Raw genomic sequence first — 72,089 nt, 5'->3', positions numbered from 1 at the left:
CTTGATTCTAATCTTCAAAGAGGGAATTATATTAAGAAAGATTTGATAATTGATTAAGAAAAGACTAGGAATATACAACATAGAGATTTTAATAATGGGGAAGGCGAATTTATGATTAACACAAAAATTAATGATGTTAATGTTGTTAATAAAAAGGAGTATGATTGTGTAGAGTCTGATCATGAGAATAGAGAACAAATAAAGGAGTTATTGGTTTACTCAAGAAGAAACCGAAATCAAGAAAGTGGAATCTACCAAATTTATCACCAAGAATCCAACCCACAAGATCTTGTCAAAAGTCTAGGTAAAACTCATAATCCAACAAATGAATTTTCTGATCTAGAAAAGAAAAGGTGTTAGAATTGTTGTCAAATATTTCGTGTCTAACTTTGTGTCCTATAAAGCATTTTTTTTACATTCTCAGCCTTTGTTTCTTGTCTTGATTAGAGGTGATCATGGGTTGGGCCGAGCCGATTTCGAGCCGGGCCCAGATAAAATTTTAGGCCCTTCTATTAGGCCTGGGCCCTGCCCGGCCCGAAATATGGGCCTAAAAATTTGTCCAAGCCCAGCCCGAAGTAAAATTACTAAGTCTGAGCCCAGCTCAGCCTGACCCATATTAATTTTTTTTTGCTTATTTCATTAAATAAAAAATTTTAAAAATATAATAAATCAAATATATTTAAAAACATAAAAACAAATATTAAGACAAATAAAATAATATTAAAACAATTCTTAAAACAATACACAAATTGACAATATAATAAAAAAGGTTATATTAAAAATTTAAAATGATTAAAAATAAAATAAAAATATATATTAATATATAATTCAGGCCGGGCCGGGCTCGGGCCAAAAAACTCTTACCCGAGGCCTGGGCCTCGTTTTTTTGCTCAAGCCCATTTTTCGGGCCTATATTTTTCCCTAAACCCTCCCATTTTTCGGGCGGACCTTCGGGCCGGGCCGGGCCACCCAGCCCATGATCAACTGTAGTCTTGATACTATAAAAATACCCAAAAATATGAAAGATACTTTACAAGTTCCCGAATGGAATAAGGCTATATTAGAGGAGATGCGTGCTCTTGAAAAATAGGTATATGGAAAATAATGGAATTACTTGTAGGAAAAAAACAATGGACTATAAATGGGTGTTCACAACCAAATTCAAACCAGATGGATCTTTCGATAGATACAAAGCCCGATTGCTGGCTAAAGGGTACACTCAAACATATGTGATAAACTATCTTGAAACATTTGCTCCAGTAGCCAAGTTAAATTCTATTAGAGTTCTTTTATCAATTGTTGTTAATCTTGATTGGTATTTACAGCAACTAGATGTGAAGAATGCTTTCCTAAATGGGAAACTTGAAGAATAAGTTTACATGGATCCTCCTCCAGGTTTTGAAGAAAAATTTAGAAATCAAGTATGTAAGCTCAGGAAATCTTGGTATGGTCTAAAGCAGTCTCCTCGAGCTTGATCCAAATGGTTCACTCAAGTTGTTAAAAAACAAAGTTACTCACAAGGGTAAGTTGATCACACAATGTTCTATCGGCACTTATAAAGAGGTAGAATGGTAATTATTATAGTTTATGTTGATGATATCATTCTTACAGGAGATGATGTTGATGAAATAAGGCATCTCAATTGAGCATCTAGCATTGGAGTTTAGGATCAAAGACTTGGGTCATTTAAAATACTTTCTTGGAATGGAAATTGCTCGATCAAAGAAAGGTCTTGTAGTCTCTCAGAAAAAATATGTGATTGATATTTTAAAAGAGGTTGGGATGAGCGATTGCCGCCTTGACACATCAATTGATCCAAATATAAAATTCGAAAATAAAGAAGAACGGTTAGTTGATAAAGGGCAGTACCAGAGATTAGTTGGTAAGTTAATTTACTTATCACATACAAAGCTAGACATAACTTTTGTAGTGAGCTGAGTGAGTCAATTTATGCACTCCCCAATGGAGGAACATGAAGAAGTAGTGTTTTGGATTCTTAGATACTTGAAGAGTTCACCTGGAAAAGGATTATTCTTCAAGAAATCCGAACAAAGAGGAATTAAAGCTTATACAGATGCAGATTGGGCAGGCTTAATAATAGATGGAAGATCTACATCAGGATACTGTACATTTGTTTGGGGAAACCTTATGACTTGGTGAAGCAAAAAATAAAGTGTTGCAGCAAGAAGTTGGCCAGAGGCTGAGTTTAGATCAATGGCTCAAGGAATTTGTGAAATGATGTAGTTAAAAAGCATTATGGAAGAGTTGAGAAAACCAATAACTTCACCAATAAAGTTGTACTATTTTAGCAAAATTGTCATTAGTATTGCTCACAACCCAATCCAACATGACAGAACTAAACATGTTGAGATTGATAGACACTTTATCAATGAGAAGACTGAAGAAGGCCTAGTGTGCCTGTCATTTATTCCTTCAAAAAAACAAATTGGTGACATACTCACCAAAAGGCTCTCTAAGACAAACTTTGATTTTCTTGTAAGCAAGTTGGACATGATTGATATATATGCACCAACTGGAGGGAGGGTGTCGAAATACGTGAAACCCCATATATTTTTGGGATATTTTTTAAAGTTATTTAAGTAGATAAATCTTAAAATAAATTAATTAAAATTTATTAGAATAAGGGAATTATTTTCCTACTTAAGTAAATAAAATACAGAATAGTTTTATTAAATACTCTCTTGGAAACTTTCAACAAGAAGCTTTTACAAGTGAAGAGTGGAAGAATACAATTCAACAATAATACAATGCTTTGATAAAGAATCAGACTTGGTCTTTGGTCCCTCTATCACAAGATCAAACACCGATTGGGTGTAAATAGTTGTTCAAAATCAAAAGAAATCCTAATAGATCAATTTCAAGGTATAAAGCTTGGTTAGTTGCAAAGGGTTACTCACAAATTGTTGGCTTTGATTTTCAAGAAACCTTCAATCTTGTTGTGAAGCCAGTTACTATTTGTGTCATTCCCTCTTTTACTATTACGAAGGGATGTAAGTTGCATCTACTTGACATCAACAATGCATTTTTAAATGGTGATTTAGTTGAAGAAGTGTATAAGGAATAGCCTCCCAGTTATGAAAAGTATGGCAGCAATGGTCAATAGCTTGTATGTAAACTAAACAAAGCTCTTTATGGTCTTAAGCTCCATGGGTATGGTTTAAAAAACTCAAGATTTATTTAGTGTCAATTGGATTCTATTCAGCAAAATCTGATGCGTCTTTGTTTATAAGGAGAAAGACTAGGGGTGTCATGTTTTTACTCCTGTACGTTGATGATATTATACTGACCGGGAATAATGAGGTAGATATTGCAGACTTTGTGAAATATCTAAATGTCGTGTTTTCACTAAAGGATTTAGGGTTGTTGCATTATTTTTTTTAAGAATTGAAGTCAAGTATATTAACAATAGGTTGTTTCTTAGTTAGAGAAAGTATATTACAGAATTGTTAAAAAGAGCTCATATGGACTAAGCTAAAGGTCAACCAACGTATATGGTAAGCACATATGCACTTTCGACCACTAGGGGATGTTAGAGTGTTAATAAATTAGAGTATTAGTGAATCAATTACGATTTGTTATTCAGTTGTTAAATAGTTGTTAAGCTGCTAAGCAAGAGTAGTTAGTAGTCATCTACTATAAATATCAAATCATTGTGTACAGAGACGACTAACAATGAAAGATACTGAATACAATTCTTAATCATAAGCTTTCTCTTATTTTCAATACAGTTTTAGGTTAAGTTTACCTTAGATTTTAACAGGGGAGACGCTTTCATTGATGTACATGAGTATCGGAGCATTGTTGTATATTGTGATAACCAGACCTGAAATTGCATTTGCAGTAAATCACATATGTCAGTTGCTGCATCAACCATTAGATTTGCATTTCAATTCTATGAAGAGAATTTTGCGTTAATTGAAGGGTATGCTTGATCATCATTTGATGTTTTGGCTAGCATTGCAACTATTTATTGAAGGGTTTGCTGATGCGAATCTGGGATCAGATGTGGACTATAGACACTCTACCACCAGATATTGCATCTTCTTTGGTGGAAATCATGTATCATGGTCTTCTAAGAAGCAGTAAGTGGTCTCTTGTTCGACAGCAAAGGCTGAGTATCGAAGATTAGCCTTTGCCACAGCTGATGTTATGTGGCTTGAGTCCTTAGTCATGGAGTTAGGAGTTGCAATGGATGATAAATCAAGAATCTGGTGCAATAATACTAGTACGGTTGATGTGTCCGCGAATTCGATTATGCATTCCAAGTTTAAAGGTGTTGAATTAGATGAGAAATTTGCAGAGGGACAACTATTTATTGGTGAAGTTCCTGGCTATGATAAAGTGGTAGACATACTTACTAAGCCCTATCTGCTCCATCATTTTGCCGGTTACGAGACAAGCTAGGCGTTCCCTTGCTACCTTCTTCAAGTGATGCCTTGTGTTCATCTCAAGTATGATTTCTTCTTGTTGGTTAATTTTGTTTTGTTTTTCTTGGTTTTTTTAGGAAACATAACAAGCGGAGATTGATAGGTGAATGTTAAGTTATCATATTAGCATAGGTTAGTTATTTACTAGTCTGTTATGTTAGTTTAAATATGGTTGTAACTTCTTTTACTGTTAACAACTAAATTGATTGTCTAGGATGAGTTGTTAGTAACAACCTTATCAGTAATTAGTAGTTTCCTATTGTATAAATTGAGTTGGGCTCCTATTGGGAGCTATTACAGCTAAATAAATAAAAAGGAGTAGCTATTTTCATTCTTTCTATTTTGTTCACTCATCTATAAACTGATCAATAAACACTGTAATTAATCTAAAGGCGCGACCCTTAGTTACCCAACATATAAGATTGCATATTCAGAATTCATTTGCCATAATTTTTTAAGTGATGCTGTGCCGTCTACGTTATATCATGCACGAGCATAAATTCATAAAAACGCTGGTGAGATGGTCAACACCCTATTGACAAAGGATGCTGTTGATGACTTTGCCTCTGAGCTTTACCGTCTCAGATCCTATAATCTGTAGACTCTACTAAGTTTTACAGACCCAATTTTCAGATTCATCATTACCTCATTATGAAATTGGAAATGGGCTTCAACCCTACACCAATCCATTCATTTTACATTTTCAGTAGGCTAACTTCACATGAACCCATAACGCCTACAAGTAGATCAAAATCCAAACATGTTAAGCCCAAAAATTCGATGCAACTTTTCATATGTTCTGATCTTTCACAAGTAACTCTAGTTATTAAGAACCACGTGTTAACTTGGCATTTTCCTCTAGGCAAATTAATCACACAAGTCGGTAAGGAAAATCCATTCAAAAAATCCTTGTCTTAACAAGTTCATTTCGCATCAGATAATTGAAGACTGCAACACACTTTGAGTGGAACACACAGAGTAAATGTCTGTGTTTCAAATGATGGTGCTCACAGCTTGCCTGCACGACAATTATTTACTCTTTCTAACGCATCCAAACCCCTCATTTTTAATGAGGCCATGTGACAATTTTTTTTTTTCTATTTGCCTCCATTGATAATAGTATGGCATTAAATGACATACAACATGTTGTAACTTTGTTTTGTTTGTGATACCCCTTCTCTCATTGCAGGTAGTTGAATTGGATCAATCACTCTCTTAATGTTTGATTATTGCACGTAATAGTGGCAGGTTTTCTTCTTCTTCTTCTTCTTCTTCTTCAAAGCATTAGGGAGCCGATTAAGAAGTAAGAAAATGTGGTGAAACGATTAAGAGGAAATAAAAATGATTGTGAAAGTGTAAAAACAATGCATGATGAACAGTACGAGCAGTAGTACAGTACTGAGGTGGGCGGGCCTTTAAAATGACTTTTTTTAGCTAAATTGGTTCATATTGAACGTATTCTTAAATGGGGAATCCAAATTTATTTACTAGTAAAAGAAAGGAAAAAGATTGATTTGTACAGTTAGTCGTATAAAATTTCTGGTTTGCCAGTTATGTAGATATAGTATTAAATAGACAGAAGCATGGGGTTGGGGTTGGGTCATTGGGAGTCCCTTTCATCTTTTTCTCCTTAAAGCGGATTGGAACATGGTGAAGCTGAAGCAGGACATTGCACCAATGTTTGTTCTTTTTATTGTAATAATAATTATTATTATTTGTAAAAGGAATGCTTTTTATGGGAAAACAGTGCTAAGTCTTAATTATTGTGTTATATTGGCCAAACGAGTAAATCTTACTTTGTAGGCAATTCCAAGTTATGGTCACAAAAAAAAAAAAAACGTTTTTATATATTAATTTACACGACGTGGGTGGGTGAAAAAATTAATATAAAATCCAACAGTGATTTTAATTAAGGTGGTAAAACTTTTTTTAAACTTTAATAAAATAGTAAATTTGAGATAATAAAAACTTTCATGATTCTCATTATGTTTTTTTTTTAAATTTATCAAAATATAAAGGATATAAAAACTATTAAAATAATGTTTTTTACGTTTGTAAAAGTAATAAACTTTTAATAATTTTATAATTAAATTGATAAGTGATATTAACGATAGTTTATATTAAAATTTGTCATACTCACCATCTGTGACTATAATTAATCTCCTCACTACAGGTGTTATCTAATAAGATAAACAACTGACTATAAAATGTGCTACCTCTATTTTTTTTTTCTAATGTGAGAGATAATTTTTTTTTCCCTGGAGGGAATAGTTTCAGAGGAGTAAATAATTATTCTTATATACTTTTATATTAAATTAATGATTTTGGCTGCTTTTTTTAAAAAAAAAATCATAAACTTTATATACTTTGGCTTAGATTTTGAAATTTTTGGCAAAAAAAAATAGATTTTGAAATAAATAAATAAATATAGTAAACTACACCATTAGTCATTAGACTCTAAGTAAGTTTTTTATTTTGGTCACTAAAATTTTGATTTTTTTTGTTATCTAATTATTAAGTGGCACATTTTTAGTTGATACAATAACAATTTTAATTCATAATTTTCATACTTTTTGTCAATTTCACTTTGATTACATATAAAATTATAAAAAAAACTCAAAATTAATTTTAAAATGAAAAATTGTTTTTCTTTTCATATAAAGAAAAAGCTATCGGTAAAAAATAGGAAACCAATAAATTTTCTTAATGTTTTTTTTTATGTTTTTTAAAGAATAAGTATTGGAAATCTCTATACAAGTAATACAGAAAGAAAATTTGGAGGGCTTAAAAACAAAATTTCCTTATTTTCTCTCACTTTATTTATTTTTAAAATTTTATCAAAATTTCCTTATTTTCTCTCACTGTATCTATTTTTAAAATTTTATCTTCTTTTATTTTTATTTTAATTTTTATAATTTTATAAATTTTAAAAAAGAATTTCAATTTTTATCATTTTTATATAATCAGGGTTAAATTAACAAAAAGTGGAAAAACTAAGGACTAAATTGATATTATACCAACTAAAAAAGTGATACTTAACATTCAAGTCACAAAAAAAAATAATTTCAAAAACTTCAGTGGCCAAATTGTAACTTTTTTTAGTTAAGTGACTAAAATGAAAACCTACCTATAATTTAGTTATTAATAATGTAGTTTTACCCTGTTATATATAAATAAGTTGTAATATTTTGATTTTTAAAATGATCCAAACCAAATTTCATCAATTGGTATTGGTTTATTTTATTGATTTTTAAATCAAAATAACTCTTTTATAAAAAAAAACACTTTTCATAAATAAAAATATAATTTACATCAATTTTAATATATATATATATTTTATTTTTGAATCAAGTTCAATAAACCCTAAAATAAAAAATCGAATCAAAGAGTAGTATTCAAATTATTCTTTTTCCCAAACCTTACAATTTGCCCACTTGAACTTTATAAAGATAGCTCCAATTATTTTGATTAAAAAAAGAGGTGGGAAAAGATAGCTCTAATTATTATCTTTGGGACATAATCGGAGAGAATAGGCATGGTTTACAATTTCACTACCAATTATTGTGATCATGACATCAGATCTTCAAAGTACTACTATCAACTTACGTGCAAATTTCCTCATTCTTTCACGCATTTTGAAACTTCCCTCCATGTTTGGGTTAAAGGGTTTGGACCCAATTTTTTTCTTCTTATAAACTTAATCTTTTTAAGGTTAATTGTACTAATTTTACATGGTAGTAAGATTTAAACTTTAAAAATAATATTAATTAAAAAATTTTACGAACCTCAAATATAAATCATAAAAGTAGATTTAAAAATATAAAAAAAATCCAATAATTTTAATTGGTGATATAATAATGCATTGAATACAAATAAAGAAATATTAATATATTTAACAATGTTGCTTACTACCATGGAATTTGCTGAAAGGAATTAAATTGAATATATATATATACACACATACGGTAATAGAACATGCATTTAAGTTATTACCCGAATTCATTCCTCCGAAATGTGATGGGATCTAAAGAAAGGATGTGTTAATAAGGTAATAGGTGAAATGGAAGAAAGAAGAATTAGCGTTGGAGTGTGGGGGCACCAAATAGTAAAAACAGGTGGCACAGTGACAGAGTGAAGACAAGGGGTGGGTGGGTCAGGCATAGCCAGTGTTGAACATCAACATCGAGGAGTGGAAGGAGTACCAATCTCTTGGGAAATATGTTCATATTATGGTAAATATGTAATTATTTTTTATTTATTTAAACGATAAATAAATAAATAAAATTAATTTTATATTTTATTATTATATTTTTTGTATTTATGTTTTTGTATTTTATATGCATAGTAAAATTGTAATAAGAAAATATTAATTTATTGATTGTTTAAAGTTTAAACTATAGATAAGTGATATCGTAAAGAATGTTTACATTGCGAGAAAGAAAACTTATTTCAGTAGATAATCTTAATGAGTCTGTAATCCTGTAAAAGAATCAAAGTGAGCATTTAATTCAAATACTAAGAATGATTATTATGTCGTCTACAATTCCAATTAAAGAGATGGTTAGTCTTGGCTATCGGAGCAGTCACTGATCATGTGTATCCAACTAATATACTTTGATATAAGTGGAGGCTTATGCTCTAAAATGATCAAGCCCATAGTCAGTATGTTAGGTACATGACTTGCGTATGACATAACTTTACTAGCAACAATGGAATTCATAGCTCAATTAAAAAGTTAATGATATCCTCTAATTAGCATTGTATGAATTGATAAATATGGAACGTAGCCACAGGTTTCTTGTTCTCGAACGAACAATTTATCACAATCATTTGTTGACAGTGACCATATTAATCATTAAGAAGATACAATGGTAAAAATGAGATAAAATAGGTTGTATTGAGTGAATAGATTTAATTAAAAGGAATCAAGTATATCATATGAGGGTAACACACATATGAAGAGGTCATTGGATAAAGCAGTTGGATGAATTGCTTTCGTAAAAAGTATACAGTAATGAGTTTTCAATCATGGTACTTCTTGTGAACTAACTCCATGATTAAGTAATTGCGAAATATCGGAACGGTGCTTCTGGACATAAATACAATCACTAGAGCCCAATTGTATATGTTCTATTGGTACCTCCGCTAGCTCAACAAAAGCTTGATCGAACTGCATTTGAATCAGAAGAAAATTTTACGACTTTGGGAATAATTTAATTAATTCGACTTATTCGATATGGAATTAAATTAGATGGTCTTGAGAATTGTTCAACTGGAGAATTTGATTAAATAATTTTCTTGAAAAAATAATTTGGAAAATCTAAGTAATTTTTAGAAAGTTAATTTTGATCAAGTAAAATTAAATTAATCAAATCAATTAAAATTAATATGATATTTTTGGAAGTTAGTTTTCAAGTCAGACAATTAACCCAATTGAACTTAAAAATTGGACCTAATATCGTAAATTGGGCCCGAGAGCCCAAAATCGACATCAAGAACCAAAAACTGGTCAAATCGAGGTCGGTATATGAAACTGGGTCAACGGTCCAACCAGTGGACCGTCGACTAGACCGGACCGGTCAGGTTGTCATTGACCTGGACTGAACCAGTAGTAGTCGAATTGGCTCGAGGTGTCATAAGGGTTTCACACCTACATCATTGAGCACGGTAGTGTCGGTGGCTACGACGGCGGCGTCTCGGTGGAAGGCGACAGTTGATCATTAGTGGTTGAGCAGTGGAAGGGTTACACCCTACTAAGACTCTACCAGAGAATTTGATTTCAAATTTAACTATTCTAAAATTTATATTATTTTAATAATTTAATATTAGATTTAATTTAATACTTATCTTAATAGTATTTTATTAATTTAATAATAAAGTGATTATCTTAATATTTAATTTAATTTAATTTTTATATTGTAGATAAATATTTTATTATTTTAATAAGATCTAATATTAAATTTAATATTAAAGTGATTAAATTTAATCATAGTTAAACTCTCCCTATATAAAGAGAGCATTATGTCATTATTTACACACTTAAATTCAAGAGAAAGTTATAGAGAGAAAATTCTCTAAAGAGATTATTCTAGAAAATTTTTGAAGATATTTTTCTGATTTACAACTTGACTCAAAAGTTCAGAGAAATTGCAAAATTACCCTACTGGTAATTTTTGTGAAAAATTTTCTGATTCAAAGCAAGTCCACACTCAGTAGACATGAGGTTGAAGATAGCGGAGAAAGACTATTCGGTCGAAACGTTCATCCTAGATGAATCGAAAAGGTAAAATTTTGATTAAGTAGTTATTACTTTAGATATTACAACCAATGTCTTGTTTTGAATTTTTTTTTAAATTATGATCTTTCCCTAAATTTATTTTCTGCTACGTTTCCCAAACTCCTTTTTTCCAACACCATTGGTCGGTGTTAAGATGAAGAAGAAGAAAGTAGTCTCTATGGATGGTATTGGCAGAGAGATGTTGTTCCTTCATCTGATGTATTAGAAAACATTTAAACAAAGAAAAGATTTTTATCTTTGCTACAACTGTGCTACTTTTTGTTCATTTTTACATTTTAGAGATAGAGACGGTTGGGCTCCAAAAATATCCCCCTTTCTTTTCCTTTTTCTTCCCTTCCTTTACGCAACTGTTGACGCCATTGCAATCCTTTCTCGTGATTTAAACAGAAAACTTTATATAAATTGCAAATGCACCATTAGCTTCTCCAAATTTTTGAGATCAATAATCTACACCCTTTCCGATTAAACTATCTATCAATATCGTAAATATTTAATGAATATATCTACAATTAAATAGTAATGATTAATTCTTTTGTTACGAATATTTTTTCAAAGAGGTAAATAATTGGAAAAATATATTTTATTTCCAAAAATAAGGATGGAAGCCTGACTCCACCATACTGCACATCATAATTCATGACCCTAATATTTTAATCCTTTCATTTTACTAACCTTACTCTCAATAAATTATTGCAATAAACTATTGAATGAAAGGAGTAATAATCTCCTCTTATAAATATAAATTTAAATTTTAAAAATGTAATTAAGAAAAGAATTTTATTTTCAATGCCTTCCTCTCAAGAGAAATTAATCCAATCTAAAATGATTGAAGGACACTTTAGTTTAGAAAACTTATTTTAGATTTTCCAACGTTTTGTGTCGAGTTAATTATTAATTATTTTTGGGTTAAATTATAGAATAAATATTTAAATATTAAAATAATATTGAGATTTGACCCTATTAAGCAACCAACAATTAAAAATAGTAAAAAAAATTAAGAAATTGAACAAACAAATTTAATGTGGAAAAAATTAAACCCCAAAACCCAAAAACAAAGAACCCTGAAAACGTAAATACAAAATTCTCCAAAAGTGTTATGAATTCTCCAAAAGCGTTATAAGTTCTAATTTTTTTAATGGGTGTATTTTCTAATATTCTAAAAGAGATTATTTATAGGCTAAATTCATAGGTCAAATAATAATAAAATAATCTAGACTACTCAGAGTTCGACTGAAACAAATAAATAGAATTTAACTGGGAGATTATCTCTCAAGTTTGACTGAAATATGAGTCATACTCAACAATACAATTTAAGTGTCCATACTCTTTGTATATTTGAAATTCAATCTTCTTACTTCTATTTTTTAAAATTTAGTCCCTCTATTTTTTCAATTTAAAAATTCAAATCAAATTGTTATCATTATTAATTTTTTTTTAAAATTCACTGGTGTGACATTTTAAAATTAAAAAAAAACACACTTAATAGTTATGTAATAAAGAAATGACACAACAATAAACTTGAATTTAGTAAATAATTTTAATAACGTTAACAACTCTTAAAAGTTACATCAATATTTTAATCAAAATAAAGTATTTGATGTAACAGCCTGTTTTTAAGGTTAATCGGAACGTGGTTTCGAGACCGCAATACAAAGTCAATATATTTATTTTATTATTTTAATAAGGTTTACAGTATGATAGAATGTTTTTGTGAAAATTTCGTAAAGAAATTTTACCGTTTGAGTGGTTAATTAGGTAAAAAGAACTAAATCGAGTAAAGCGTAAAAGTTGAATTCTATAAGTTAAAGGTATTAAATGGCTATGAAATTAAATAGTGGGATTCCTTAAGTGGTAATTACCCCATAAATGTTGATAGTGGAATTCTATGGCTTGGTATAATGGAAATTTTAAATGTTATTAATGGTTAAAATGGTAAAATTGTTAAAATGGTAAAATGGTTAAAATGATAAAATAACATAAAATTAAAGCTATCATCCTTCTTCTTCAATGAATCCATCTAAAATTTAAAAGGAATAAGCCATTAAAACACTCTCAAGCATTAGGCGATTGTTGATCAAGCAAGTAAGTTCATTTTGACTCGATTTTTAATAATTTCTACGTTTTTGAGATCGTTGTTTTGTAATCTAGTAGCCTGTACTTTCGATTTTGAAATTTTTAAAGATTTTGATAGTTTCCATTGTTGAATACATGTGTTAATTGATGCTTGATGATGAAATATGAAATTTTGATGATAGTTTTACATGTTTTGTAAAGTGATTTTGAGTAAAAATGTCAATTTTGGACTAAATTGTAAAAGGTGGAAATTTAGTGGTTAGAATGTGAAATAAAATGAAAATATGGGCTGATAGTAATATATGAAAAATTCGGCTAGCTTGGGTTTGTGTTTAATTTCACGAAATTGTGATTTTATGTGATAAGGACTAAATTGCAAAGATGTGAAATAATAGGGGCAAAAGTAAAATTTTGTTAAAATATGTAAATTGTGTTAAATTTAAAGAATTAATAATTAAATGAGTAAATTTTTTATTATATATATTGAGAAAAATGAGATTCAGATCTAGAACGGGGGAAAACAAAGTATCGGACTAGTCGATTCGTTCCGTCGTCTTAACGATTGAGGTAAGTTCGTATGCTAATAATTGTATTTAACTTGTGTTATAAATGCTTATTTATTATCAAATTGAATTGAGTTATATACGTTTATTTGTCATTGAACTGTTATGAATGTCAAATGAACAACTACGAGCAAGAAACGACAGAGTTACGACATTCGAAAGTCTCGTACGAACCTTAGGAATAGTATAGGATACAAATGTCATGACATTAGGTTACCGAGATGTGATTAAATGTAAGACCATGTCTGGGACATTGGCATTGTATTGTGATTACGTGTAAGACCATATCTAGGACATTGGCATTGTTAATCGATTACGTGTAAGACTATGTCTGGGACAGTGGCATCGATATGTGATAACATGTAAGACCATATTTAGGATATGACATTGTACGAGCTATATGTGATTACCGAGTATCCTTAACGATTCCGAACGATTCAACGGGCATAATCAAGACGAGAATGAAAGTACAATCAAATTAAGTGATACAGGTTCGTATAGAACCTATATGAGAATCAAATGAAGGTAATTTGGTAAGTTCTTAATGTATCATGTACATGAACTGAGAAAGATTTATGTATAAGTATGTTTCATGCCAAAATGTGTTTATTTGGCTATAAGGAGGTATGAATTGAATGATATGTGAGATATGAGTTATAGTTGTTTTAACTAAATATACATATGACATATAGTGTACAAAACATCGTTATTTGAGGATATTTCACATAATTCATTTGGTCAAGAAAAGGTGATGAATATTGAATTGAATAAATTTATATATATAATTGCTTATGCATATGGAAAATATGAGTGAATTGATAAGAAGTATTCAAACCATACGTGTTTTGAATTAATAAACTCATGAAAATCTTGATCATTTATGTGCATGAATTCGAGATAGTATGGTGAAATCATATGAATTATATCATGTTTTGAATAATGGTTTTAAATACAGTTGTTTAATAATATGAGTTTATTACCATAGGAGCTTACTAAGCTTTTAAAGCTTACTTTGTGTTATTTTTCCTATGTTTATAGTATTTCGGAGGCTTGCTCGGGTTGGAAGTCGTCGGAGATTGTATCACACTATCCAGCTATGGTTTGGTATTTGTAAGCTTTGTGATTTAGGTTATATGGCATGTATAGGCTTTATGGTTAATTTTTAAGTACAACTAATTTGGCAATTGATGCCTATGTGTTTGATGCAATTAGTCATGAGATGTGGCTTAAAAATGATGTTATTTTGAGGTGTAAAGGATGTCTTATGTTATGGCATAATTTTGGTATATGTTGAGTATTTACTTATGAAAAACATGAATTTGGACTTAATAAATGAATGGTTAATAGATGATTTATAAGTCAAGCTTTATGTGTGATGGATGATGATAAAATACATATTTGAATTAGGTTGAATTAATGAATGTAATATGTATTTTGGTATGTGATGGAATAGGTGTAAAATGAGAAATGAATCATGCTAGTTTTGGTATATGTTCTGTACAGGAAATGGTTATGATTTGAGTTGATGAAATGGAGGGAATTGGTATGACATGTTTGGCGCATAAAATAACATGTTTTGGCTGACTATTAATGTATTGAAATGGTGCGAAACGTTGTGTTTTAGGTATGCATGAGAAGAATGAGAAATGTGGCTTAAACCAAGCCTATTTTCACTCCACACAGCTGAGCACACGGGCATCTGGCTCAACCGTGTGTGACAAATGGCCTTGGTATACGGCCGTGTGTCCCCTGGGGTAGCCCTTCGAAATTAAGTCAGTATACCCTACATGTTTGGCACAGCTTAGACACACAGGCTGGCACATGGGCATGTGGCCGGCCGTGTGACCCAAGTCAGTAACCCTTCTAGTTTTCCTACGGTCATGACACACGAGCGTGTGACCCTTGAATTTGTGAAAATTTTATAAGTTTCTCAAAGTTTGCAAATGTTGTCGATTTAGTCCCAAACTACTTCTAAGCATGTTTTAAGGTCTCGTAGAGCCTTATAAGGGACAATGTAAATGATTTGAATGTATTTTGATTATGACTGCGTATATGTATAAATTATGTTATGATTGATCGGTAATACCTCGTAACCCTATTCTGGCTACGAATACGAGTTAGGGGTGTTACATTTGAACTAATCAATGACATTGTAAAAGATTGAGGAACCAAATTATATAAAAATTTTGAAGAATAAAGATTGAATCTTAAATTCGAATGCAAGGATCAACATTAAAATTTGACCATTATTATATAATTTTAAATTTGAGTATAGCCTAAGGCTAAAACTGATATTTAAGCAATTTGCTATATAATACAAAAAAGAAAAAGAAAAAGGGTGCTTTGTCCACGTGCCAACAAAGGTTCCTTTTACATATATTTAGTACTTAATAGTATGTTTTTGTTTTGGATTAATTATTTATTTCTTGACTAAATTATAGTGTAAAAATTTAAAGGTTATAATTTGTTCAAAGTTTTTGTACTCTTAGTATATTTTGGATTTAGTCTCTATATTTTTATTTCAAAAATTATCTCTCTACTTTTCGAATTTAAAAATTTAGATCTAGTTATTAATATTATTAGAATTCTTTCGTGTTGGTGTGACATTTTGAAAAAAAAATATAAACTTAGTACTCATGTAACAAAAAAAAAATTATAATAGACTTGAGTTTAATAAATAATTTTAACGGTGCTAACAATTTTTAAAAAATTCATATAATCATTTTAATTTGAATAAATCATTTAGACTCTCTAATGGTATTATAAAAATTGAGGCATCAAATATATCAAAATTAAAATATATAGATTAAATCTCAAACTTAAACAAAATATAAAAATCAAATTAAAATTTAACCATTCTTATAATCTAAAAAGTAGAGGGATTGATATTTAAATTTTAAAAAAAAAAGTTTTCCTTTTATATATAGACTTATAGATAGTGGCCATGTTCCTATTTGACAAATTCCTTAGTTTGAATTCTATTATATTTAGAGGTGAGTAAAATTTAATTCGATTTAAAAAATTTGATAAAAATTTTTAATTTTGAATTAAATAATTTAAGTTATTTGGATCAACTCGAATAAAAAATTAAAATTTTCAATTTAACTTGAATATGAATTACACAATTCGAGTTATTTGAAAATTCGAATAAAAAAAGGTAAAACTATGTTGTTTTGATAAATGTTTACCCATTAAGTTAAAAGTTAAAACTATTATATTATTTATGTAGTTAAATAATATTATAATTGGTCTACTTGTTAAATAAACGATCCGTATAAATACAATATTAAATATAAATAATATAATTCATTAACTCGACTCGATCTAACACTTACCTTTAATTATATAAAAAAATTAGTTTAGATTCTAAATTTTGATATGCATAATTATGTAAAATGGAAATGCTTGGGTTGGATTTTTGAATGTTAGATATTTAAAAAATAAAGAATCATGAGACCTCGGATGATAATTGTGTTAGATATTATATTAATTAAATACTATGTATATTTAAAAAATAAAGGATCATGGGACCTCGGATATTGAAAGGAATGTGTTATTATTGTACGAAAATCTGATTTTACAATTTAGGGAAAGATCATAAAGAACAACCCAACGGTCGTACAACAATAATTAGAGTAGACCTCTGTCAACCAACCTTTTTTTTTTATGTTAGGTTAACATTAATGGACCTGCCATCAAAGTTGAATCTAATTCAAACAATCAAACCTTTTCATTTTTCGCCTACAATAAGTAATCATATAAAACTATGCATAACCTACATCTAGGTATTTGATTTTGGACAGCTTAATTATAATCATTTCTTCAAATCATTCTCTTTTTTTTTAAAAAAAAAAAATTCATCCAATTTCATCTATTTTACTAATAATCTAGTCACCACATATATACTTGCATTTCATATATAATATTATTTATGTTATCTTATTCTCTTTTTTAACATAGTCAATTTGCATATATATTATTTTTTATCTTTATTGAGGAGCGATGGAACTCTTCCAGAAAAAATCTTCGAAGTTTCGTTTTTGGGGATGTCAATCTGATTCCTCAATAATAGAATATATTGTCCTTTCGACTCCAACGAAAGGGGCACCTCGAATGTAGATGTATGACCACCCACCAAGAGGCAACATAAGTATCTCGCCCTTGATGGGATTTAAACCCTTCACCTATGGTATATAGGTCACCCGTTAGGGTTATGATAGCACTTGAGGTAGTAATTGTTATGCCTACATCGTACATCTAAACACGTGTCCTCCAACAGAGCTGATCTCTCAGCGAGCTATGTGTATCTAGCGGACTTAACTAAGCCAGTATACCTTCTACTCTTTACCATATGTGAACCTGAGTTTGGTGTACCTCACAAAGCACAACACCTTTGTTGAATATATATATATACACACACACAAAGGCGAAGCCAGGATATTTAAATTGTGAGGTCAAGTTTTGAAAAATTAAAACGTTTATAAAAGTTATATAAACTAATGTACAATATTATTCCTTGATAAAACAATGTATAATATAGTTATATGTAAGACTATTACAGTCTTTATACTAATAAGTTGAAAATTTTTTATCCACTCTCGAAATTTTTTGGGGGAAAGTTGTGATTGCGAGGTTGACAAGGTACTCTTTGCAAATATGCCCTTCTTATATTATCTCTATTATTTAGATGATAATTTGTAATCTTAGCTCTCAATCCTTGAATGGCTAGAAGGCTTTAAAGGTTAAATTTGACTAGTTTGGCCTTCTTTTTTTTTATATTGGTTTATATTTCACTTTGACTATTTACTTTTTTCTTCTTCTTGTTTTTCTACTTCACTAGTAGGTTTTAGAAAACTAAATTTAAGCCTTAAACACAAAAGTTTTCACCGAAGACAACATACAATTAATAATTTTCTTTCACAAAAATAAAAATCACTTAAATGTTGTATCGGTGTCATGAGAAGGCAATATATCAATTTTCAAACACAAGATTCACAATAACCACGCTAGTACTAACGATTTCTAAATAAAAATACTAAATTTATAATTAATATTTAAAAAATCAATATTATAAATATAATCAATCCTAATTTCTTCACGGATTTGTATTAGTTAACCTTTAAAAATTATTATCCAATCAAAATATTAGGAATCTCATACAAAATTAATATCTCAAAATCATTCAATCAATAAAAAAAACAAATTCTTGCATAAAAATCTTAATCTATCACAAGAAAAAGTTACAATTCTAATTTTCTAGAGATTAATCATTAAAGCTTGAAAAGAAAATGAAGAATTGTTACCAATTAAGTAGACTCACTTGAAAGTATTGAAAAATTAATCACCTTTCTTGTAAAAATATCATAGTGTGTAAGAAAATAAGAAAAATTTGAGAGAAAGATAATGAGTGTTAAAATAAAATAAAATAAAATGGTTAGGGATTTTTGGATTTTAGTGTGTAGAGATATTCATTTATTTTTATATAAAATAAATCTTTTTAAAAAAAATTGGTGGATAATTTTTAAATTTTTATGGGGTGAATTCACCAATTATATACATATTTATTTAAAAAAAATTATAAGTAAAATTTTCTTTTATTTTTTTTTGTGGGGTCACTTGACCTTACAATCATGCATGTGGCTCTGCCCATGTATATATAAGATGTATGTGGAAAGTTCAACATTATTGATTACCTAGTTGTCCTAAGACATCATATCTTAGGACATTACATCATTGTCACTGTTAGGAAACCAAATTAGATCTCAATGTTAATAATTTCTAAACACGTGAACAATCTTCTTTCCACTATAAATGGGGCCATGCAACAACTCACAAGACACTTCTTCCACTTCCACTGCATCTTCTTCTTCTTCTTCCAACTCAACCATTAAAAAGCCACCCTCCCTAAGTGGTTCTTCGCCTAACCTATAGGTGAACCACCAATCCAACCATCACTTTCTTCCCCTGTTAATCTTGCTCGTTAACAAGTTTTTTTTTATTATTTAATAAAAAATTATTTCATGACATTAATATTAGAAAAAAATTATTAAAGATAATTAAAATATACTATTCTAAAAAGATATAAATTTAAAATTATAAATTAACTAATTTTAAAATATTAAAATTTATATTTGTACATTGTTTAATAAATAGAGATATTGTAGATAGAAGTGTAACACCACTTGCCCAACCCGATCGCTAAGTTTGAGCTACAGGATGCCACAACTGTTGCTGGAGCACAATTGTCAAATACACTATAAAAAGATCATGTAAACATTCAAAAAATTTAAAATTTCACCCAAAACACGATTTGCAATTTTTTTTGAGTCTCAATCGAGTTTATGAGAGCTCTTTTACTGACTTGAGCATGATATAGGACCAAACTATAAACTTTCAAAATTTTTGAAAAGGTATGGATACTCTTGATAGGTGCCAGTACTATTTTTAGCTTTGAAGTTCTGGGAAATCGATAAAAAATGACATGTATCGATACATGTTCTAAAGTACCGATACCTTTTTAAGGTTTGATGTTTTGAAAATTCAAGAAAATTTATGAAGTATCGATGCCCAACCCCATGATATTGATACCTCTTGTTAATTTTACAAAAATATTCATTTTCGGTACCTATTTCATGACAACAACAACTTATACAATTAGTGAATAAATGCACACTTATACCTGCAACAAACTAATCCAAAAACATACCTAAACAACCATATTTCAATCAATTTGCATCATTTAACCCAATATGCTAAAATTTGGCACCGAAACAGACCATTCAACATATACCAATTCTACCTATACAATTTTAACTAAATCAATTATGCATTTGACCATTAAATACAATTATCCCACCATACCATTTCAAGTTCAAACATACCCTTTGAGAGCCATTCAAAATCACAACAATTTACCAAATCAAACACATATACACATGATCACTATCTTTTCCAGAATCAAGCATTATGTAAGGTCCAACTAAGTTAACATTCCAAGATAACACATACAAACACCTATGTACATGCCACATAACTGACTTAAAATGATCAAAAGACTATTGAGTCAGAGCTGGATAGTGTGAGCTTTTAGGTGATCCGATCAACACATTCCTCAAATCAACAATGACAGGAAAGAGGGAAAACAATGAATAAGCATAATGAATGTGTAGTAAGTCTATATGAAATTTACTCAACTTACCTTGATAATTTAGCGATCAAACAACTAAACATATCGGAAATAAGCATGGCAATTCTTTGATATCCTATTATTCTCATATGCACATTAACAAATACTTTCACTGATTAGTTCATTTACAAGATATGAACTTATAACACGATCATATAGATATATATAACAATCTATCATATAGTATATACAATCCCAATCATATTCTCATTTGCAAACATGTATAATTCCATTCACAAGAATTCTCTTCAATCATTTATTTACCATTAATATCGTTTTCATTTCTGTTTCACTCAGAGAACCCTAGTAAATTGAACTTGGATACACAAGACTAATTTTCTTTCACAAGCTAGCATATTCAGGCTGCTAACACTAGCTTCAGAGTAGGGTTGCTATCACGAGCTAGTTCGATGTTGCTAAAACTAGCTTTAGAGAATCTAAAATATATGTTAGATCTCAAGCCATCGTATTAATCCCTGATCGAACACCCTTTTTCATTCTTATCGATTAAATCATTTCCTTTTCCTTTTTTTTTCATTTGGACCCTAATGGCATGCCATTCGTATCCTAATCGTTTACTAAGTTCATACAAGCATTGTTTCCATTTTCGTATCATTTCAAACTTTGTAACATCATCATATACATATCATTCAATCATATAATAATTTCATATATGTTCAATATATTGAATCTATTCATAATAATCATATTTTTCATACTTTATGATTTAGTCCTTTAGATGTCAACATTATCAAATTACAGTTAACCTAAGCTAATATTATAATAAGCCTTGTTCACTTTCAGACTTATCATCAACCATGTTAGTCAACTCAAACATTTCATCAAGCACCTTATGCTCGCTTTCCTGCTGCCATTCTTCTTCACTTTCAATAGTTTCTTTTTGAACGGATACCACTTCTTCATTTTCATCAAAAAACATAGTAGGAGGAGAATCTTGACCCTTTTCTTCTTTCTTAGAGTCTCTTTTCTTCGTTAAGAAGTCAATAAGCTTTTTGATAATTTCTTCTTGAGTTTTTTTATCGATTAGGCTATCGAATTTTATCAGGATTTCAATTCGCTGCGGAATTTCTTCATCAAACATGTCTAAGGGGCTTTTTTTTTTGGTTTGGTTGCTCCATTAGTTCTTGTTACCTCGGGATTTCTCCATTCTTCCTTGACCGCTTTCCAAGCTAAATGTAACACTCCTAACCCACATTTATCGCCAAAATAAGATTTTAGAGCATTACCGAAGCTTATCAATCAAACAGACATAAATTACTGACATTTCTTATCCTATTATATTCAGTTCAAAAACCAATTAAACTCATACATACTGTTAAACTCATACATACTGTCTCTTATTTGAGCCCTCGAGGCCCAAAATACGTGTTAAAAATAGATCGAGACTAATTCAAAAATTCAAAGAATTTTTCAAAAAATATTAAAAATTTTCAAAGCTGTAGGATTCACATGGCCGTGTGGCTAGGCCGTGTGACTCACACGGCCAGGAGACACATTCATATCTTAGACCATGTGGGTATTTGAAATAAGGACACGCGGTAGTGTCTCAGAACGTGTCTGTACCCGTGTAACTCTCTGACTTGAATCACACGGCCAAACCACACGCCCATGTGCCAAACCGTGTGCCCTTTCGAAATGGCCTCGCACGCCTACGTGCTAGTCGTGTGGACTCAAAATGAACCTTAAACAACAAGTTTACCATTCCCTGCAAGCTTGGACAATAAGCAACTCAAAAATCGTTCATTTAACCAATTCAAAACACGACCAAACACATCCAAATCATATCAAAACATACATCGTAGGTGTCTAACCAATGTACTCTCATTGGTATCACAATTATATCATCAAATCATATTATCAAAGTATCATTCAAGTCTAATTTTTAAACATGCCAAATTCAATCTATTTTGCCTATTTCATGTTCATTTAATCATTAAATTAAACATGCCATAATATAACCTCAAACATAAACACATATTTATATGTATATAACCAACCAATATTAACTTATAATCTTATTTACAATCAATCCAAAAAATGATTTATAGTTAGACACCTTAGGTACATGCCGGCACAAAAGGATAAACATCACCACGTTTGAGATTGGGTTGTTGTTGGGTACTGATTCGATAATCAAATTAAGTACTTAACCTGCGCACGGAAAACAAAATCGTATGCTGTGACAGCCTGTTTTTAGTCAAATCAGAATAGTGATTTAGGGACCACAAATTCGAGGTTGAAATAATTATTTTATTATTACTTTAATTTTTACAGCAAAATAGTACGATTTTGTGAAATTTTCGTTAAGAAATTTTATCGTTTGAATGGTCAATTTGATAAAAAGGACTAAATCGTGTAAAGTGCAAAAATAGTGTTCTAATAGATAAAGGTGTCTAATAGCTATGGAACCTTAAAGTGGAAGTTCTTATGTTGTAATTAGACCATTTTTAATGTTAGTGGACATTCTTGGACATCATTTAAGTGAATTTTAATGTTTTAAGTTAAGGTTAAATTAGTAAATTATGAAATAAGTTAAGTAAAATAATAAAACAACAAAAGCTATCATTTTCACTCATCTCTCCCACTGAAAATTCAAGAAAATAATAAGAGCTTGCTAGGGTTCGGTCACTTTGAAGATTAATTGGTGAGTGAATTTTGTCCCGTTTTTAATGATTTCTATGTTTTTGATATCGTTGCAGCTTAATCTAGCTAGCCCAGGGACTAATTTGTAAATTTTTTAAAGTTTTAGGGTTTTTCCATTGATTAATATAGGTATATTTTGATGTTTTATGATAGAAGTTGTGTGCTTGTTGTTAGATAAACAACATTTGTAAAGTGATTTTTGGTAAAATTGCCACTTAGGGATTAAATTGTGAAATGTGTAAATTTTATGGTTAAATTGTGAAATGAATAAAAATATGGGCTGCTATGGGTCTATATGAAATTTGGATAGCATGGGTAGGGACCTAATTGCATGAATTTGTATTTTTATGAGATAAGGACTAAATTGTAAAAATGTTGAAATATTAGGGGCAAAAGTGTAAAGTTAATATAATATGTATTTTAGGATAAATTGAATAGAATGATAATTAAATAAGTTAATTTTGATTACATATAGATCAAGAAAAGCGAAATTCAGATTTAGATCGGGGGAAAAATAAAGTGTTAGACAAATCGACTCATTTCATCGTTTTTGCATTCGAGGTAAGTTCGTATGTTAATAAGCATTAATATAATTGTGTTTTAAATGCTTATTATTTAATTATTTGTGAAATACGACCTTTCAGATATATTTGACGAAGATTCAGCATTGAGAAATCCCGATTGAACCTTAAGAATAGATTAGGATACGAATGACATGTCATTAGGGGTTATGTGATTTGGATACTGGTCTGTACGTCCTACCGCTGGCTGAGTTATTCGGTATGTGTTGCAGAATCTCGTCAGCTTGTGTGAACAGCATCGTGTAGCTACGTCATGACCGTCAGCTTGTGTGAGCAGACCCGTTGATAGCTCGAGAGTGAGCATTAATGTGATATGAGATTGAGATAGCTTCGGTTATGTATTGACACTTAGGGTGCGAGTGTAACACCCTTAACCCATATCCGCTACCAGAACAGGGTTTCAGAGCATTACTACCATTTACAGATCACTAAAAAAATTTAAATACTTACCGATTCAATGCATCATATAAATAAATATATTACCATTCAATCAACAGTTTTGACACTTGTATAAGCATCAAACAGCAGCATTGTTAGTATACTTGCACATATCTCATATAAATTCAACATTGATATATCTATTTTCTCGACATATCGCACTTGAGTTTAATAATAGTCTCAACTTACATAATTTCCTTGTATCAACATATCAAAGATAATCATATATGTACATGTCATGAAACATATCATGCTCTTACCGTTTCTTCATAAGCATATATCATTCATTTCATTATATCAATATTTCATGCTCTATCATTTCCATATATTTTATGTATATTTATTCCGGTAATAGTTTATATCAAACTTAACATAAATTATATTCCATGTACTTATACTTATTTCGTTTATCTATCTTTATAATTATTTCATATAACCATTCGTCATCTGATACATATTACCTAAATATCAATTGTTCAACAAATGTCATAGCGTCTCCCATCCACGGTCTTATTTATCTTTGACATGATGCCATAGTGTCTTTCAACTATGGTCTTACTCATTTTCTGTCATGTTGCCATGGTATCTTTCAACCATGGTCTTATTCATTTCATGTCACGCTGCCATGGTATCTTTCAACCATGGTCTTATTTATTTCCCGTCATGTTGCCATGGTATCTTTCAACCATGGTCTTACACGTTTCATATCAAGTGCCATGGTATCTTTCAACCATGGTCTTACACGTTTCATATCAGGCTGCCATGGTATCTTTCAACCATGGTCTTACACATTTCATATCAGGTTGCCATGGTATCTTTCAACCATGGTCTTACACATTTCATATCAGAGAGCACACTCCCGCGAACCTCATCCTTATAGTGGGATTACCAATCCAGGCTAAATCCCCTGTAATATAAACTCATAGAGTATTGTCGGGATTACCAGTCCAGGCTAAATCCCCTGCAACGACAATTACTCTAATGAGCTTGGATCTGAATTACCAGTCCAGGCTAAATTCAGACCCTAATTCGAATTACCCGTCCGGGCTAAATCCATTTTACACATATTCTTCGGGAGGGCTATATCAGGATAGGATCACCCGTCCGGGATAGATCCTTTTTACCATCAATTCCTTTTCAGAGATCCATCGAATTTTCCTTTCATTCAATCGGGATTTATTTTCAATTTATATCGAGTATTATCAATATTTTATCAAATATCATGAATTAAACATTCAAATCATATTTTCATCACATAATCACATATTTCAAGTATTTAAAATACAATTCAAGTTACACAAACTTACCTCATTGCTTATTTGTGTTTATAATTTTATTAATCCGATATCTTTTCTTTTTCACGATCAAGTCTCATATTTGAGTCGTCCGGATCTTTATAAATAAATTTGATCATCATTTTCATTCATTTCATATTCTAATGCATTTAATTAATGCTCTAGGTAAAATTATCATTTTGCCTCTAACTTTTAATTAATGACGATTTCGTCCTTAGGGTCAGGAAAATAAAATTCTTGCAATTTAATCCTTATTTCCAGCTATTATTCTCATATATATATTGATAACAGTCCATGAATTCTATAAAATATCAGAATTTTCCATAATTTCAACACTTTTTAATTTAATCCCTAAAACATGTTTTCCCCCGATCTTGAACTAAATTAATAATTTCATTCAATTTTGTAATTTAAATAATAAAATAATCCATTTCATGCAATTTGGTCATTTCTGAAATTTTTACAAAATTGCCCATAAAGTTTTATTTTTATTCAATTTAGTCCCTGAGCCTAAAATATGCAAATTAGCCATGCTAGATGAATATTCATACATATTTTTCCTCCTCCTCCTCTCCATTCCACATCCTTAATGTAGATAACACACTTGTAAGTAACATTATCCATAATTCTTATTATTTACTTTTATGAATATTCAAGCTGTCCATCTATGTCATAGTCACTAAATTATTTATATTTGGAGCTCTAGAACTCTAAATTAAGATCCGATAATTTTACCTGAAACTAGACTCATATGTCTTCTTACCATAAAATTTTCAGAATTTTTAGTTCAGTCAATAAGTACAGTTTATTCTTTAAAGTTACCCCTATTCTGCTGTCTAAAAGTTGTAACCCTTCTTCACTAAAAATTAATTATCTTCTCGTACAGAATTCGAATGATGTTCCCGTTTATTTATATTGAAACTAGACTCATTCAAGATTATAAAAATATAAATTTAAGCCCATAATCATGATTATCCAATTTTTTATGATTTTTCAAAGTCAGAACAGGGGAACCCGAAATCATTCTGATGTTGTCTCACAAAATTTATTATATCTCATGATTTACAAATCTATTGCTTACACCGTTTCTTCTATGAGAAACAAGACTTAATTAGATTTAATTTCATATTTTTTTAATCTTCTAATTCGATTTATACAATTTATGGTGATTTTTCAAAGTTAGTCTACTGCTGCTGTCCAATACTGTTTTAGTACAAGATATTAATTACCATGTTATAACATCCTTATTTTCTTTTTCTACACCATTTCTCATCACTTTCTCTTATTTTCTCTTCACTAACATATCAAGAACATAATATCTTATGTAAGAAAACTCTACTATAACATTATTTCCATGTTTTATCAATAATAACAAACTTAAAAACATATTGAAATCTTGATATACTTACCTTGTTCTATTGATACTAATCTTTAACTTGATTTTCTCTCTCCTCCAGCTTCTATTTCTTGAATCCAACTTGATATTCTAACTCCCCATGGCCTCCTTAACATTTCTCTCTCTTAGTAGCAATGGAAATTCTTTTGATTTCTAGGTGGAAAAGGTGAATTTTTGGTGGAAGGACCAAATTGTAAAGAAAGAAAATTTCTTTCTTTTCCTTCTCTTCTAACGTTGGCTGCATGCATGGAAAGATGATGAAAATTCTTCATCTTTCCTTCCTTTTATACTAAATAATTAATAATAAAATAATAATAAAATATCTCATTAAAATAATATATATCTAATTAAATAATCATAAAATATCATCAACATCATCATTACTTTCTAGATTTCTCTCTCTTCCAATTGACCATTTTGCCCTTTATTATCTTTTAAAATTCCATCCTTGAGTCATCATTTAATTTTGGTAAAATTACAATTTAGTCCCTCATAGTTCTTCACCTATTCAATTTGGTCCTAATTCATCCATTTTCCTTAGTTTCTAGATCATTCCACTCTTAAACTATTTACACTATTGGTCCTTCAAATTTTTCATATTTACACTTTAACCCCTTAAATTTTGAGTATTTACTCTTGTGCAACAAAACTTTTCTCACTTTTACAATTTAGTCCTTTCTTGAATTAATATATCATAATATACTTCTTAATATTGACATAACTCAAAATTTCCCTTTATGTCACTTTATTTCCTTATTTTACTATATCAAGGATAATATCTTACTGTAAAAATTTTCAGGGTATTACAGCGAGATTCCCGAGTATCCGATAATATTGTAATGTAACTTAACCCTATACCGCCGCCGAAACAGGGTTACGAGACATTACCAGTCGGTACGGTTCAATTCCGATCATTAATTAATATAAATATTCACACCCATCCTAGTTTTAAGATGTCGTCCCATTAATGGGCCCTCGCGATCTAATATGAACAGTAAATTCAATTTGGAACTAATTTAAAATCACTACGAATTTTTAATAAATTTCAAAATTCATACTATATACCGTTACCAACCATAATTTACTTATTTCATCAATACTTTTACAACCTAAATGACTCTCATTAAACATCCTAGGTACATGCCATTATCAATACTCAACATACTTTACCCCATTGAATTCGGGATCGGCCTGGGATGCTGATTCAACAGTCTAGCCTTAACTTAATCTGCGCACGGAAACAAACCGTACGCTGAGTATACACTCAGTGGTATTTCTATAATCTGAACACTTAAACAATTATAAAACTTATTAATTTATATATATTGAACTATTCAAACTCAATGAGCATTCAAACATTCACTTTCCAACCATTATTTTGGTCTACTTTAAATTTCAAATCATTTATTTATTTCAATAGCAATTAATCAAACAGTAATGTTCATTAACAATCAGAACAATTATTTATTCAGTAACAACCACTTATTCGGTAACAATCAATTATTCAATAATAACCAGTTATTCAGTATCGATCAATTGATCGGTTATCCAGTAACAGTCAATTATTCGGTAACAGTCAATTATTCAGTACTAATCAGTTGTTTTATACATTTATTTACCCTTATTAACATGACTCGGACTCAGACGGATACACGGATCCAACTAACAAATCAGTACGGCACATAGTGCCTCATCGGCCGAAGCCGAAACAGTAACAGTAACAGTAACAATACGGTATACAGAGTACCTCATCGGAACAAATCTAGAACAGTAACAGTAACAGTAACAGTATTCAACACACAAAGTGCTGAATCGATAACGGTAACGGTAACAGTATTCGGCACCTAAAGTGTTGAATCTGTAACAGTAATAGTAACAGTAACAGTAGTCGGCACATAAGTGCCTGATCAGTAAGCCGGCAAAACCCGTACTCTTCCATATCCTATGGCATGCCAACTATATCCGACTAGCCTGACTAGTTAGTAGGGTATTTATTTCACTTTTCAGTATAATTTCTATATTAGTTCAGTATCAATTATAATTCACTTTCTCAATTCAATAATTCTTTCCTTAATATACCATTCCAATAATTACATATATTCACACATTTTCACAATCTCATACATTTTCTTTCAATTCAATATATATATCTCAATTATTCACATTAATTCATAATTTAATACAATTCAATTCACTTTTTATTTTCATATAATTAAATTCCACAATAAACACATGTTCATAATTATTTCACCACATTTTCAAATCAAATCATTTCAATAAAAACACAATACCAATAATTCATACTTTAATTATTTACCATAACATTCAATTAAAATACAACAATTATTAATTAAATTCACCCTTCAATTTCAATCAGTATTCATTTTATTTTAAATAATCTAATCAATGCACCTACCATACATAATAAATAATAAATTCAATAATTAAATATTAAGTTCGGATTATAGAAATACAAACCGTAGTTTTCGAGCTAACTCTCGCTGACTTTATCTTGTCCTTTCTTAGCCGAGATTTCCGGTACCACATTGACTACGAAATTAATACAATTCATAATCATTAATACATTACTAATTTATATCTTGAGTTACAGAATTCTAAATTAAGATTCGCTAATTTTTTCTGAAACTAGACTCACAAATCTTCTTACCATAAAATTTTCAGAATTTTTGGTTTAGCCATTAAGTACAGTTTATTCTTTAAATTCACCCCTATTCTACTGTCTGACAGTTTCGACCCTTCTTCACTAAAAATTAATTATCTCATAGTACAGAACTCAGATAATATTCCTGTTGATTTCTCCTAAAAATAGACTCATTAGGGATTCTAAAAATATAACTTTAAGCCTCTAATTATTTTTATCCAATTTTTGGTGATTTTCCAAAGTTAGAAAAGGGGAACCCAAATTCATTCTGACCTTATCTCACAAAATTCATTATATCTCATAATTTACAATTCAATTGCTTACACTGTTTCTTTTATAAGAAATTAGACTCAATAAGATTTAATTCCATATTTTATTCATCCTCTAATTCAATTTAATCCTAACTAAATTCACTTACTTTTCTATTTTAATTAATACTTTATTTCTACTCAATTTTTAACCATACTCATACTTAACTATTAAATTTCCAGCATATTTTCCTAATTTCGAAATTTCATCAATTTAGTCCCTACAACATAAAACTTATGAATTGCTTTACAATTCAATCCTTATTTCATTTCTAACTTGAATTCCTATCAATCTAACCCCTAATTCATCTTTTTATTCAACATGAACAATATTTAGAAATCTAATAACTTTCAAAATATTCACTTAATTTCATCAAAACCTTGTCCCAAAGCTTCCAAAACATCAAAATTAAGTAAAAATAGCTAAATTGACTTACCTATTTAACTTTCAAGCCTTGAAATCCCAATTTTCCCCTTTTCCCTTCTTTCTTTTTTTCCTTCCTTCTTTCTTTCCCCTTCTCTTTGTTTCGTTTCATCCTTTCTTTCTTTTTCTATTATTTTTCTTTTTATTCCTTTTACTTTATATATATTATAATAACTTAATAATAGCTATAATAAAATATCTATTTAATATCCAATATCTATTTTACATTTGTATACACATATATTATTGCATTTGTCTTTCTTTAATCTATTCATTATATAAATATATTTTACTTAATACTAATATATAATTTAATAATATACTTATATAATAAGTAAATATACATGTATTTTACAATTGTATGGATATTAGTATTACACATTTCACCATATGCACCATACATTTGTCAACTTTTTATTTATTTTTCACATAAAAATCTTATAATATAATTATTTAATTAATAAATACATTTTATAAATAATAAAGATATATTAATACTAAAATACAAGCATTACAAGTGTATGTATTTTTATTAATACACTTGTACCTAATCATTACCACACATTTGTCTTACTTTTATTTATTTTTGCCATACACTTGGCACTCTTTTTGGGTTATTTACTTATTTAGCCCTTTCAATTTTCTTTATTCTATAATTAAACTTTCACACTTCATTCAATTTAATCCTTTTATCCAATTATCCTTAACTTAAGCTAATTCACTTCATTAAACTCTAATTAACCACTCAATTGTCTTCGTAAATATTTTTAATAAATATTTATAAATCCATTTTTTAGAAACGGAGACCCGAAAATTCACTTTTTCGATAACCGTAAAATTTGGGTCATTACAAATATTCCAAATGGTTCAACGGGTATATTGAAGATATGAAATAGTGAAAAATAGATACGTATCAGTACAGATATGTAGGAAACTATACGAGCATTGAAACTATAAAAGTTATGAGATCTTGATTAATTATGTGATTGAATATATGTTAACCTTATAATTACATGATTTTGAAGTATACTATGTTATATTACTTGAATGGTGATTAAATGGTGAGTTTTACTTATTAACTATACGAGCTTACTAAGCTTTATAACTTACTTTGTTTACTTTTCCATGTTTTATAGTGAATTTTGAAGCTAGTTCGGGTTTGGGAATCGTCGAAGATCTCATCACACTATTAAGTTATCACTTTGGTATATGTTTTGGTTATATGGCATGTATAGGAATTATGGTCAATTTGGTTTATGGATGGGTAATCAATTTAGCCATTTGAGTTGGATTGTAAATGCTAAGTATTTGGCTTTGTGTATAGCCATGAGAGTTGGCTCATTTTGATTATTTGGTGATGTATATATATTTGTGCAAATGACCTTTGTTATGCATTTGATAGTTGCTATGTAAATGCTTGTGGTGAATGGTTGTTTGTGAATTGGTAATTAGAGTATCATATAGTTGATAATTGAGAATTGGTATGCTTGTGATTTAGATAAAGTGATACATAAATGAAAGTAACCATTTAAGTGATTTGAGAATGTGAAATTGGAATGAATGAAATAGCATATTATGGTACATTTGTGCCTTGTTGTTTTTGGTATAGAAATGGTATGAATTATACTTGGTTGAGATTGGTTGAATGCTTATTTATGCCATATTATATGCCATCTGGATTGTATAGGTGTATGCATATTTGGGTGAGAAAGATGGCTTGATAAATAGCCTATTTTTGTCCACACAGGCAGAGACACGGGCGTGTGTCTTAGCCATGTGTGACACATGGTCAGGTGACACGGGCGTGTGTCTCCTGGAGTTTAATTAGAAATCAAGTCAGTATGCTCCACATGGCCCAGCATACGGGCATGTGACTTGGCCATGTGGCATAAGCCAGTATACCCTACAGGTTTGGCACGGCCTAGCACACGCCCTGGCACACGGACGTGTGAGGCCATTTTGAATGGCACACGGGCTGGTCACACGAGCGTGTGGTTGGCCGTGTGATCCAAACCAGAGAGTTACACAGGGTTGGACACAGGCTGAGACAAGGCCATGTGATCCCATTTCAAATGTTCACACGGCCTGTGACACGGGCGTGTCTTTGCTCACACGGTCGGCCACACGGGAGTGTGTCCCCTGTGTTTTGTAAAATTTTATAAGTTTTTCGAAAATTTCCTGAGATATCGGTTTAGTCTCGAACCACTTCTAAAGCATGTTTTGGGCCACGTTGGCTCGTATTAGGGACTTGGTGTATGATTGTGAATGGTTTATATTGAAAATGAAAAATGTATGAAAAATGTATGTTTATTTGTGAAATAAGTCCGGTAATGCTCTGTAACCCTATTCCAGTGTTGAATACGGATGAGGGGTGTTACATACGCTAAGTAAACTCAGTGGTATTTCTATAATCCGAATGTCAAAAGATATGAAATCACAAATATAAAATCTAAATATTACAACAACCATATCACATCTTATTTGTTTCACAATATCTCAATTATCATATTTGCTATATAAATAGTTTTTCACAATGTAATACACATATCATTTAAACAATAATTTTGTTCATTCCATATCCAATTCATGGATACACAATTCATGTGTCTCAATCCATATTTCAATTCACTGTCTCATTTTCATTTCACATACAATATCATCTAACATCAATCATAATACAATTTTATTTAATTACCCCTATTAACACTGTAACACCCTTATTCGTATTCAACGCCGGAACAGGATACGAGGTATTACCGGACTCACATCGCAAGCAAACATACAATTCCGAGTCATAAATTTGCATCCAAATTAAAACCTTTTGTATTCAATCATAAAGTCCCTAATACGAGCCTACGAGGCCCAAAACATGTTTTGGAAGTGGTTCGGGACTAAACCGAGCACTTAGGAAAGTTTTACAAAACTTAGAAAATTTTTGCTATTAACAGGGGTTACACGCCCATGTGGTTTGGGACACGTCCGTGTGGGCAGGACGTGTGGTAACACACGCCCGTGTGGGAAGGCCATGTGGTAACACACGCCCGTGTGGGCAAGCCATGTGGTAATACACACCCGTGTCCCTAAGCCGCCTAACTTTCTGTTTTGCAAAGCATTAACAAATTGAGGTCACACGGCCGAGTCACACGTCCGTGTGCTAGGTCGTGTGGTTAATTTAATTTTCATAAAATAGGTGCAGACTTCATACGGTTGGGACACACGCCCGTGCTTGAGGTCGTGTCCCTCACACGGCTAAGACACACACCCTTGTCTCTGCCCATGTGCTCAATTTTGAGCATTCTGTTTCTCAAAATTAAGGTGCAGAGGATACACGGCCAGAACACATGCCCATGGGGCAGACCGTATGTCACACACGACTTAGACACACGCCCGTGTGAAAAAAAAAAGGCTATTTACCAAGCCATTTGTCACATTCATTTCCACCTATACACACACAAGTTCAATGCCATAAATCATGATATACTTAGGCAACCAAACATCCACAAAGCAAAGCCAAATCATGTCATTTCATTATCTGCACTCAACATATTTACAACACCATATTTTTTCAAACCAAATCATACCTACTCACATTTTACAAGTTTCAATATGGCTATCAATAACATGCATAATTTTACTTAGTTTTCCAAGCACACCAATGAGCCAATCTTAACCATTCAACAACCAAAACCATTAAGCCACATTCAACCATTTACCAAGCATTTATAAACCACATCACACAAGAGATAATTGCACATACATGCATATATATATAAGCTTACAGCCAATTCAACCAAAATAAGCCAAGTTTTATGGCCAAACACCACATCAAGCCTTGACAATTACAAGCCAATACATTTGGCCAAATTCTTAATAGTACATATAACAAAATGACCAAGTCCCTATACATGCCATATTCTCAAAATGTTTAAAATCATCGGTACCTAAAATAACAGTTTGATAGTGTGATACGAACTCCGACGATCTCCAATCCGAGCTAGCTTGGTGACTCTATAAAACATGGAAAATAAAACAGAGTAAGCTATATAGCTTAGTAAGCTCGTATGAAAGAAATAAGCTAACATTTCCATACATTAACATGCAAGTAATTTAACATAAGGTAATGTAATTTACCAAAATCTCATGACCATAATTCATTCCATCACAACTTACCTTGAAATCATCATTCCACAAATTTTCTAAACATAAGCTTTGTGTACATACTTGTACCATCTCGTAATAGCTTCATATTTATTCTCATCATTGACATACCCAATGAACCACTAGAAATAATAAATTCGGATACTCAGGAACCTTGCACACAAGGTGTCACATATGTAGCCATTGCTACCTCTATCTCATATCACATATATGCTCGCTCTCGAGCCAACAATGGGCCTGCTCACACAAGCTGTCAGTCAAGACATAGCTACTCGATGCTGCTCACACAAGCTGTCAAGTAACCGTAACATATGCCGGTATACTTAGCCACCGATAGGATGTACAGAACCAGCACCTGGACCAAATAACATAAAACCCTAGTGACATGTCATTTGTATCCTAATCTATTCCTAAGGTTCGATTGGGATTTCTTGCTTGCCAAAACACAGTCAAACGTGTCTGTAAATTCATTTACACAATTCATGAAGTATTAAAGCAATTAAAATAAAATTATAATAAAGCTTATTTAACATACGAACTTACCTCGGTTACAAAAACGGCCAAAGAGATCTATTTGTCAATTACTTTGGCTTTCCCTCGATCTAGACCTGAACGTCGTTTTTCTTGATCTATAATACCACTTTTAACTTATTTAATCATCACATTATTCAATTCAGGCCAAAAACACATTATAGAAAAATTTACATTTTTGCCCTTAACTTTTCAACAATTTACAATTTAGTCCCTAGGCTCGTAAAATGAATTTCTTTCAATTTCTTCACAACCCAAGCCTAGCCGAATATTATTTATACTCATAACAGCCCACATTTTTCATTTATTCACACTTTTCTACACATTATATAGACTTTTACAAATAAGTCTCTATTTGACGTTTTTACAGAAAATCACTTTACAAAAGTCGTTTAACAAATAACAAACATGCATTTTCTACCATCGAAAATCAAAATACACACATATTCATCATGGGTCAAATTTTAAACTTTAATCCTTCTTCAAAGTAGTCCTTGGAAAGGTTAGATTAGGTTAAAACAACTTCAAAAACATAGAAATCATTAAAAACGGGACAAGAACGAACTTACAATTGAGCTTGAGACTGGCTAAAACCCTAGCTATGGACTCCTTGTGAATTTCGGCTACGGGGGGATGAAATTGAGAAGATGGACATCTTTTATTTAGTTAATTTTGTCCTTATTAGCCAAATTACTAAAATACCATTAATGCATAATTTTGAAATTTCGCCTAATCATGTCCATTTTTGTCCATTCTAAGGTATAATGGTCTAATTTCATTTAAAGACCTCTAATTAAAATTTTATAATAATTAGACACCTTTACTTATAGAATTCAAGTTTTGCACCTATTGCAATTTAGTCATTCTAGTCAAATTGAGCACTCAATCGATAAAATTTCTTAACAAAATTTTCACACAATTATTCTATCATACTATAAACCTTAAAGAAACAATAAAATAAAGATTTCTACTTGGATTTGTGGTCCCAAAACCATTGTTTCGATTTGACCCAAAAACGGGCTATTATAAAGACGACTCTCATTTGAACGGATACATGGATCCAACCAAACACACCAGTTTGGCACCTAGTGCCTTATCGGATAATTCGAAATAATAATTTGACACCCAGTGTCTCATTGGTTAAACCGAAGTAAATTGGCACTCAGTGCCTCATCGAATTAATCTGAAGTGATAGATTGACACCCAGTGTCTTATCGACTCGAAGTTGAAGAAGTTCCTGAACCCATCCAATCCTATGGCATGGCATCTATATCCGACTCAGCCCGATACAGTTAATAGGGTTTAATTTCACTTACCAATACAACCAAAATTCAATTATCATATTTGCAAATATATATATTCATTCAAATTCAATAATCAATACATTTATAATATATATATATATCAATTCAATCCATTCAATCAAATTTAATTCAATTCAATGTCAAAGTGTCAAATACTCACCTCAACACTTACCATATGCATTAAATTAAAAATAAATAGTTAATAACTAGTTTTGAATTATAGAAATACAAACTAGAAATTTCGAGCTATTCCTCGTCGACTTTATCTTTCCCTTTTTTAGTCGAGGATTCTGGTACGACGTTAGCTATAGAATTAAAACAATTAAAAACCATTAATACAACACAATTCAATTTTATATTGAATATTTCATTTTTTACTCAAATATTGCCTAATTTCCAATTTAGTCCCTAAATCGAGACTAATTTTGTTTCTTCACATTTAATCTTATAATTTTATACAAATTCCACTTTAAACTAAATTTAACTCATTATTTTCACATAAATTCTTAAATTTAAAATTTTCACAATTTAGTCCCTATTACACAAAATTTTCTATTTGTTCTACAATTTAATCCTTTTTCATTTTTAACTTAAAAATCTATCAATTTAGTCCCTAATAATAAAATTATTCAACATTAACAACATCTAAAAACTCAATATTTTCCAAAATTTTGACATGGGTTCGATAGTATTCAATACCAGGATTCCGAAAATATAAAAATTACAAGAAAAAGGACTAAATTGACTAACCAATTGAGCTTGAAACTTTGAAACCCTTAGCTTTGGTCTTTCCTTTTCTTTCTTTTTCCCTTTTGTTTCGTTTGTTCTTTCTTTCTTTTCTATTTCTTTTATTTTTTTATTATAATATAACATATATACTTAAACATTAAGATTTAATATTATATAATATTATAATATATATTTTTAACTTTATATTTATAATAATATACACTTATGCTGCCTCATTTATGAGCAATGGCATAATTGCTTCTTTAGTCCTTTTAGTTTTTTTAATTTATAATTTAACTTTCACCATTTATACAATTTAGTCCTTTTTTAGCTAATTACTCTTAATTCATGCAAATTCACCTAGCTAAAACCTAATTAACCACACAACTAACTTTGTAAATATTTCTAATAAATATTTACGAGTCTAATTTACAAAAATAGAGTCTCAGAATTGCATTTTCTGTCACCTGTGACTATCGGGTTGTTACAAAGCTAATTCAACAACTGGCATAATGAAACTTTTTTTTCAAGCTTTTTAACGGCATAGTTTGAAGAGCCAACTAGAAGAGGTGCTCGAGTGGTAGAGCTTTCTTATCTCATAGTTTTCATGACAACAAATAGTGTTCAGAATCATCTCCAAACAACTTTTGAAACACCTTCTGATATCACTTGAAAAACCATATTAGTTTGTTGTGAATATCACTTGATTGTTCAATAGCGAGTTTAGTCATAAAATTGAACAAATAATAAAATAGAAATAAAAATAACAAAAGTAGAAAGAGATTTGCACATAGTCGTTTGTTTATACGGTTAGGAAATAATCCTACTCTATTAAGCCTTGCTTAATGAATGATATCTTATTCCTCAATCAATCCAACCACTTATTAGTGTAAGCCCAAACTACCCTTCTATAAAATGTATTTGCAACCCCAATATCTAGTCCTAGCTAGTTACAACCACTCACCCAAACCTCACTTACAAAGGTTTAATTCAATCACTGATGGTCACTAAACTAACTATAAATATGATAAAGGCAAGCACACCAATTGAACAATATTATAGCTATGGTGAGTAGGGAATATCATATCCACAAGGACTAAAAGTACTAGTAATTAACGTTTTCTTATTATTTAGTCGACAAATTGGGGTGATGTGTTTTAATCTAAAATTACTAAACTAATTTATCTAAGAATGCATCAGAGAATCAAATAGGAAAATAGTCAAAGATAACCAATGAGATAGACAATACCCAGGAAAGAATCTATCTAGGCTTCACCTGTTATTATGAATCTCAATAAAACGATTTATTCACTTGTGTCTTGATCTATAGAAATCCCTAAATTATGTTAATATCTCTTTCAAGAGTAAGAACAACTGACTCTAGGTTGATTAATTAAAATATCTTTTTAATTAAAACCCTTATTGTCGTATTAACTCAATTTATGGATTCCCCTATTACATTTGACTATAATCTGGTAGATTTATGTTATCCTATTTCTAGGATTGCATGCAACTCTATTCAATTATGCTAGATTTATTCTCAAAACAGAGACTTTTGCTCCATTGAAATAAGCACATTAAACATAAAGCAATATCCCAGAAATATTAAAACAAGAAATAAGCATACATAATTGAGAACAAGAATCAAGTATTTATCATGTAAATTAAAAATCAAATAATAAGATTCATCGTAGGTTTCATCTTCCCTTGGTATCTAGGGAATTTAGTTCATAATCCTGAATAGAAACATCTCAAAGTTAGGATAACCATAAGACATAAAGAGACTCAATAAAACTTCGAAAGAAATTAAAAGGAGATCTCCGGTCTTGATGGAGATCCACTTTCGAGTTGATTCCGATGGCGTTCTTCCAGTGTTTTCTTACATCTTCTCTAATTTCCCCCTTAAATCTTCGTCTAATTGGTATTTATAGATTTTAGAATGCTTAGAAAGCCAAAAAATTGAGTTTTTTTTTCCCGTATTTGGAAAGCATGGTGCGATATCGACACGATTGGCACATGGGCGTATGACTAGCTCGTGTGGAAATGCCAAGGCCGTGTGGATCGTGAAAACAGATCTATTTGTCTGATTTTGGCTAATTTTTTGTTCCTTTCTCTCCTAAATGCTCTCCTAAGTATAAAAACATGGATTTAAATGATTAGGAGCATCAGATTCACTAATTTTTATAATTAATCATCCAAAAATGTATTAATAATGGGATTAAAATATGTTACTTTTATAGTTTATCAATCACAATTAATTCTTAAGACTCAGTGTAAAAACAAAGAGAACAATTAGCCAGAATAACAATTCACAACTTTCTACACACCAAAAAAAAAACTACATCGAATGTACAAAGTACTACCTTTTTGTAGACATCCTAGACTATAATGATAAATGCCGAGAAATCTAAATAAACTTGACTTTTTGTGTGCTTTATAATCAATCAATAGATTCCTAAGTCAATAAGAAACTCCTTCCTTAAAATTAGCCAACAACGACGTCTTAAATAATCCAAGTTGAATTCTATTTCAAACTCTTCACACACTACTCCTTTTGATAAGTTCATTTTCGAGAGCATGAATGTTGCATTTTATGAGTCCTATTTGTTTTAAAAGCAATGCATATGTCAAAAAGGTCATTAAATAAAAATACTCAAGTTGTCTTATATTGTAATTGACTAAGTTCGTTACTGATCAAGTCACTGAGCAAACATAGTTAGACAGTCGTGGTCCTAACAACCTTCTTAATCACTTCACATCAAACAATATAATCTACTTTTTATTGGTCTTGGTGAAAACCATGAATTTAAAAAAGAAGATAAAAAAAGATAGAAAATGTCTTTTTTTAATACTTTTGATCAAAGCCTTATAAGTGAATATCTAAGAAAAATTAATTTTACACAAATATGATTGATAAATTTATAATGTTAAAATTTATTTTAAGAGGATTAATTTGATTTGATCACATATTTACACACATACACATATGATTTTATTGGTGAAATGACTCATCAACGATATCTTGATTTTATTAGTGGAATGCCTATTACAGGTGTTGCTGTTTAGCTCTCTATTCCCACTAATCTCTGGATAGAGGTTGAATACCATTCTTTGCCCCAACCTATGAATTGCCCATTCATAGCTCAGTAGGAATGCTGAAAGATTACTTTTTCATTTTTGCCTTAATTTTTTTCTCATAATTCTTTCTTCACTATCAACTACAGCCTCCACATTCATTTCTTTCTCCATTTCCAAAGCCCTAAAACACCATTTCCCCTCACCAACTTCTTTAATCTTTTCCACATAGGAATCGAGACCGTAGAAGTTTTTTAATTAGGGGCAAAATCTTTGGCAAGGAAAAAAAATCTTGACTCAATTGAAGAACACCAGATCATAGAATTGCTAATCAATCTCTCAGTACTGATTCAGATTTTCTGAACCGAAAGCAAGTAATTTTCAAAGGAGCTTATGCAGCATAGGTAACCCTAAAACTAATGATTATTTTGATTTTTGCTTATGCAAATTAGTATGTCGAATCACGTATTTATTTCCTTATTTTGGGATCAAGTTTTTTCTCAAATGAAATAGGTTTTTTATTTTATTTTTTAAGTGCTATAAGCTATTAATTTTTGGGTTTTTTCCTTTTTATGTAAGGTGTTTTAATAAATGTTTTTTCTCTTAAAGATGAAAAATTGATGGTGTTGTTGTGTTCACTTTTTCATTGGTTTATATTTATGCATTTTTGTAGGGTTAAAAGAAAAGTGGAAATGGTTCATTGCATGATGGTTCTTAAGATGCTATTGCATTTGAACTGAGTTATGAAAATTTGGAATTAATGGTAGTGATGGTACTTAGGATGGTACTACATTTGAATTGAGTTTTGAAGATTTAGGATTAATGGTAGTGACGATACTTATGATGCTACTGCATTTGAATTGAGTTTTGAAGATTTGTGATTACAGGTTCATTGTGTTTAGATTATGACTAAGCTATGAAGATTACAGGTTCATTGTGTTTAGATTATGACTAAGCTATGAAGATTTGGGATTAATGGTTTTATTACATGATGGTTGTTAGGATGTTATCGCATTTGAACTGAGTTACTAACTACAAATCAGCTTTAGGATAAACTTTGCACTTGTCTTGGTTGTTGTCAGCATAGAATCCAAGTTAGTATTTCACGATGGCGATTGCCACTATAAGAAAGTAAGATGGAAAGTCCAAGCACCTACTAGTGTTATTGCTAAGAAATTCAACTGTTTTGACTATTTTATGAGAGGGAACACTCATTTCATTGTCTCGCGTCAATGGTTCGAGCTTTTGGGTGATTCAGACCAATTCACTATTACATACACTTTCGGAACTCATACCGCAAAACATATATTCTGTAAGTTTTGTGGAATAACTTCATTCTATACGCCATGGTCGAACCTCGATGGGATTGCGGTGACACTCATATGTTTAGACATTGGAACGTTTTCGCATGTTGAGATTCAAAATTTCGATGGCAAGAATTGGGAAAACTTCTATAATCAGAATGGCATTGCTTTACAATCCAAAATTCATTCCACCAAGTAGCTCTCATTTCAAGTTTACAAATGGCTTTCATAAAAGAGGATTGCCATTAATTTGATTGTCTTTTGAAAATGCAATCATCTAGCTTCTACTTTACATCTGCTATGTATTAGGGCTTCATGGAACTGAATGCTATATGTATATGGTACCTGTGTGTCTGTATGAATGTATATGTGATTTCTAACTTTTGATCCTAAGTTGGTTGCCATGAAACATTTTAAAGTAATTTAGTTATATTTAAATATTATTTTTAAAAAAACTGTAATTTTTGTTTAAGACAATATTATTTACTAAATAAAGAGCCAGTTTTGTTGAATGAAATTTGATAAAGAAATGAATTTCAGGTTTTTTATTTGTAAAGATATTTGTAATTTCTATTTTGTGCTTAGCAAAGATTCTTAATATGTATTGTTCATCTTTCATTGGCAGTGTGTTATTGATTCCTCTTCTTTTTTGGCTTGCTTGATTGCTTCATCCACCCACAATTGAGTCATTCATTTATTCACTGAATCACTGTAAGTTCTGTTGTAATTAAATTCTTTAATTTTGTTTTACTATTTTTGAGATTATTATGGAAGAATTGTGATCATTTTACTATGATTTGAAGATATGTAACACTTTAATATCTTGTAGTAAGTCTACCTTTAATAGTACAAAGTGATTGGCGTAAAAGAATTACTCTTGCAGTAATTATTTGAAGATATGTAACTTTTTGTTAATGCATGAACATTATGTTTTGATGTAAAATATAATTCTCAAATTATTTAATATTTCTAATATTTTGCTTTTTGATTTAAAAGATAATTAAATTATTTGTTTCGCTAATAATATTTTTACCACATTAAATATACATTGAAGTCTAAAAATAATAAAACAGATTATATATTATTTTTTATAATATTATATATACTATGGTTTTTATTAATTCATATTTTATTAATAATTATATTAACAATATTATTAAATTATATTTAATAGTAATCTTATTAATCCCAAAGCATTAAATGGTTTGTGTCCCTCTACATCCACCTGGTATGTCTATCAGTTTCTTTCCCTTTGTTTAGTAGTTGTGAGTGGTTCACTTTAGATCTTATTGGTGTTCCACTACTCTTTTCCACAAAGGTGTTGGACGCTGTGATGGAGGTGCTTATTGTTCTTGTTCTACCAAGGAAGGTGTTGTCTAAGCTTGTTTTACCTGGGAAGATGCTTTTTCTTTTCTTTTTTTTTTTATCCTGCCAAGGTTTCCGATTAGTATCAAAGGTTCAGAAAAGTTTGTGCAAATTCACTTGGTTTCAAAACCTTTTAGAGTTTGAAATGTATTTCAATGGCAGTATAAGGTTCGGGAAATGATCCGCTTTCTTGTATTTCTGAGAAATAAAAGCTTTTTAGTCAGTTTTCAATTTTACTAATTAATGCTTCTTTTTTATAAATTATTTTTATTTAAAATAATATTTTATTATCATTTGAATTATATAAAAGTCACTTCAATAATAATATGTTAAAATTATGTGATGTGTCTCAATTTCATTTATTGGAATTGCCACATACATTTTTTTTTTAATGTTGTTACATTTTGAGTCAAAATGTATAATAAAAGTAAATTTCATGGACAATTTCTGGAAGAAAAAAAAAACTTTTAATAGCGTACCCAGGAATCAAAGGGTGATTGAGGGACCATTTTACTAATAAAGTCTCTCTCTTTATACACGTACACAAGGACAAATCCAAAAATACTTTGGACAAGCCCTCTTAGGTTGCTCCTAAAAGAGTCTGCCTTTGTTCATATATTAGCTAAATTGCTTCGGGGGAATCAATATACATCTTATTCGAGAATGATTCATAAACAGTTTAAGATTTATCAAATAAATTAATTTTTCGATAGGCTAATCCCCTAGTACAAGTTTTGTATGAAAAAATAAATGATTTGTTATGAAATATATTTTATTTCCATAGATGAGAATTAAACCCACTATTTTAAAGGATGGAATATCACTACACTACACTACACTTCATAATTTATCAAATAAATTATTTATCTTATGCAAACAAATTATCTCATAATACGTTTTGTAAAATAATAAGGTAAAAGAATATATCATAATGAATAAGACAACTGTAAGTGTAAACTCATTTTCCTTTTCTGAAAACTTTCAAACCCTAGCTCTTGTTTGGCATAATGGTTCGCTAGGTCGTTTGCCACCCATCTTTCCCTCGATTGGTCTTCATCTTTCCACCCTCTTCCATGTCAAGCCTAAACTTCGGTAAAGACTTTTTAAAGTTTGCATCTCTTGATTTAAATAATTTTTGAGAGAAATGACCACTTAGGTCAAAATTTAAAAGTTTGGACCTAATCTCGAAAATTTCTTATGAATTTAAAAAATAAAAACAAATTAGAAAGTTATGTTAGATGTAAACTTAATCAATTATTAATGAGTTGATGATTTCGTTATATGAAACCATAGCTAGAAGAAAAATAAACACTTCAACTGTAAATATGCCACATAAAGATCTACAAGACATCAATGATTTCATTTACTTTTGTCCAGGAAATTTAAAAAATGATTTTTGGCAGGTTACACGATTATATGGTGCAAAACTTTTATATATAAAAATACAGATATAGAGACAAGAGAATCATATAATATAAAAAAAAAGGCAAATATAAAATAGGTTCTAACATTAAATTTCCTGTGGAATAAAGGTTAATCATATATCTTACTTTAGCATCAACTACGAGTCCCTTAATATAACTCTTAAAAACAGAAAAATAATATATACACACATTGATAAGATAAAGTATATATACTTGTTCAATGTTAGGTTTATTTAACTTTTATTTGTGGGAATTTAAATAAAATATTCATTTTGAAACATGAATTCATAAAAGAAAATGTATAATTGAATATAACTCTAAATTTTTTTTATTTTTCTATAAATAATGATTTTTAGTAAATTTATAATTGAATCGAGATTCATTTGATTAATGAGTGACATCATGATAATCTAAATTGTATCAAGTTAATCGTTTGGTTGAAATAAGAATTGTTAGGGTACTAATTTTGAGAAAGATTTTAGATTAATTGAATTGAGAGTTGATATAAATTAATATAATTGAACCGATTTTTAATATTTTATTAATTTATTTAATTTAACTCTTTAAATCAATGAAATTAATTAAATTATTGATCATTAATCTAACTCGAATTGGATGTGGTTTTAAGTAAACAAGATATATTTTGTTAAAGTTGAAAAAGAAAACACAATAAGTTGAGAAAATAATAAAGATTAGAAGAAAGAAAACATCGTAAAGCGAAAATCGAAAGCATTGGAGGGATAGATGGGATTGAGTGTTAAGATCGGCAAACTCAGCCTGTCTTTCATTCATCAATCTCCTCACGTGCGTCATCACCTCAGAGGCAATGATCGTTTTTTACACAATAAACCAAATTTTCACATCTTCATATTTATGAAATCAAAATAATAAAATAAAATAAAATAGGTTTTATTTTTTTCATAAAGATATGAATAGTCAGTCATAGAATATAATAATAAAAAAAGCTACTTTTTTTTTTCTTCTTTTTTGATTTGCTGGTTAGAATAACCCCATAGCATAAAACACCAAAAGAATAGATAAAACGACAAAACATCTCCCCCAACCTTTGTCAGAAATATCTGCAACACAGTTAGTTCAATTATTACCGCAAATAGCCGGTCATCTTCCGGTCTCTCGAAACCCTATGATCACCAGACGTTCGAAGTGGTCAGAGAGAGAAAGATCACAGAGAAAAAAAATAAACAAAGATTCCGTTCGAGTGCCGGTGTGCGTTTTTTGAGTTTGAGAGTGAGTGGCTAACATGACATTGAGTTCATTTCTTTTTGTGTAAGGAAAAAAAAAAAAAGAACCAAGGAGAAAGATGTGTGAAGTTTTTTAAGTCCCAGGGCCAAAATTTCTGTATTTCTTGAACGAATCAGTTGTTAACTGCACCAGCTTTCTCTTCTCTGCCATGATCAACCTTTCATTAAATCATTTACAAAATATAACCCACACCTTTTATCTTTTTCACTGTTTTTTCTCTAATCAAATCCTTTTTTAATATAAAACCTTACAATATCAAGGATATAGTCATCTTGTTCTACCTATTTACTTTCTCTCTTTGGTTGCTGTTTCTCTTTTCTGTACCCTTTTCAATAAATTTCATTTTTTTTTCTGGGGGGTTTTCTTGTAGACTGAAACAGTAAAAACTGTGTGTGTCTATCTCTTAGAGTTTCAGCTAGAGAGTTTTTTTTTATTGTTTTTGTGTGGCTATGGCGGAGGGTTTCGAGCCCTACCATGTCCCACAACAAAGCAGAAGAGATAAGCTAAGAATTGTGGCACAAAACCACTCAGCTTGTGTTGAATCGACGGCTGTTACACTTTCAGGCTGCTCAGGTCTACTTCCTTTGTACGAGGCTTCTCTTCTTTCCTCCGATTTGTTGACTTGCGCTGCCAACGCTAGTGCTACCCATGACTTTCACCATCACCAGGCCAACCAGCTTTCGGCTTCGGCTTCTGGTAAAAACAGTAGCCTCGTTTGTGGAGTTAAAGGTGTGAATTCCATGGGTTTTGTTGGTGGGGTTGTTAATGGTTCTTCATCAGCTTCTCATCATCACCCTTATTTGGACGGACAATCGTCTTTACCCGTGAACCCTAGCTCTATTCATGATATGAATAACAGCCCTTTCCTTTATACCCCGCAAAACCTTCAAACCATAAGAGATTTTGACGAGTCTTATAACAGTGGTGGTGAAGTCGTGGTTTATAAACCTGAACCTTTGTCCTTGAACCACGAGTCCAGTGCCACTGCTCAGGCCTTGTCTCTTTCTTTATCTTCTCATAATACCCACCAAAACAATCTTCCTTTGGAGCTAAATCTACAGAGATACGGGTCTGCTATCTATAGTGACAAGGTCACTGACAGTGGCTATGTGGTTCCAAGCATTATTCGTGGCAGCGCTTCTACGTCGAATGAGGTTTCCAGGGGCTCCCTCCCTCTCGGGCCTTTCACTGGCTACGCTTCGATTTTGGAAGGATCCAGGTTTTTGAGGCCCGCCCAGATGTTATTAGAAGAGCTTTGCGATGTGGGTAGGGGACTTTATGCTGAAAAAATGACTCCTGATTCTTCTTTGATGGACCCTTCATTGCAGAATTTGACTGGTACTGGAATTATTGATGATTCTCTCAGTGGGGGGGATGGTGGTGAGAGTAGAAGAAAGAAGTCGAGGCTAATTTCAATGCTTGACGAGGTTAGCTTCTCATTTTCATTTCTTCTGATTTGGGCTTTGATATATATGAATGATCCGGCATGCAGTTCATTTTTGATGTACTTTTTTTTTGTTTGGGTTTTCATGGTTGGCAGTCCTGGTTTTCTGTTCTGCGAAGTTGGTCTTAAAACGGTAGTATATTAGTTTATTTGTATCCGTGTCTTTATCCCCCTTTAAAATCTTCCTTGAAGATGGTCTCTTTATGAAACTCGAGCGTTTCTGTCACTGTAGAAGTCATCATCCAGTATTAAAATAAACAATGTCAGATACTTTTTAATGGCTTTAAGTTTAGTCAGTGCTTGAACCAACATGCAATCTTGGGTGTTGCATGCATATTTGTCAGTAAAGTATACTCTACCTTCATCCATTTTTAAAAAAAAAAATGAATGTTCCCTTCCCTCTGTTGTTTACGAGCCTTTCCTCGATTGAATACTACGTGAATTAGATTCTTGCATTTGATGAATGGCCTCTATGATCACCAAAAAAAATTATCCTTTTATGTAAAGGTGATAGTAGGGAATATATGCATTAAGATAAGTGTTAAAAAATGCTTCACAACCATAGAAAGAGTTCTAATAAGTGACAATGTCACCAATGTTTGGGGCTACTTAATGTGCTTTTTAAGTGATTGAAGGAATCCATTTGAAAAGATTTATACTCAAAAAAAAAAAAAGGTTTGTGGAAAGCATAATTGGTTATTCCAGATCTACAGAAGACAAGTGCTATAGCTTCATTTAGTTACTATAACACTGGTGTCTATGTAGATTACTGATCTTATTAGTCCTCCACTTTTTATCTAAGTATTGTTTTTAAGAGTTAGGGATAGTTAACTGGTTCCTTAGAATGCTTATTGTAGTCAATAAAATGGCAAACCAAACACCTTGAAATTTAGAATTTGCTACTTTATCCGGAATAACAGGCGTTTGCAGTGCTTTAAATGTTTTGATAAGCTACTTTGATAAAATAATAATACTGAATCATGAGTTTAGTGATTCATGTTTTGGTTGGGCCCAAGAGAAAAGCTTCATCAAACTTAATGTTATGATGACAGAAGGCTTCAGACTGCTTATCTTTTTAGCTTTTGCTTGTTGAATAAATCTAAGTGATATGTATTCTGAAAGTCGGGGGGAATTATTTCTCTCAGATGTGATAACTTTCCTGTTATTGTATTGAGAATTGTCTGTTCTTGTAACTGTTAAGTATTGTCTTTGTGCTTTTAGCTTGTTGCACTTCACTGTTATCCGGTCTGTGATTTGAAGATGTGTTTTCTTCAATTTCATATAAAACTCTTATCAATTTCCTGAAGCTAATCAAGCTGTGTCCTTCATGGTCTCTCCGTCGGGACATAGAATAGACGAGTAATTGCATGTTCTAAATGTTTGATTGTCTACCATGAAATGGTTTATGCCATAAGTTCTTCATGGGGCAATATGTTGGCTTATAAATTATAATATTTTCTAAAGCTTTCAAGCACAAGTTTTAAGATATGTACTTTAAATGTTTGAATAATGATTTATAAAAGATCTAAATAGTATGTATGACCATCGAACTTTCTGTTTTCATTCCATACGAAGCATAGTTTATTCTTAACTTATTATCCCCAAGTGGGTGCTCCTCTGGCCCTCATTTCCTATTACAAGTAGCTAGAACAGTTCGATGTGATGAACTGAGCCGGTAAAATAAGGGGGTCATGTTGATACAGTTTTGCTTGGCAATTGGTTTGGTGCTTCATGGTGGAAATTATGTACTAGCGTAAATCCTACATACTGGTTTTCACTTCATAAGGAAATTGTTTGGGTAGTTGACCAAATGTCAAAAGTGCATAGCATCAAAACAAGTATCTTGTTCTTTCAAAATAATGCTGTTGTCTTCACTAGGTGCATCAAGCTTCAGCCTTTTCGGTTTGCCTTTGTTTAATGGTTTGATCTATAGTTTACTGTATTTTCTTCCACTGGATATTGTTAAGGGTTCAATTTCTGTTACCATATTTAGTTCACAATGACTTTATTTTTAATTTCTTGTAAGGAACTGTGTTTATTGTTGATTAAAATGAATTTTTAGACTGGATGTTACCACTCAAGATCTTAAAAATTCCTGAATCGGTGCTTTTTGATTTTCAGAATCGTACACCCTTTGCTACTTGTTAACCATTTTGCAGCTTTTCTGACCATCTTTATCATTATCAGGTTTACCGGAGCTACAAACAATATTATCAACAGATACAAGCTGTAGTTGCATCGTTTGAATATGTTGCCGGACTGGGCAATGCTGCTCCTTACGCAAACTTGGCTTTGAAAGCCATGTCTAAACATTTCAGGTGCTTGAAGAACGCAATCACCGACCAGCTTCAGTTCATTAATAAGCCTCATGGTCAAACAAGCCCGGGAAAAGATGAAGGTCCAATGTTTGGAAACACTGAAAGAAGCCTTTATAACCGAGCTGTTCATAATGCTGGGTTCCATGAGCACCAACCTGTTTGGCGACCTCAACGAGGCCTTCCTGAGCGTGCTGTAACTGTACTTCGAGCATGGCTATTTGAACACTTTCTACACCCGTAAGTACCTGAATTGCAAAAGTTAACCTGGCATTGGTAATTGATTGGTTTTTTAAACTTTTTTGTTCAATGTTTCAGTTATCCAACTGACACAGACAAGCTTATGTTGGCTAAACAAACTGGTCTATCACGGAGCCAGGTTTGCCATTTATCATCATTTTTGCGTTCTTTTATATTATCATTTTGCAAACATTAACTTCGAAAGGATACTGTTGTAAACCAGGTGTCGAATTGGTTTATAAATGCGAGAGTGAGACTTTGGAAGCCAATGGTAGAGGAAATACACATGCTCGAACAAGCTCAAAAAAATTCGCAAAAGGAGGCTAGAAATCCGAACAAGTCAAGTGACCATTTGTCTTCCGCAAACTCTATCGCACCCGAAAACCCATCTACCTCTTTTCAAAGGGCTCAGGATACCCCATCAAAGCGCACAAGAAGTGAACCACTTTCCGATATTCCCCTTGGAAGTGAACCACATAACTTGACGTACAACAGCTTATCAAGCCTTCCACATGTTGGTATGGGTGTTAGCATGGCTGGTGGGAGTAATGGTGTCTCCTTAACACTTGGTCTTCATCAGAACAATGGTATCAGCTTATCTGAGCCATTTCCTTTTAATGCAGCTCAGCGGTTTGGCCTTGGCCTAAGCAGTGAGGGGTATGTTATCGGTGGTTATGAATCACAAAATCGGCATTTTGGCAGGGATGTTATGGGAGGACAACTTTTACACGATTTTGTAGGTTGAAAAAATGTTTCAGAGAAAAAAAGCTTTCTGGTCATTATTTAATTGGACAGTATATTATACTAACGAAGTTTCGAGTAGATTAAAGCCAATATTGATTACCAGAATGCAAGCTGATTGCCATCTATTTACAGTGTAAGATCTATGCCATCAAATCAAGTCCATATTTTCTTTCAGAAAATGTCTGCCGGGGCAAAGATTATTGGTGTCAAATTCTTGTGTAAAATTATAATTTACATGATAGAAAATATAAACTCCTCAGGCCGTCAAATCAAGTCTGGCCTTAGAATATGCATGCATGGGTTCCATTATAATAATTCATTGTTGTCGTTTCAAAGGCAAGTGAATACTACTGACTATTTCTTATCCCTGTTTAAACTGAGCACCTTTAATACAAGTAGCTTGGCAGGGCTAAAGCACTTTTGATGGAGAAAGTTGGAAATTCAGGTTTATAAAGAGGGGCGAAAAACAAAATGATTTAATCCTGGTCAAGGAGATATATAATATGGAATATGGAATGTAATATAATAATACAAAGTTTTGGGAATTTGGTTAATGTAGTTGCATGGATGGTGGGTAGGGTTGTCCACTGGTGAATGTGGCCTCTAAATTCTTCAGTCTTTTCAGTCTTTGATTATATTAATTTATTCGAATAATGGTATCGTTTTGGTTGAGGTTGAGGGCAGGCAGTGGCAAAGGGAGAGCCGCCTCGATTTCCACTCATACGCTGGGGTCCCCCCGAAAGAGGCGGGGGAGGGGGAGAGACCGTAAGGTGAAAGGTTATTTTGTAAGGGTATACTTTGATTCAGATAGTACACAAGTTGAGAGAGGAAAGCAGGGGAGAAGCTGTGGTCCACTGGTAGATGATTGGTGAAAGCTGTGAAGTTCAAAAAGAGTGCAACTGCAACACTGGCAGGCCTTGGTGCACTGCATGCCTTTTGCAAAAAAACATTGCTGTTGTTGGTGCTGTGGGGTTGATGTTTGAGCTTAAAAATCAAATCAAAAGCAGCTTTCTTTCTTTTGATACGTTGTTACTGTGGTGCAGCTGTTGATGATATTAGGAAACAGATTAGCAAATCCAGGAGTTAGGTTAGGCATCTAATCATGTTTTTATTTGTGGGAATTAATCAAAGGTTGGTAAAAGGGAGAGAAAGTAAATTCTCCATATACCAAAAGAGGATTTGGAAAGCTGGCGGTTGAGTCGAGGTAGGCTCCAGGACACCATCAATGGCTCATTTGTTGCTCTACTGTTTCCATCATTTGAGTTAAAGTCTCACGTTGTATTCTTTTCTTTTTCTATTTGAAGTGTTAACCAAACAAATGGTACTGGCAGAATCCTATTTCAAACCGTCTAATCTCTAGTGGATGAGTTTTTTTTTTTTTTTGCTTCTTGGAGTAATAAAAACAAGCCCATGAAGATTGTATTACAGCCACAGCCCATCTAGCCCTTTGCCTCCATGGCCTATTTATGACAGACCTCAAGCTCCTTTCCATTATAGAAACAAGGTGATTATGCCAGGTTGGTCCATTCAAACCATTGGCCTTTGTTTCTATGGCAAAGAATCTTGAAAATTGTATTATTCTACAAGTTCTTTAAAAAAAAAAACAGAAAAGAAATTGATAAAAAACTAAAAAGTAGTCACCCAACTATTAGTGTGTTTCTATTTTGGTCGCCTAATTTTCAAAATTTTAATTTAGTTACTAATGTTTTAGATTATTTTTATTTTGGTTACTCTCCATTAAATGGTTAATGGAAGTGATGATGTGACCTTTTTATTATTGTTATAATAACATATTTAGTCTTCAATATTTACACGATCTATCAATTTGATCTTAATTCTAAATGATTCAATAAATTTAACCCTTCAGATTTACAAATTTTATCAAATTGATCCTAAAACACATATAATTAAATATAAATATAATTATATTTAAACACACAATTAAATATTGATAAATTTATATGTAAATTAGTAAATTTGATAAACCCAAAAAGTCATAACCTCGAAAACTAAGTAAATTTGTGATTTTTATAAACTCTCATTCATGACCGTGCTAATAGCATTCTCAACAGAGAAACCCAATTTTTCCTATAAACCTAACAAATATTTAACAAATAAAAAGAAAAAAGAAAAAGACTCCTATAAACCTTTTTCAAATCATCATGTTTTGCATTCTTGACAACATGATGAATCATCTAATATTTTACACCCATCTCTAAGCATAAAATTTATTGTAAGGCTTATTTTCATCTAATTTGTTTGTAAATTAGTTAGAAAAAGATGTAAATTTAAATTTTTTAGTTTTGTAATATTTTAAATTTTTTAGATACATGTATTTTAAAATTTATTATTTCTTTTATATTTAAAAATATATATACATATTTTTATATTTTTCTTTTAAATTTTTAAATGTTATTATAAATAATAGATTATGGCATCATCAGTACCATGTGTCACAACCTAAGAGTGCAATGTGTCTTATATTTAACACTGTCACAAAAAAGTATTGGCAAAATGAAAATTCAGGTACCAACTTGCATATGTACCAACTTGGAAGGTGTCAGATTCGGGGGGCTAAATACGTATATGAGCCTTATAATTATAATTAAATATAAACACATAATATTATTTATATATAAACACATAATATTATTTATATATAAATAATATATTTTATAATTTTTATTTAATTATGTGTTTGAAGATCAAATCGATGGAATTTGTTAATATGAATGGTTAAATTTATTGAAATATTTAGAATTAGGATCAAACTGATAGAATGTGTAAGCATTGAGGACTAAATATGTTATTATACTAGTTAAAAAATGGCACATCATCACTTTCATTAACCATTTAACATAGAGTGACCGAAATAGAACCATCTAAAGCGTGAGTGGCCAAAATAAAAATGATCTAAAATGTTAGTGATTCAATTGAAAATTTTTATATTTGGGTGACCAAAATAGAAACACACTAATAGTTGAATAATTAATATTATAATTTACCCTAAATGAAAACTACTATAACAATGATAGCATATGTCAAATTAATCTCAAGTCCTAGTTCTAAAACCAAACATTAAATTTAGGTTTGGATTTAAATCACTTCAAAATTTAAAAATAATAAATTAATATTAATTAAAAAGAATATTTTTAAAAATAGGGTAAACTATACCATTAGTCATCCAACTATTAGCATGTTTCTGTTTTGGTTACCAAACTATAAATAATTTCACTTTTATCACTAATGTTTTAGATCGTTTTTATTTTGATCACTATCCATTAAATGGTTAATAGAAATGGCATGGCCTCTTTCTAACGGGTAGAATAACATATTTAGGCCTCAATACTTACAGATTCTATAAATATAATTCTAATTCTAAATAAATAAATAAATAAATAAATAAATAAATAAATAAATTTAACATTTAACATTTATAAATTCTATCCATTTCATCCTCAAACACATATTAAATATAAATATAATTAATTTATGTAAAAAAAATATTTGTGTATAACATAGAAATCAAAGAAGATATAAGTATAAATCTATAAGACTTACTTGAATAAAATGACAAAATTTAATGTTTATTTTTGTTAAAATAAAAAATTAAATAAACTTCTTTTACATATTTATTGAATTTAATTATATATATTGTTGCTACCTACAGTTGTTGTTTGCTTAATATGAAAATTGTCAATAGAAATGCTTGACTACAGTTGTCACATCTTGAAAATCGGGTTGGTAGTATTGATATTAAGTTATAGATTAAAAAAAGAGTAAATAGAAAACACGTTAGTAATTAGGACTAAATAGGAATAAAAGCTAAAATAGAGAACTTAAATGGGTAAATTAGGACTAATGGTTAGTGGGGGACTTGTTAAAACAATGGTAGAAATAGGAGGGATTTAAAGGACAAATAAACCGAATTTAGAAATGAATTTTGCCATATAAGCCATCAGTGTTCATTTTCTTCCTCACGTTTTCAATTTCTTTATTTTATTATTTTCTTTCTTTTCATACTTTCTTCATTTCAAAAATTTGTTGCGTCCGGTAGTTGGTTTGCTCTTAAAATTTTCGTCACATGGTATTTTCTTAGCAATCAAGCACCATTTTCTTCTTTAAATTTTCAAGTAAAACACCATTTTTTCTCTTAAGCATTGGTTCGGTTATTGAGTGGACCACTCAAGAGTCACAAAGGATAGCAAGATCGAAGGTAAAAAATCTATTTTCATATCAAATCTGCATGAAATGCTTTTGACTAAAGTATCTACGGTTTAGATAAGAAATATAAATAATCTTTGTTTTTTTCTTTTTAAATGTTTGGCTTCATGAAAATGAGAGATCGAAGCTGGTGAAGTTATGAAATGTTATTTTTAAATGATTTTCAATGAGATTTGATAATATTAGAAAGTTTTACGATCTGATTTAATAAAGTTTTTAAGGGAATTTATAAACCAAATAGTTTTGCTCTTGAGGAAGACGATGAACAATGGTTGGTTGTGGAATAAAAAAGTTAAGTAGGATTACCCTTTTCTTTGTAACAACTTGGATTTGCAAATATATGTAAGCTAGGAGGGTTAAAAGTTAAAAAATAAAGGGAAATAATGACATAGTAAAAATTTGTTAGAAATCATGTAAATAGTGGGCTGCTGTGGAGTAGAGAATGAATTGAATTATTTTAAACAATTATGTGATGTGTATTTGTTAGTGCGAAGTTGAAAAATTCGGAAGAGCATCGACTAGCAAAGATAAAGGCAAGGAGAAGGTTACATAGTCAATGTTGTGGTGAACAAGATGAGTACTTTGTGTACTGCACTTCAAAACGAGGTCACGCAGGACTGGAAGACAAGTAAGACGTGCGGATTTGAAGAAATATATATGTGCGTCTAGGGTTAGGTTAAATATATACTATATAGATATAGGCGTCTAAAGTTTGTTATATAATATAAATATGCGCAATGTTATATATATTATATAAGTGTTATGGGACTTAATTTATATAATATATAATCATGATGTAAGAAGGGTACTGCTATATACAATAAATGCATGCGCAGGTTTTATTTATAATATAATATGCATTAAAAGGGTTTTGTATTATTTAATATATAAATGTATATATGCAGTGTGCGAACCTTAAATCTACTACGCTGCGTGTGTACCTATAATATTATGAAAACCTACATTGTATGCTAACATCTCATATGTGAACCCTGTTATTTTATGCTTGATGTTCTGTATATGCGAGCTTAATGCTTTGCGAACTATATTATGACATGTTGTGGTACTACGAGCTCTGTTAAAATTGTGTACCTAAAATGATGTGATCTGTAAATGTGTATTACTATGATATGTTGGCATTGTGAATTTTTGGAACCACTGGATATAGTTAGCATGCCATAAGATTGTGAGTACTCACTCATATAGTGTGATACGACATTGTTGCCTGGTGATTCGATGGAGAAATAAGGGAATGTCGAGCAATGCTCCATTCACCAGAGACCGTAAGGGTGTGTTTTTCGAAGAGTGTGAGCATTTGTGCTACACGTATATGGCGATTCGAGTGACTCTATGAGTCTTAGGGTTTGTTTTGGTAGATTCGTTTATCCAATGAGTATAGAATTCGTTTATCCAATGAGCATTTGTGTTTTTGGTCTGTTTAATTATTGGGACTTTTTAATCTCCGTGTTTGCTTGTTTAGATTAAATTGTTGTTTGAATTATATGATACTGCCTATATGAACTAACGGGACATTTTGCAGCTAGTAAAGCCTGTTGAAATTTAGGTACGTCTTATTCCGCTTATTATATGACTTATTGTTTGATTTAGAAAAGCATGCTCTTAGGACTAAATGCTTTGTGAAATATTCTATATATGTGTGGTGAGTATGGATGGTTGGTGTGATTTGTGGTAGATTTTTGGAGAGTCACCTCGGTGGCCAATGTGTTATTCAAAATTCGGGTAGGATTGTCTCGGTTGGGTTTGGGGTATCATATTTAGTGATATTATAGCTAGAATTACAAAATAATAATAAATGGGTTTTTAATAAATAAATAAATAATTTTAGCATTTTTGGACAAAAATAATTTTGTATGAAAATTAGTTGTAAATGGGGTAAGAACAAGAACACATTGCTTTCTTTGAAAATATTTTCTTGAAAAAACATTACCTTGGATCATTTACCACTTCTCACTTTCCCATTTTATTTAAATTAAAGCAAATAATAGATGGCCTCTGGTTGCTAATGCATCGGCGGGACCACTTCCGAGACAAGCTGCACCTGGAACTGGTTTCAAGCCCTTGGTTCAAGCACTGATTGAGGCGTTCCAGAGTATAGCTGGTGGGAACCTTGCCACAACTGGCAGAGGTTTTCCACTCGAACGGCTTCGAGCTTTGGGTGGTAAAGAGTTTCGGGGAGCTAAGGGAGTTGATTCGATGATTGTTGAATATTGGTTGGAGAGTGTTGAAAGGATCCTTGAACAGATGGGATGATCAAATGAGGAAAAGTTGGGTTGCACCGTATCCTTACTAAACGGTGAAGCTCAGCCATGGTAGAATACGGTAAAGAGGGGACCACTGCTGATCACCTGACTTGGGAGTTCTTTTTGGAGTCTTTCCAAAAGAAGTACTTGGGAGAGCAATACTTAAATGTGAGGAAGAGAGTTCTTGGATCTGGTTCAGTGAATTATGTTTGTGGCTGAGTACGAGTCTGAGTTTGTGCGGCTCAGCCAGTATGCTCTGGAGATGGTGTTCTTTGAAAGGGAGAGGTGTAAGAGGTTCCGGTTTAGGCTAAATCAAAACATTCGAGTATACCTAGTAGCACATATTGCAAAGGTCTTTGATGATTTGGTAGAAAGGGCTAAGGCTATGGAAGAGACGTTAACTGAGCCACCAAGACCGGTTGCCATTTAGACTGGGAAAAAAGGCTCTGATCGATCAGAGTCATCAAGGAGGCTAGGCAAGAGAGGTCGAGAGATTCGGAGGTCTGACAAGAATGATCAGTGAGATTCTCGTTCGAGTCAGGCCAGATCGCAGAGTACAATGGTAGTTGTTTTGGGTGGATTGGTTGGGTTCTCGGTATGTCAACATTGCGAACTAGGCATCCATGAGTGTGTTGAAGGGTGTATGGGGCATGTTTGCTCTGCGGGTCGAAGGAGCATCAAATTTATAACTGCCTGATGAGAGACGAGATGGCTTATACTGTAACACTTGTTAGAGGCCGAGGTTGAGGTCATAGAAGTAGTGAAATATCGATAGGTTAGAGATCAGTTGCCTACACTATAACTTTACTAAATGAGTCGGGTGGAGTTACTCTTGTTTATGTTATGAAGGAGTTGCGGGAGCACTCGACGACGGATGTGATAGCAAGTATCTTTCTACTAAAATCCTTCTCTTTATTTTCGTTGATAGATTCGGGTTCTACTCATTCATATATTGTGACTGACTTGGCGAGTGATTTAGGGATTCCAGTAGAGACCATTAGGCAGGGAATGGTAGTGATGAGTTTGCTAGTAGGAAGTGTTTTGGTTGATTAGGTTTATCAATGGTGTCCATTGGCAGTAAAAAGATACACTTTTTATGTGGATCTGATAAAGCTCCCGTTTCGTGGGTTCAACGTAATTCTCGGGATGGATTGGTTGACGGAGCATGGGGCAAGGATTGATTTTGAGATGAAGCGTCTTACTTTGGGAGTCGAAGGTGGATTGGATATTTTAGTTGGGGGGAGAGACCCAAATTCTTCTCTAATGTGGTGTTTGTGACTAAGACTAAGTAGCTGATGAGTAAATGTTGTGAAGTTTACTTAATTTATGTACTTAGTTTTGGGATTAAAGGTTCGGGAGTTTAGGATATCTGGGCTGTGAAGGATTTTCCTGATGTCTTTCTAGAGGAGTCACCCGATTTTTCGTCAAATCAAGAACTTGAGTTTGGTATTGAGGTTTATCCTGGTACCATATCGGTGACTATTAAACCTTATCGCATCACACGAAAGAACTCAAGGAGCTGAAGATCCAGTTGCAAGAGTTGTTGGATTGAGGGTTTATCTAACCGAGTGTATCTTATTGGGGTGTGCCAGTGTTATTTATAAAAAAGAAAGATGGTACCTTGAGACTGTGTATTGATTATTGATAGCTGAACAAGTTAACCATCAATAATAAGTATTTGTTGCCTCAAATTGATGACCTATTTGATTAGTTTCAAGGAGTGATAATGTTCTTGAAGATCGATTTGACGTTTGGGTATTATCAACTCAAGGTGAAAGTGTAACACCCCTAACCTGAATTCGAACGCCGGATTAAGGCTAAGAGGTATTACCGAACTAAACATTTAATTATCTCATTCACAGTGTCAATAAACATAAACAGAGATCGAGCTGAAATACATACTGATATTTAAGTTATACGCCATTTTCGTATGGCCAAAATATTTACAATTTCAAAACATAGTTATCATCAGCCTAACCTATACATGCCATATCGAGTCCAAAATATAACTATACCAAAAAGATCGATAGTGTGATGAACTGCTGACGATCCCCGAGTCGGTGGCCAAAATCAACAATCTATAAAACAGAGAAATAAAGAACAGAGTAAGCTTTCAAAGCTAGTAAGTTTTAAGCATCACAAACAATTAAAGACTTATCGAAAATCGAAACATTCATTCACACTTAAGTATCATTCTTTAGTACTAATAATTCACAAAAATCATTGACTGAATGTACATAAGTACATAAAGAAATTTTAACATATAATTCATATACAAATATACCATGACCGATTAAATCATTCTCATATTCACAAATATAACCATCAATCATATTTATATATATTCTTCTTTGATGCTAATGATTCACTTCGAAATCAATTCACTGATGAGTAAGTAATACGTACCTAAACATTTTAAATGTATAGTACTTACTCGACGATGGTTTACTGTGAACATTCAATATCGTAATCTTACTTAACTTACTGGCATTAAGCCTGTTAGGTCTTAGGACTTGAAACCAATTACCAGCACAAGCCTGCGGGAATTTAAACCCGGTATAATACCAGCTCGAAGCCTACAGGACTTTAGCCCGGACATATTTCCAGCACGTAGCCTGCAGACCTTAAGTCCGGATATAATTCCAGCACATAGCCTGCGGACCCTAAGTCCGGATATAATTCCAGCACATAGCCTGCGGACCCTAAGTCCAGATATACATCACTGAATGTCATGCATACTTATTCGCAAGAAAATTCAATTCACATAACATCTCACAATCATAGTTCATTTATTCCATTCGAATAATAGCATAACATGGGCACCATTCATATAAATTTTGGCTCAATAACATACATAAGAATATATGTCCGTTTACTTTCCAAGCTTAACTTCTAATGTCTATTCGGCTTTAAGCCTTAAACATAAATTATTTGTCACTCAACTATATTCAAATAGAATCAATAGATCGCAGTACAGTTATCATACACATATCAAGACATTATCAATTACGTACTAAATGTGACTATTCAAAACTTACCTCGGATATGCTTGAACGGTTGCGGAAAGGCTACTCAATTACTTTCTCTTTTCCCCTATCCAACTTCGACCCTCTTTGCTCTTGAGCTTAAATTCAAAAATTTTAAATTAGTCATTATTCGACTATTCAAGCATTTCTTCAGAAATATAATATATATATTCGACTTTCACACACATAGATCATAGTAAGTTTATAAGAAAACATTAAGCAACTCATTAACAAATTTTTATCAATGATTACCACATAATCACAAATTCACAATAAACTGTCTTCCTGAGCAACAGTCACCAAATTATTTATAACTGGAGCTACAAGTAAAATTTCCCTGAAAATAGACTCATATATCTTTTATCCATAAAATTTTCAGAATTTTTAGTTTGGCCAATCAATACTAGATTTTTCTTAAAGTTTCCCCCTGTTTCACTGTTTGACTAATTTGACCACCCTTTATTACAAATCAAATTTCTAATTGTACAGAAGTCAAAATATGTTCTCGTTGATTTCATTTGAAACTAGACTTATTAAGCTTTAATTAAATAGTTTATTCATTTTCTAACTCCACTCTCACAATTTATGGTGATTTTCCAAAATCACTTTACAGCTGCTGTCCCGTTCAGATTTATTACAATATACTAAATCACAACTCTTTGCATTCATATTATTAACCAAATATAGTTATGCAACCAAAACACAAATCATATATACCTTGTAATATGCATATCAAAATAACTCCAACCATGATCGGATATAACCGAATTTAAACATGAAAATTAAGCCATTTTCGAACTCCTATACTAAATCAATACATACCAAAAGCTAATTTTTACATATCCGTCAACTCGAACCTAAAACCATAACCGAATACTCAAGTACATATTATCTATTCTATTATTACAATTTATGCACATGTGGCTAAAACAAATTGAACCATTTTGAACACAAATATCAACTAAAAATACAACCATTTCCATATGTATATTTTACTCATGCAAAGACCATAACCGAATCAACCATAGATACCACCCAAATCATCAATTATTTTTTTAACACACCTAACTACTCAAAATCAACCTTTCATACACTCATATCTAATATCATAGGTAATGCCAAATGTTCAAATTCAACTAAATTTAAAGATTTAACCTTCATCATTTTAATTAATCACTACTTATTCTTCAAAACTTCAAATACAAGGTAATTAACACATATACTCATTTTATTTTATTCCCACCATGACCGAAAGCTCAAATTCTCCCAAAACTCAAAATTTTAACATGGGTTGAAATAAGAACTCGATAACTAACTTAAAAACAACTAAAATTTTAAGAACTAATAAAAATTCTTACCTTGATATAAGCCTATGGTAACCGAATGAAGTTTTCTCCCCTTTCCTCTCTTACATTTCGGCCAAGAAGAACAAAGGTGAAGCTTTGTTTTCATCACCCATTTTCTTTTTATTAATTCATTACTAAATTAAAATTATAAAACCATTATAATTAAATAATACATATATTCTATATAACATATCATCATGGCCGGCCACTACCTAAATAAAATGAATATTTGACATGCAAGTCCATCCTCTTTGTCACATGCATTAATAGGCCACTTAAGATTAACCTATCACATTTCAGAATTTTCTCACATAAGTCCTGTTTAATAATTTCACATACAATTGACCAAATTAAAACATGAAACTTTCACACGTGCATGTACACATACAGTAAGCATAGATTATAACGGTTAATTATTTTTATGACTCAGTTTTGTGGTATCGAAACCACTTTCCGACTAGGGCCAAATTAGGGCTGTCACAGAAAGAGGCTAATATCCTAAAAACTGCATTCAGGACTCGGTATTGGCATTACAAGTTCCTGGTTATGCCATTTGGGTTGACGAATGCACCTGCGGCATTTATGGACCTGATGAACTGAGTTTTTTACTCGTATTTAGAGTAGTTCATGGTTGTCTTTATAGATGATATTCTCGTGTATTCCCATACCAAGGATGATCATGATGTACATCTATGGGTTGTACCTCAGATTTTGTGAGAGAAGCAGCTGCATGCGAAGTTAAGTAATTGCCAGTTTTGGCTTCGAAAAGTGATGTTCCTCAAGCATGTGGTGTCTTCCGAAAGGATTCGTGTGGTCTGAAGAAAGTTGAGGTTATTCTGGAGTGAAAGCAGCTGAAGAGCGTTACTGAGGTCTACAATTTTCTGGGATTAGCGGAGGTACTATTGTAGATTTGTTGAAGGGTTTCCCATTATAGCTGCACCCTTAACGAAGCTACTTCAGAAGAATGTGTTGTTCAAATGGATTGAGGAAAGACAGTGATATTTTGAGAAGCTGAAAACAGTATTGACTGAGGCGGCAGTGTTGGTTCAACCTGAGTCTGGGTAACAGTATGTTGTTAATAGTGATGCATCGTATACGAGTCTCGGATGTGTTTTAATGCAGGATGAGAAAGTGGTAGTGTATGCTTCAAGACAGTTGAGGTCATATGAGCCTAATTACCCAACCCATGATTTGAAGTTAACTGCTGTGGTCTTTGCGCTCAAGTTTTGGCATCGCTATCTTTATGGTGAGAAGTGTGTTATCTACACCAATCATAAGAGTATTAAGTATCTCTTATCCAGAAGAAGCTAAACTTAAGATAGATGTGCTAGATTGAGTTGCTAAAGGACTATGATAGTGTGATTGAATATCACATTGGCAAAGCGAATATGGTTGCTGATGCTTTGAGTCAAAAGTCGATGGTTGAATTGTGAGCTATGTTTGAATGGTTGAGTTTAACTAGTGATAGTGGGTTGTTGGTCGAGCTTTAGGGAAGCCAACTTTGTCTAGTCAGATTAAGGAGAGGCAGTTAGTGGATGAGTTCTTAGCAAAAAAGATCCAGCAAGTTGAGGATGGTAGTGATGGAGATTTCGAGTTGAATTCTGATGGCATCTTGAGTTTTTGTGGGAGGCTGTGTGTGCCTGTTGATGAGGAACTTAGGCATGCGATCCTTATTGAGGCGCATAGTAGTCCCTATGCTATGCACCTTGGTAGTATCAAGATATATAGGGAGTTGTATTAGTGGCCTGGATTGAAGCGGGATGTTACCGACTTCGCGGGCCATTGTATGGTTTGTCAAAGGGTGAAGGTAGAGCATCAACATCTTTCGGGTTTGTTACAGCCGATACAGATTCCAAAATGGAATTGGGACAATATTACGATGAATTTTATTTCGGGTTTGCCATTGTCGGACGAAGTAAAATTCGATTTGGGTGATTGTTGATCAATTCTCGAAGAGTGTGCATTTTCTAACAATGCATACTAATTACTCGATGGAGAGATTAGTTGAGTTGTACATGGTGAAGATAGTTTGAATTTATGGTTTACTAGTTTCAATCATTTTAGATAGAGATCCGTAATTTACCTTGAGGTTTTAGAGGAGTTTTTAGGGAGCTTTGGGTTCAAAGCTTAACTTTAGTACGGCTTATCATCCCTAGATAGATGGTCAATCATAACAGGTAATTCATGTAACAGCCCATTTTCAGTGAAATCGGAATAGTGGTTTCGGGACCACAAATCCTAGCCGAAAATAAAATTTATTTTAATTTTATTGCATGGTTCATATTGTGATAGAGATGTCATGTGAAAATTCTGATAAGAAAATTTTACTAATTATGTGCTTAATTACGGGAAGGACTAAATCGCATAAAATGTAAAAGTTGAATTCTAGTTTCTAGAAGGATTAAATAGCTATGAAATTCAAAACTTGAGGTCCTTGTATGGTAATTGACCATTAATCAAAAGTTATTAGATGTTTTTGATGATTCATCCAGGGAAATGTAAAAAAAAGACAAGGACTAAATTGGAAATAAAAATAATTAAAGATGATAAATAATTAAAATATAATTAAAATCATTTTATATCATCTTCTTCCCCAAAAATTCCATGGAAAGCTTAGAAAAGAGAAAACAATCTTTCTTGGCTTAATTGGATAAGTTTTCTTGTCCCGTTTTAAGTAATTTTGATATTTTTAAAACCGGGATAATTTAATCTATCTATTTGGGGGATTAATTTAAAAAGTTATCAAAGTATAGAAGTTATACCATAGATGAATATGCTGAAAATTTTAAAATTTATGGTGGAAAATGAAAGATTGTTGATAGATAAACATCTTTTACAAAGTAAATTTTCATGAAAATATGATTTAGGGACTAATTTGTAAAGTGGTAAAAATTGAAGAAAAATTCTAAAATTTATGGAATACATGTGCTGTAAATTTTATATTGAAATTTTGGTTAGGCTTAGAATAAAGAGTAAATTGCATGAATTTCATTTTCCAAGCCTAGGGATGACATTAGAATTTATAGAAAGTTTAAGGGCAAAATGATAATTTTGATTAGGATGTAAATTGAGTCTAATTGAATATTAAATGTGATAAATTGATGATTAAATTCATTTATATACATCCGGATAACTCAAATTCAAAGTTAGATCGGGGAAAGGAGAAAGTTTCGGATTAATAGATCTATATACGTAAACAAGTGTCGAGGTAAGTTCGTATAATTTAATTGAGCATGTAAGTATGTTGAATTGGATGTTGTATTTGTATGGAATATGATTTATTTGTATGTTAATTGTTTGGATGTTACAATATAAGAAATGAATACATGCTTGAAATTGTTTAAAAAGGGTTAAGTTCCGCTTGAATATTGAATTTCGATGGATAAATGTGATTTCCCTTATTGAATGAGGTCTTGCATTTGTTGCTGACAAGATTTAGCTCGGACGAGTAATCCTATTGACCTCATTACAGAAAGGATTTAGCCTGGACTGATAATTCTGATATAAACCCTCTTGAGCATATATTATAGATAGGATTTAGCCCGGACGGGTAATCCTGAATAAACTCTTATGATCATATATTGGAAACAGGATTTAGCTTGGACAAGTAATCCTGTTATGTGATATGTGGCTTGAGAGTGTGCTCACTGATTATGTGCCCTAATGGGTATCTTGAATATGAATTGACGGGTTATTGAATTGTACACCTTGAGTGTACTATTTAAGTATCCGTCAGAATTTCAATGATTCAACGGATAAAATACTTGACATGTTATGAGAATTATGAGACGAAATGAATAATGTCTTGAAATAATATAGCATGATGAGCTCATTTACTTGATATATATGAGAATTAAGTTACTAACTTGCTTGTTTGAATGCATGTGTTTAGGCAATTTTGCCAAGTTGATGGAAACATGTTATTATATGCTTAATTTTAATAAAGAGATTGGTAAGTTTAATTCCAGTTATAGAACTTACTAAGCATAATATGCTTACTAGGTTTACTTTTCTCTATTTTATAGTGCTCGGAAGCTTGCAAAGGTTTGTGAACAGTTGGAGCATCATCACACTATCCATAAGCTTGTTTTGGTATAAATAGTAACCTCATTTTGGTATAATGGCATGTATAGGTAACTTAGCCAAATGTTGGTATATAAATGTTATTTGTAATCTAGCTATTTGAAATGGCTAGTAATGATTATATTTTGGGATATCTATTAAGGCAATCTTATGGTATTATCATGAGTGCATATGTTATGGTTTGATTGAGCAATGCTAAATGAATATAGCTATTAAAGGTAAAATCATAATAATATATGCAATGATATATCATATTAGATGTTAGAATTAGCTTGAAAACAATGCTTGAATTGGTTGGTATTTGGATATAAGTTTTGGTGCAGGAAATTAGTAAAATTTTGGGTGAGAAATGAAGCTAGAAATTGCTTTATTTTGTCCACACGGGCAGACACACGGGTGTGTGTCTAGACCGTGTGTGACACACGGTATGGCACATGGGCGTGTGGTTTGGCCATAGGTCCCCTGCATCTTAAATTAGAGAAACAGAATGCTCAGAATTGAGTACACGGGCAGAGACATGGGCGTGTGTCTTAGTCGTGTGTGCTACATGGCCTAGAACACGAGCATGTATCTTGGTTGTGTGAACCCTGCACCTAATTTTTGAAAATTAAATTGATCACATGTCCTATTCACACGGGCATGTGGCTGGCCGTGTGGCACAAGTCAGAGAGTTACATGGGGTTGAACACGGCCTGCAACACAGGCGTGTCCCTTGGATCACACGGGCGTGTGAGCCCTGTAACTAGGAAAATTTTAAAAATTTTGTGAAAAATTCTTGGAATTTCCAATCAAGTCTCGTCTTGATTTTAATACTCGTTTTGGGTCTCGAGGATCCATTTAAGGGACGTTAAGAATAATATTGGAAAATGAATAGTAATTGATTGAAATATTTGTAAATGTTTTGTAAACTCTAGTAATACTTCATAATCTTGTTCCGACGATGGATACAGGTTAGGGGTGTTACAATTTAGATACTTGAGGATATGTTACACAGTTGTGACATCGAGTTTGGTGATAGTTGGGAGCAATATCTATCTTTAGTGATATTTGCATACAATAATAGTTACCAGTTGAGTATCCAGATGACATTGTTTGAGGCATTGTATGGTAGGAGGCGTAGAACCTCTCTTTGTTGGTCTTAGTTGGGTGAAAGACGTGTTGTGGGTCCAGATTTGATTTGAGAGATTGAAAAGAAGGTGAAATTGATTGGTGATAGACTGAAAGCTGCTTCTAATAGGCAAAAGTCTTATGCATATTTGAAATGTCGTGATATCGAGTTTTAGGTTGGTGATTGAGTGTTCTCAAGGTTTCACCTTGGAGGAAAGTTCTAAGATTCGGACGAAAAGAAAAGTTGAGTCCTAGCTTTATTGGGCCTTATGAGGTTATTGAGAGGACTGGACCAGTAGTTTATTGACTCAGATTACCGGCTGAACTTAAACGAATTCACGATGTATATCATGTGTCTCTGTTACGTAAATATCGATCTGATTTGTCGCATGTCGTTCCTATTGAGGAGATTGATGTTCAACATGATCTTACTTATGAGGAGGAACCGGTTGAGATCTTAGCTCATGAGGTTCAGGTATTGCGTAACAAGAACATACATTTGGTAAAGGTTTTGTGGTGTAACCACAAGACTGAGGAAGCTACTTTGGGAAACCAAGGATGCAATGAGACGATAATATCTTTATCTATTCAATTAAAGTAATTTTGAGGACTAAGTTCTTGTTAGAAGGGGAGAGTTGTCACATCCTGAAAATCGGGTCGGTAGTATTAACATTAAGTTGTAGATTAAAAATAGGGTAAATAGAAAACACGTTCGTAATTAGGATTAAATAGGAATAGAAGCTAAAGTAGAGAACTTAAATAGCTAAATTAGGACTAATGGTTAATGGGGGACTTGTTAAAACAATGGTAGAAATAAGAAGAATTTATAGGATAAATAAACCAAATTTAGAAATGAATTTGGCTATATAAGCCATCACTGTTCATTTTCTTCCTCATGTTTTCGATTTCTTTATTTTATTATTTTCTTTCTTTATACACGTCATTCATTTCAAAAATTTGTTGCGTCTGGTAGTTGGTTTACTCTCAAAAATTTTCTGTACTTGGTATTTTCTGAACAACCAAACACTATTTTCTTCTTTAAATTCTCAAGTAAAATACCATTTTTTTTTCTCTTAAGCTTTGGTTCGGTTATTAAGCAGACCACTCAAGAGTCACAAATGATAGCAAAATCGAAGGTAAATAATCTATTTTAATATCAAATATTCATGAAATGCTTTTGACTAAAGTATCTACGGTTTATATAAGAAATATAAATAGTCTTTGTTTTTTTTTAAATGTTTGGCTTCATAAAAATAGTGGATCGAAGCTGGTAAAGCTATGAAATGTGTTTTTTTAAATGATTTTCAATGAGATTTGATAATATTAGAAGGTTTTACGATCTGACTTAGCAAAGTTTTTAAGGGAATTTATAGACCAAATGGTTTTGCTCTTTAGGAAGACGATGAACAGTGGCTGGTTGTGGAAGAAAAGAGTTAAGTAGGATTACCTTTTTTTTAACAACTTAGGTCTGCAAATATATGTAAGCTAGGAGGGTTAAAAGTTAAAAATAAAGGGAAATAATGACATAGTAAAAATCTGTTAGAAATAACGTAAATAGTGGGCTGTTGTGGAGTAGAGAATGAATTAAATTATTTTAAACAATTATGTGAGGTGTATTTGTTCGTGCGAAGCCGAAAGTTTTTGGAGGAGCATCGACTAGCAGAGATAAAGGCAAGAAGAAGGTCACATAGTCGATGTTGTGGTGAACAAAGTGAGTACTCTGTGTATTGCACCTGAAAATGAGGTAGCGCATGCCTGGAAGTCAAGTAGGACTTGCGAACCTTGAAGAAATGTATATGTGTGTCCAAGGTTAGGTTAAATATATACTATACTATATATATAGGTGCCTAAAGTTTGTTATATAATATAAATATTCGCACTGTTATATATATTATATAAGTGTTATGGGACTTAATTTATATAATATATAATCATGATGTAAGAAGGGTACTGCTATATACAATGAATGCATGCACAGATTTGTAAATAATATATGTATTTGTATTTTGTTTATGAATGCATGCGTAGGATTTATTATAAATAATATATATCTTTGCATTAAAAGGGTTTTGTATTATTTAATATATAAATGTATATATGCAGTGTGCGAACTTTAAATCTACTATGCTGTGTGTACCTATAATATTATGAAAGCCCACATTGCATGCGAACATATGTCATATATAAACCTTGCTATTTTATGCTTGATGTTCTGTATATGCGAGCTTAATGCTTTGCGAACTATATTATCACGTGTTGTGGTACTGCGAAGCTCTGTTAAAATTGTGTGCTTAAAATGACGTGATTTGTAAATGTGTTGTACTGTGATATGTTGGCATTATAAATTTTTGGAACCATCGGATATAGTTTGCATGCTATAGGATTGTGAATGCTCACCCATATAGTGTGATAAGGCATTTTGGCCCGGTGATTTGATGGAAAAATAAGTGAACGTCAAGCAATGATCCATTCACCAGAGATCGTAAGGGTGTGTTTTCCAGAGAGTGTAAGCATTCGTGCTACACTTATATGGCTATTCGAGTGACTCTGAGTCTTAGGGTGTGTTTTGTGAGATTCGTTTATCCAATGAGTATAGAATTTGATTATGCTTCGTTTTCACGAACTACCAATATATCATTGAACTAAACTGGGTTAGTTATATGTGAACTGATGATATAGGAACCACCTATATGTGAAACCGTTTATATGCAAACTGTTATATATGATTGTTTGGTAGTGAGTTGTTTGGTATGTGGAATATTGATGTGTTTTCTAGTGTTGTATACATGTTTATTCACTGAGCTTTCCCAAGTTCATCTCTTTATTTTTTTTTCTTTTTTCCAGATAAACAACTCGCGGGATAGCGAGAAGGGTGATAGTTCAGTGATCCATCGCACAAACTTTCTTTATACGGTATGTGCGCTAAGCTTATAGAATCCTCAATATGGCAATGTGGGACATTTTTGGGCTAGAGACATAGAATGGGACTTAGATAGTTTAAGACAATTTAAAAATAATTTTTTAAAGGGTTGTAATTGAGTTTTTGGTCTGTTTAATTTTCGGGACTTTTTAATCTCCATGTTTTCTTATTTGGATGAAATTGTTGTTTGAATTATATAATACTGCTTATATGAACTAATGAGACATTTTGCAGGTAGTAAAGCCTGTCGAAATTCAGGTACACCTTATTTCGCTTATTATATGACTTATTGTTTGATTCAAAAAAGCATGCTCTTAGAACTAAATGATTGTATGAAATATTCTGTATATGTATGGTGAGTATGGATAATTGGTGTGATTTGTGGTAGTTTTTCAGAGAGTCATCTCAGTGGCTAATGTGTCACTCGAAATTCAGTTTAGATCGTCCGGACTAGGTTTGGGGTGTCACAGTAGTAGCCACCATAACTTAGTACTGCGAAAACTGTGCAAACAAAAATACAAAGAACACAAATATTTGTTTAGGTAGTTCGATTTCCTTACATCTGGAGAGCCTAACTCGGTGAGTAATTTCACTATATTTAGTCCACAATATAATAAGTGATTCACTCTATATCATTCCTCAAGTATAGAGATCTGACATTTGTACTTAAAGACTATAACACTCACCTCCAAATCCTCCCCTTAAGAACTTGGGCCATAAACACTCAACAATGTTTACAATTCAGTTTGCTCTATCTCACAAAAATAGTTCTTGAATGAATATATTGTTGGGGATCAACCCAATTATGCAGTGAACAAGTAAAAATAGAGGAATAAATTGAGAAATTGAAAACATAAAATTAACGTGAAAAAATCCCTCCAAAGAGGATAAAAAAGGGCTGGAAAAGATAATATGATGGCAAAAGAATGAAGAGTTCAAAAGATGGAGATAAAAACTAAACCCTGAAACTAGAAAAAGAAGAACCCTAAACACATAAACACAAAATTCTCTAAAAGTGTTATGAGTTTTAATCTTTTAATTGGTGTGTTTTCTAATGTTGTAAAAGAGCTATTTATAGGCTAAATTCGTAGGTCAAATAAATTATGCTAATAAATGCTAAAATTATTATACTAATAAATACTAAATTTTCTAGAAATAAAATATATTTTGTTTAACTTTACTTGCAAGCAATCTCTTATTTTATTTAACAGGAATTTGGGTCACACAACTTTAACAATCTCCACATTGACACAAATTCTCACAACGCTAACTTTGCCAAAGCTCGCCACGGGCCTATCTTGAACTATGTAGGGAATTAACCGAGTTGAATCTGTGCTTAGAAGCTGGAAGACTTCAAGCCTTCGACTTGTGCACTACCAAATCAAAACTAACTCGGGTCTGATTTTCACGAATACAGTGCCCTAACTTTTCAAAACCTGTATCCAAAAGAGAACCTCTATTCAACAAAATATAACTTTTTCCTTCCTATGACCAAGTTGCCTCTGGTACAAACGAGTTGACATCGACTTCGTAACAGACGAGGGATGTCAGATTTCACCGGTCACTGTAGAACCTTCCAAAATATAAAACACTGTCGGTCCTTTTACCTTTTAACAAAATGAGAGCTCCATGAGACACCTTAATGTCGCTCGACTCGATGTTGATTCTGTAACCTTTCGAATCTAAAATACTCAAAGAGATGAGATTCTTTCATAAATAAGATCTATACCTGACATCTGATAGTGTCTTAATCATCACATCGTGTATCTTAATTTTAATAGTACTAATACCGATTACCTTACTAGATGAATCGTTTCTCATGCGCACAACTCCACCTTCAACTGAACTATATGTGAAGAACCATTCTCTGTTGGGACACATGTGGAAAGAACATCCTGAATCTAGGGTCCATTCGGACACTAGCAAGAAATCATCACTGCTTTTGTAACACCCCTAACCCGTATCCGTCGCCGGACTAGGGTTAAAGGCATTACCAGACAAATCATAACATTAACTTTCATTTCATAATCATCAAAGCATCAGAGATCAACATCAATATAGAGTCCCTTAAATAGGTCATCGAGACCTTAAACATGCTTTAGAAAGGGGTCGGGACTAAACCAAACACATACAAAATTTTTCCAAAAATTAAACATTTTTCAAAGAAGTATAGGTCACACGCCCGTGTGAACAGGCCGTGTGCCTTACACGGCATTAGACACGCTTGTGTGTCTAGGCCATGTCAAAATAGGGCATACCTACTGACTTGCTCACACAGCCACAAGACACACCCGTGTGCCTTGGCCGTGGTCGGATCTGACTTGGGCCACAGGCTAGCTACACGTTCGTGTGCCTTGGTCGTGCTCAAGCTTGACGTACAATTATAGGGTACCCCAGGGGCCACACAAACGTGCAACATAGTCGTGTGTCGCACACGGCCGAGACACACACCCATGTCTCTGCCCATGTAGACAAAAATAGGCTATTTGAATAGCCAACTTACGACCCTAATTGGGTCAAACCTACAAGCACCAAACCAAACACATTTGCACAACATTTTATGACCAATTCACAACCAAAACATAATCGATTCATGACATAACATTGCCAACCAGATTTCCATTTCAATACATCAACCAAATCATAACAAATCTAAAATAAAATCATACCAAACATATGTTTCAATTTCATGATCAAAACTTATGAATCACCATAGCTAACACATGCCAAAAGTTTACCAATCTTACCATTTCTTATATTCATACATAAACACACCAAATATATAATATTGCCTCATAATTCATATACCAAAATCATATCATAATCACATCCATACCAAGCCATATCACATGGCTAAATATATATACAATCACAAAACATAATCTAAACA

General features: G+C 31.8%; 2 protein-coding genes and 1 long non-coding RNA gene across 3 annotated transcripts; all 3 read left to right on the top strand.

The window, feature by feature from the left end:
• The first annotated feature begins 38,887 nt into the window (after window positions 1–38,887).
• LOC107948029 (centromere protein V) lies at window positions 38,888–41,636 on the top strand. The gene is made up of 2 exons (XM_041111219.1): window positions 38,888–38,979; window positions 41,216–41,636. The coding sequence occupies exons 1-2, from the start codon at window positions 38,888–38,890 to the stop codon at window positions 41,634–41,636; spliced, it is 513 nt and encodes a 170-aa protein (XP_040967153.1).
• A 3,666-nt stretch (window positions 41,637–45,302) lies between these two features.
• Window positions 45,303–50,406, top strand: LOC107948834 (BEL1-like homeodomain protein 9). The gene is made up of 4 exons (XM_016883487.2): window positions 45,303–46,916; window positions 49,121–49,488; window positions 49,567–49,627; window positions 49,712–50,406. Exons 1-4 carry the CDS (start codon window positions 45,939–45,941, stop codon window positions 50,231–50,233), a joined length of 1,929 nt encoding a protein of 642 aa, XP_016738976.1. The 5' UTR covers window positions 45,303–45,938; the 3' UTR covers window positions 50,234–50,406.
• Window positions 50,407–54,298: 3,892 nt separating this feature from the next.
• Window positions 54,299–55,431, top strand: LOC121228161 (uncharacterized). Its single transcript, XR_005925676.1, has 2 exons — window positions 54,299–54,448; window positions 54,944–55,431. It is a non-coding gene; the product is annotated as an uncharacterized lncRNA (long non-coding RNA).
• Window positions 55,432–72,089: the final 16,658 nt, after the last annotated feature.

This window comes from Gossypium hirsutum, chromosome A04, assembly GCF_007990345.1.
Source record: "Gossypium hirsutum isolate 1008001.06 chromosome A04, Gossypium_hirsutum_v2.1, whole genome shotgun sequence".
Taxonomy (NCBI): Eukaryota; Viridiplantae; Streptophyta; class Magnoliopsida; order Malvales; family Malvaceae; genus Gossypium; species Gossypium hirsutum.
Note: the sequence above shows the minus strand (reverse complement) of the source record. Positions and strands in the feature narration are given on the sequence as shown.

Coding starts and splice junctions, on each gene's coding strand:
- LOC107948834 (XM_016883487.2), top strand. CDS start 45,939: ATGGCGGAGGGTTTCGAGCCCTACCATGTCCCACAACAAAGCAGAAGA. Junction 46,917..49,120: donor TAATTTCAATGCTTGACGAG/GTTAGCTTCTCA, acceptor TATCATTATCAG/GTTTACCGGAGCTACAAACA. Junction 49,628..49,711: donor CTGGTCTATCACGGAGCCAG/GTTTGCCATTTA, acceptor GTTGTAAACCAG/GTGTCGAATTGGTTTATAAA.
- LOC107948029 (XM_041111219.1), top strand. CDS start 38,888: ATGGAGATCCACTTTCGAGTTGATTCCGATGGCGTTCTTCCAGTGTTT. Junction 38,980..41,215: donor CTTAAATCTTCGTCTAATTG/GTATTTATAGAT, acceptor GGTTGTTGTCAG/CATAGAATCCAAGTTAGTAT.